Raw genomic sequence first — 72,089 nt, 5'->3', positions numbered from 1 at the left:
GGAAGCACTGTGGTCATTACTGGAGTCAACATTTCGCTGCAGAATGGCAAGGTTCTATAAAGAAGCAGTCATTATCAACCCTTGCTCATTAAACCACATGCTGAAGTGCCACCTCCCTTTCTTTAATTTCCTCTTTTTTGGGAAGATTGTTTAGAATAGGGGTCAGCAACCTTTGATAAGCGGTGTGCCAAGTTGTCATTAATTTAAGGTTTCACATGCCAGTAATATATTTTACATTTACAGAGGCCCGTGGACGGAACCCCAGACTGGCAGCGGGCTGAGTGGCTCAGCTTGCTGCCGGTCTGGGGTTCCATCTGCCACCCACTCTGCAGTCTGGGGTTCCGTCTGCTGGCCCCTGCCTGCCGGGGTCCTGGTCACCAGCTCCGCTCAGCCACTGCTGGCCTCGGGTTCCGTTCAGGCAGGCAGCGGGCTGAGCAGGGCCGATGGCCAGGACCCCGGCTGGCAGCAAAGTGCCACTAAAAATCAGCTCCCATGCTGCCTTTAGCACGTGTGCCGCAGGCTGCCAACCCCTGGTTTAGAATGTTACAGGTAGAGCAGGGGTAGGCAACCTATGGCACGGGTTCCGAAGGCAGCACGCGAGCTGATTTTCAGTGGCGCTCACACTGTCCAGGTCTTGGCCACCAGTCCGGGGGGCTCTGCATTTTAATTTAATTTTAAATGAAGCTTCTTAAACATTCTGAAATCTTATATACTTTACATACAACAATCGTTTAGTTATATATTATAGACTTATAGAAAGAGACCTTCTAAAAAGGTTTAAAATGTATTTTGGAACGTGAAACCTTAAATTAAAGTGAATGAACAAAGCCTTGGCACACCACTTCTGAAAGGTTGCTGACCCCTGAAGTAGAGCATTCCAGGAGTGTCTTGAGACCATAGGTCTCTTTGACCCTGTTCAGTTTGATTTTAGAATGGAGACTGCACTGACTATGTTGACTGATTATCACCTTTGGAGATGGCTGAAGAACTGCTGTCAGTCTTTATGAGCATTGACCACAATATGGTTTTGACACCAGAAATTCATAAGTTGCTATTGAGCAGTCCCATTACTTCTTTTCTGAGAGGTCTCTGAGAAGGACAGTCCAATGGTAAGGATGTTAGCCTAGGATTTAGGAGACCTTGGTCCAGGTCCATGTTCTGCCATAGGTTTCTACTGTAACCATAAGTGAGTCACTCATGCCCAAATCAATGCGAATTAGATGCCTTAATACCTATGAGGATCTGGGCTTCAGTTTCTCTGTTTCCCAACTGTAAAATGGGGATAATAGCACTTCCCTACTTCATACAGCTGTTGTGAGGATAAATCCATTAACGATTATAAGGCACTCAGATACAATGGCAATATGGTCTATATAACTATGATATAGCTCTGTATATAGTAGCATTGGAAATTGCTCACATGCTCTCATTGTAGAGTTCTACAGGGTTTCATTCTGGAACATTTTGGACCATAATGTTTGCTCAAGTTCTAATAGTGTTCTAGTAGAAAGAAGAGAAAAGTTTTACGAGAGAGAGAGAGATTTTGGGATTAGGTTGGATAACATAAACAGGTTTCATCAGTAGCGTAAAGAATCAAGGAGTTCTAAAAAAATGGCTGCTAAATCCTCATTGGACTGAAAAAGCCAGAAGTTCCTCAAAGTACTTCATTTCTCAGAAGCTATGTATACCTGGAAAATGCTATTTGTTAATGAGACAACATATGCAAAAAATATGTTATTGTGTTTGTGTTTAGAAGATTACTAGACCTGAGTAAATAATTCATAACAAATAATTTATTTGATGAATTAAACCTTTTTTTTTTCCTGTTTACAAATTATCTGCAAGCAAATTTGGATATTTTCCTATATATTTCTTATCGTAACATATTTGGGGCTAGACCGACACCTACCTTTTAGGCATCCTGTCACCTACTGGAATCCAGCACCCTGACATAGGCAGCCAGATTTCCTATACAATGCATGGGGAGATTTAAGTACCTAAGGATAGGATTAACAAAGGCCAGCACACTGAATTAAGAGCAGCCTAAATTAGCCAATAGGAAATGCTGAGGAGACTAAGCCCTGAACCTCAAAGGCAGGTAGGCCTCTCATGGGAAACACCTCTTTCTCTGTGGGGTATATGACTGTGAACTCTTGCTTGGAATTAGATGCCTAAACCAGATCAGTCCTTTCTCACAAAAAAAAGAGGAGGAACAAGGGCTTGAGTCTCCCACATCCCAAGTGAGTGCCCTAACCACTAGGCTATAGTCATTCTTAGTCTCTCTGTAGCCTATGTCTATTAAGTATATCATACAAAGCAGAAGAGCTTCTACAGGAGAAACTGAAAGAGTCCTGCCCCAGAATATCCAGTGGTTGGGACATTTATTGGGAAATGGGAGAGCCGAGTTCAAATTTGTGCAGCACAGCACATGGAGCATGGATTTGTGCCTAAGTCTCCCACATTCTGGGTGAGTTGTCTAAGCACCAGGACACAAGTTATTGGTGGAGGGAATTGCCTCCTCCAGCTGTGTTTTTTGTGAGGGCTGGTCCTGTAGGCTTTCTTAGAGTGTGCCTACCAGATTGGGTTCTGCAGGTGAGATAGGTGAGGGAACACCTACTGTATATACTTGTTCATAAGCTGAATTTTTTTAGTAAAAAAGGGAAGCACCAGAGAAGGAGGTCAGCTTATGAATGGGTATAGAGAGGGAGAAGTGAGACACAACCCCTCCCCCCCAACAGAGGGGCAAGGAGAGGCAGCAGAGACAGAGGGGAAATGGTGGGGCCAGAGTCTCTCTGCTTCTGGCCATGCTGCTCTCTCCCCAGCCTCGGAAGCAGCTGCAGCTCTGGGGCTGGCAGTCTGTAGCCGTGCCACTCAGCCCTCCCCCCCAGAGCAGGCTGCGGCTGTGCCACCTGGTCTGCCGAAGCAGCTGCGGCCAGGCCAGAGACATCCTCCCCTGGCCCGCCCCAGCTAAGGTGGGAAGGGATGGGATGGGGAAAGTGTGGGAGCCCCCGGCTAGGGTGGGGTCATGTGTGGAGTGGTCACAGGGATTACTCCCCTGACCCCCAGCTTCTTCCCCCTCCAAATTTCCTCACCAGTTGCTGTCCCAGCCTGTCAGGGTAAGCCTCTGGCGGGCTGGGACACTTTGTTTACTTAGGTTTACCTCCATGCTCAAGGTAAACAAACTGTCTTGGCCTGCCAGCGGCTTATCCTGATGGGCCAGGCACCAGTTTGGCAACACCTGAATTTTATGGTCAGCTTATAAATGGGTCATAAAAGAATTCCATTTTTACTTATCCATCTTGAGGGGGGTCGGCTTATAAATGAACTGGCTTATCATCAAGCATATATGGTAGTTTGTGAATCCTGCCAGAGTTTAGGAGTGAGCTAAACTCCAGGCATCAGGATTAAGGTGGTTTTGCATGTGCCAATTGCCTGAAATTTAGGTTCCTAGGGGACGATACCAGTGGAAATATACAAGCCTTTGGACTTTAGGCACCTACAGAGATAGGTGGCAGCTTAGAGGAGACTTTTAGGATATAAATTTTGAACTTAGATGCCTAAAGTGGCAGTTAGGTGCCTAAATCCCTTTGTGATCTAGTCCTTGCTGAATAATTACTTAGAATAATTCTCATGTGAAACTCATTTCTATTAAGTCTTAAAAAAATAAAATGCAAGGTGTCTGATTATTTCCATTCCCTGATTTGATAAAATAACTCTTAGAGACCTTCAGTTTAGAAAAGCAGCTTAACACAAATTTACAGCTATCCTTACTAAGCAAAGCACTTAAGCACTTGCTTAAAGTTATGGTTTATGTGACCTTAAACTTTAAAATACATGCTTTGATGGATAAAGATAGACTGTAGAGTCAGGGCCACAGTCAAGCTTCTGATACTATGTCCATAGAAAATTAATTTAAAATTTGTTTTCCATGAACATCCCCCAATATTTGTTTAAAATTTGTGGTTTCAGTCAAGATTCCTGCTAATAAACTAATTTCTCAAATATTCATAGCAAGGAAACACAAGCTGCACAAGCTCCACAATCCTTGTTTTGATTTGTACCCTGTGTTAGTTTTGATTTGGGGGCAACTACAATGTGTAACTAAAGGCCAAAAGGCATTTAGAAAGGAATTCACAATCAATTAAAAGGAGGCAAGAATGAATATGTGTCTAGGTGACATGAGAGCCTTGAGGATTCAATACAGAGGGGTAAAACTTCACTTGCCCTCAGTGGACATTAGGAGTAGCTGACGAGGGAGGGTACTTCAAAAGAACCATTTGTATCTTCTTGATCCGAGGGCTGGTTTTGTATCTCCCCTATCCTCAGCATAGTTTTAGTCCCCAAATTGCTTTTACAACAGTGATATACTTGTTACACTTCTTTAGATGGAAATTCCCATGTGTGCGATAGCCTCTTGGGGACCATTGCAAGCCAGTACATAGGCCGTGGAGCTGCGGCGGGGGGAGGAGGGGGCACCCATGCCATGGCTTGACCACTTTTTGGTTGGGCCAAACCTGAGTTGCAATGCAATCCTACATTCCAGATCGCCACACCATTCACTCAAATTTGGAGGAGGTAGATGTAGGGACTTATGGACTGGTGGTGTGGGGGGAGGTCAGGCTGCTAGGGTGGAGGGGAGACTGAGAGGGGAAGAGGAGGGTCAGGTGGCAAAGAAGGGGAGCAAATCTACCCCTTCCACACTTGGTGCTCCACAGCCACTGAGCCCGCATAGTTTAGAGCCTCTGACATTAGTTGAAGGGCCAGAATCCCTGCCCCAGGGTCTGTGAAATGAGTAAGAAGAAAACAAAAAATTCCCATGAAGAAAATAGGACAATTGCTTTTCCTTCTCAGCACCTATGTTTCTTTGAAGATTTGCTAGAACGCTTTACATAAGGACAGGAAGAAAGGCTGAATTATAAAATCTGGATGATCTCAGAGGGTGACTAAGCTGCAAAAACTGTACTGAAGGCATTTCAGAGCCAGAATATATTGTGCAACATCACTGAGAAAGCCAGTTTCTGTGCTTTTCCTGGTAGGCAGAACTTAGCTCCAGGGTTGTTTCTCCTTCTCTCTGCCTATAAGAGCTGACTCCTTCATTCTCTCTTACTGCTGCTGCTTTCCCGTTTTCAGCTGTCAGCTCTTGTCTCTTCTCTTGTCTCTTTCAATATTTGGCCCCCTTTTCCACTCAGTCTGCTGGCAGGAATCTTTCTGTGTTTCCTAGGCTGCATGTGGATGTGTGTGTGTGTGTGTGTAGTCACTGGTCTTTCTGCCACTCACTCTGTGCCCTTTCCTAACAAGCAGTAAAGGAAGACCAGATTTGTTATCAGAACTCAGTTGAAAAGATGTTCAGCTATCAAAAGATCTGTTGCAAAATAGTTTTAAATGGTTTTGTGGAATGTATTTTTCTCTCCCTTCCTTTGATCTGATTAATCAGAAAGCACTCATATCATTCTTCCTATTTCTCTGTATCAAGACATACAGAAGAGGGGAAGATTTATAGTGCTTCATATGCTGTTAAAGCCAGATAGGATTTCCACCCTGTAAATAGCATATCCTAGGAAGGCAGCATTTTTAGGAAGAAAGTAGGTTTATATAAGGTTGGCTGTCACTTTTTTAAAGGTAATTGCCATAGGCATCCTAATGCAACCTAAATGAGCACTAGACAACAATTTACTTCAACTTCTTGGATTCAGCTAATAACACAATTCATCTTGACTTTTATTAGTGAGGAAAAGGTTTAAGATACACCTCTACCCTGATATAATGCGACCCGCTATAACACAAATTCGGATATAACGCGCTAAAGCAGTGCTCCAGGGTGGGGGGGGCGCACTCCAGTGGATCAAAGCAAGTTCAACATAACGCGGTTTCACCTATAACATGGTAACATTTTTTGGCTCCCGAGGACAGCGTTATATCAAAGTAGAGGTGTATGTATTAGCTATGTTTCAATAACTGAGAGTCTTAATAAAAAAAACAGTGGACTGTTGCCTTTGCTACTGATTTCTGATTCCCTAAAAAGGAGGATTTAACAAAATTGATATAGAGCTCAATCCTGCTCCTGAGTGCTGCTGAAACAAATATGGAGAGCTAAAGCCCTGGCACTCAGCACTCACTGTTTGCTCAGCAGAGAGACTTCAACACAGCATGCAGAAATATAGAGTGCTCAGCAGTGTAAGCAAACCTTTCCACCCACACTGAAACCAAAATGGTTCAGGAGGAACAGAAGTGGGTGTGATAGGATTAACTGACTTTGTACTGGAACCTGGTGCTGAGACAAGGGGGAAGACACAAAACAGTTCAGGGTCATAGCTGTATAGGGCACTCTGGTGATCGCAAAAGGTGGGGGTAGCAGTTATTTTTAGGATTTTCAGTTACTCCTAATGCCAATGTGTTTAAGAGCTAGAGGAAAGTAAAGAGGAGAGGCAGCTACAGGAGACATTGACAGAAATGCTAGAGATTGCTATGTAATGGATCTGCAAAGCAGAGGATTACAATTCCTTCAGCTCCCTCTCTACTGTACATCCCCTTCCTCCTGGCTACGCAAGGACTACGTTTCCCATCACCCTCTGTCTACTGCACTTCTCCTTCCTCTTTCCCTGGATGGGTAAGGGAAAGAGGAAAGGTCTGACTTCTGAAGCGGCCAGACTCTGTCTGGCAGTGGTGGAGCTACATGGCAGCAGACAGCTAGAGAAAGAAGCCCCAGGAACAGTAAACAGAGCCACATGTGGAACAGGCAGTGGCTGCTAGACATCCTAGATGGGTGCAGCTTTGTGGGTTTGTGGGGGATCAGCAGTGGTTGGACAGGGAACCGGTGGTAAGGGTCCCCAGTGGGACACACTGACTGAGCCTGGTTTGGAAACCAACAAATGTTTATTTGCTTGAATAGAGACTGGACTGGAGAGGTGCCCAGGCACTGAAGAGCCCCGACTCTCAGCTGGACTGTCAGGGACCCAAACAAGAGCTGCTGCTGCTGACTTTGAACTGTAACTGTTTAAGTCTCTGCACCTAGGGTATTTGCTACATTTACTGCTAGCCCTAGTAAAAACTTTTCCCTTAGTCATGTGTCCCATGTGTTTATTGGGACTACCAGGCCTAGCTACACCTACAGTGCTTGCCTCTGAGACTGAGATGAAGTACATTGGGCATGCTGCTGGCACTCTAGGGGTTTGGCATACAGAGTAACCTCAATAATTACACCAAGGAACCTTCTGTCTCACAGTCACTGCTCAGTACTCATGCCATGTTTTGAGCACAATGGCTGTGATCCACTAAAGTACTTAAGCTCCTAAACCACAGACGTAGATGCCTAAGTCCCAGTTTCATACACCTAAGTCTCAATTTGGACTTCAGTGTGATTCACAAAATTCTCATTGTATGCTGTAAGTGCCTAAACTCACTGAGTGCCTAACTTTTTCAGGGTAAAAGTTTCCTACGTGCCTATGTTTCTGCCTCTGGCCATGTGCACTGCTGCTTCCCTCTAGCCATTTGGACACTATCTTCTGCATAAACCCAGGGCAATCGCAATCCATGAGCCAGGAGAAGACAGGCATGTGGCTGCCTAAGTCACATATGGGGCCTGATCTGGTAGGCATGCTCAAAGGGCGCCTATTAGATCATGTCCCACTCAAACCAGGGTGTGGGGGCAAGAAGAGGTGGAAGTGGTGGCACCCACCTTAGAATTTTTAGCTTAGTGGTTACAGCACATCTCCTAAGATGCGGGAGACAGGTTCCACTCCCCCCCTCTATGCCCAAGGAGGAGAAAGAATTTGAACAGGAGGGTCTTCCACCTCTCAGAAGAGCTCTTTAACCACTAAGCTATGGGATAATCTGCGGTGGGGCTCCCTCAGTCTCTTCTGTTGAAGCTGTTGCAGTTTTAATAAATAATGAAAGAATGATTAGAGCAGGGGGACTGCACCTTGCCTCCCAGGTAGGTACACTGGACTACACTGTGTTCAGTCACCCTCTAATGACTCATGTTTTTTCATAATCTTGTAGGATAAAGCTTATTGTGAATAATTAATCTGAAGTCAAAAAGATAACTTTTCGGTCAGATAAATAGTCTAATTGAATAAGTGTAGGGATGGTGAATGTCCAAAATGATATGGGCAACAGTGACTCATTTTAAGCCATGTACTGATCCTAGTAGTGATATTTAGAGGTCATTGTGCTTTAATTTTTTTTTGCCTTGAAATAAACTCTAGCAAACAGAGGGCAAGCTTTGGGATAGATCCTGATACCCTGACTCACCCTACTCCAGCATCCTACTCCAGTTAGTCCTGTTGACTTCAGTGAGACCGTCAGTATAGAATGGAACAAGTCAATGTGTGAGAGACTATTGCTTTGTGAGTGCTCTGTGAGTATTACATGCCATAACTTTATTAATGAGTGACATTTATTAATTCCATCCAGTGCAATAGTCTAATACCTTAAGAGTAGTTTCTGCTGAGGTAAAATGTCTCCTAAAACCAGAGTTAAAAAGAATAACTTACTTTGACAGGTGACTAATAAATGGGCAGGATTGCCTGACACCAATTAACCTTGCACACTCTGGAGATCTGAACAAGAAGAATGTTTTCCAACAGGATGGCAAAAATGCTATTCAGAAAGGATTTAGGTGAGCAGGTTTGCAAATGGTGCTCTGCTGAGACTGATCATTGTTGTTTCTGTTGGCTCACTGGGGATGCTTAAAAATCATTTTCACACTGAAGACAATAACTAACATACTTCCTAATTGAAATGGCTTGTTTAAAAGAACCATCGTGGCTAATGTAGTATTAAATACTATATTTTGACCTGTGTGACTAAATCTGAAATAAAATCTTGTCCACATATTGCCTTAGTCCAGTGGTTCCCAAACTTTAACAATCTGTGAACCCCTTTCACTAAAATGTCAAGTCTTGAGAACCTGCTCCTAAAATGAATATTTCCAGGGATTTTCTCTTTTACCTGAGTATAAATTATAAAAGCAGTGATCTTGAAAATATAACAATTGTTTTTATGACATGCTTATTACACACTATTTATTATTAAGTGTCCCTGGCCTCTGTTTGCCAGAAGATGATAATGAGCGATGGGGATGGATCACTTGATTACCTGTTCTGTTCATTCCCTCTGGGGCACCTGGCACTGGCCACTGTTGGAAGATAGGATACTGGGCTAGATGGACCCTTCGTCTGACCCAGTAGGGCCATTCTTATGTTCTTATTTATCATTACAGTATTTTTATTACATTATGAAAATGGCAACACTCTTCCAAGATCTCACTTTCATAGCTTGTATCTCTTTGAATAAGCCTGTTATAAGACAAGGCGCCTATGTTTCATCAAAGAGTATCAGATGTGAAATGGCATGAAGGTATTTAAGAAGCCAACTCAAAAAGTTCCTCCTACACAAGCATTCAGGTTTTGATCAGTTCAGACAAACAACACATGTTACAACAAAGCTTAAACTTGTTTGTCATAATAATTTTAAAAACAATATTGGCTGCCTATTTAATTTTAAAAAACAGCAAAAAATATCCACTTCCCTTTCCATTTCTTATAAGGAGTCTTGACATTTAAATCTCCTCAGTGTGATAGATATGCTTGCTTTGATCCTCTTAGCTCTTGGAAGTCCAGGGGCTCCGGACTGCTGGCCCCATGTTCCCTGGGATCCCTAGGGACAGCTGTGTCTGCCACTGGGGAATTTTCTTCCGAGAACCTCCTGTAACATTTCGTGAACCCCAGGGGTTCTCGAACCCCAGTTTGGGAACCACTGCCTTAGTCCAATTATAAATTGTGGCTAAATATACCCACTGATGGAATGGGGCATATGATTTGATATAATTACATTATCTGAACCTTGGATCAGTAATCATATTTGTTACTAAGCCTTTCAAGATGTGCTCAAAAGGAAAAATCCTCAGTATTCTGGTGAAGGGATATATAGTGTTTTACACAGAGACTGTTCTTGAATACCTCAGAACTGGCACACAGAGTGAGCCAAATAGCTACGCTTGCAGTTCTCTGCTGTTGTGGGTGTTGACTCATCCTTCAACTATAGATTGGAATTATTACAATTTCTGTGCCTAAATTAATCAGTGAGGGGAAAACATGGCCTGCTACAGTATAACATATGGAGTTGTTACTAGTTCCTGATCATTGAAATTGCTACTGATGATTTTGGAAAAAGATCCACACCAATGCATTTTAATAATAAAACCTAATGTTCAAAGATTATAAAATATGTAAATATAAAAAAATGCTGAGAGGCTGATTTATGGAAAGATCAGCCACCAAACTGCTCATATTCTTTCATTTATTAAGGATAAAATTCTTCGGCAGAGAGAATCTGAACTCTGATATATGACTGTCCTGATATGTAATAGTCTCTCAGGTGCATCACAGAGAATTCTGTGGGTATAGGAAAAAACAGATTATCAGAGACAATTTTCATCATATGCAAAAGGAGAATTCTGCCTCAAATGATAATGTAGATCCTGCTGATGAGCTGCTGTGCTAGTGGTCTGTTGTAATAATCTAAACTACAAATTTATCCAAATTCTAACATCAGCTGGAAAGAGTAAGTGAAAGTTCATAAATTGTCACAACGACCTGCTATATAAAATTGTTTAAGAAAAGATGTAAGAAAGAGACAGAAAGACTGAATTAATTTAAACAGATTTTATTGGACTGAACTGGACCCTTCAAGCACTGTGTTAAGATTATGGTCAGTAAACAAAAGCAGCAGAGAACCTGAAATCAATAAACCAAAACTGGTGAGTCAGAAGTTAGGCCTATTGGTGGACAATAAAAAGATGATGGACTCTTTCGCCAGCTCTCCCTTTTGGAGTTCTTAAAAATAAACTTTTGGAAAAAATTAGTGGAAAAAGCAGCTGTCTGCCAACAATCACAATGCTGGTTGACTGAAAGATGAAAGAAGGGGAAGAGAGAACTTCACGATTATGGCTGCCACCTCCACCATCCTCTGAAACCCTTCATCTTAGTTCCGAAAGATGTCATTACCAGACTGGGCCAGAGAGAGGGACAGATGACATCACCACCTCCACTGGCTTTTGTTAAATCCTGATTACCACTTGGGATTTGAGACTTTGTTATACTCCCTTCCTTTGTGTGTTCTTTCCTTCCCCACCTTCTTTTTTGTCTTTCCTATCCCTCTCCTTTTTTTCACCTGTCTAATAAGAGTCTGGATTAGTCAGCCAAGACTATAAGCATGTGACAGAAAGAGGCAGCTAAATGTAATGGCCGAAACAGCTCACTGCTGATAAAACTTTACCAGATCTCAAAGTGGCTGATAAGACCATATGCTGTGCCTGTGTTTTCCAGCACTGAGGTTGTGAGAGTCAACATCAGAAACAGAAGCTGCATTTTCTATCATTGCTGTTCTTCCCTTTCATGTGTGCTCCTCTTGTTTTGTCATCTAGGAAGCGGGATTGGTCTTTAACAATAATAACAACAATTGTTCCAGCTCATCTTAACTAACTTTGTCTATATTCCCCAAAAAGGATAGTTATTACCTACTAAGAGACTGTCAAATATGGTTTTTTTTTCTTTCAAAAGACTCTAAAGCTGGAGAGAAAGGGAACAAGGAATGTTAAAATAAAAACTTTATATATAATTTAATATTTTACATTTGAAATGCTTTAATTGTTTTCCCCTCCTTATCTGTATCATTAATCAAAGGCTAAAAGGATTTTTAATGGTGTGTTTGCCATGATACTAAGCAGGCTGAGGTCTCTGTATACCAAATCCCAAACCTTGCTTAAACTGTTTAATGTCAGTCAGTGACAGGATTATGTTAACACCTTTGACTCTTTGGGCCTATATTCCATCTAAATTAATATGACTGGTCCTTCTAATGGATTCTGTTATTGCAGGGGATAGGTTTTCTATGAATTATTTTTCATTTTTATAAGGAAGAACATCCCACTGTAATTTAGGGAGAAGATCTAAATACAAGTAGGTGACCAAATGATCTGACCAAATGTTCTAAACGAATTTAGCCATAGAAAAAGGAAAAGATCCCAATTAGTGTGATAAACATTTTAGCAGCTCAGCGTATTGTTCATCCCAGCATTACACAGGAAATATGATTTGGATTGAGACAGTGACTTCATTAACAAACCAATCTTGAGTGCTAAAATACCTATGAAATGCTTACAGTAAAGGTTGCTGAAGAACAAAAAGTTCTAATGGAAAATCTTCAGCTGGTAAAATTGTCATTGCTCCATTGGACAATTTACACTGCATTTTATTTTAGAGTGAATCACTTGTGACAGTTCCGTTTGCACCCAGGGAACAGTGCATTCCTTTCTAGGAATAAAGCTTTGTAGGTGTCTCTTGTTTATGAGCTATTGGGTGTGAGGAACTTCTATATATTTTCTAATTTACTAGAATAGCTTTTTAAACTCCATTAAGTTTCAGATACACCGTGTGCTGTGTTCTTTGAGCTTTTAAGTCTTCATGTGCATACATGAGTAAAATCATTACATATCTGAGAAGGGGAAGGGCATGAAATAGTGAAGTCTCTGTTGACATCAGGGAAAAAAATAATTATGTCTGTGACAAACTAGCAGTACTTACAGTTCATTGACCAGTAGATATTAATAACAGTGAAGTGATAGTGTGAAGGAGATAAAATTAGTGATCAGGCATAGTGTGGGATCCTGACTTCATGCACTTACTTTATTATTTTGAAAGCATCTAAAGTGGTACTTTTATTGATAGTACAAATGGAAAGATATGGTTCTTCCCCTGAAATCCTGACAATCTCCCTATGATATGCAAGATATGATGGTAATTAAAATCTAAGGAGGGAATGGAATGGTGAAATACAATGGTTACTGCAGTAAGGTCACGTGGTTATTAAGGTAGGTATGTGCAGATTCAATATTTATTTATTTTATTAGTATATAATATTATTGACTTACGGGTCTCTATTATTACAATACAGGTCCTTATACTGTGCCCATCCCTGTAGTTTATGACTGCAATCCACTAGTGCTTTATGCAGTGTGATGAACATCTGAAGTTTGACATATAGATGAGCTTAATTTGTTGGGGAATAGTCAACATGGTTTTTGTAAAGGGAAATCATGCCTCATCAATCTACTAGAATTCTCTGAGGGGGTCAACAAGCATGTGGACAAGGGGGATCCAGTGGATATAGTGTATTTAGATTTTCAGAAGGCCTTTGACAAGGTCCCTCACCAAAGGCTATTAAGCCAAGTAAGCAGTCATGGGATAATAGGGAAGGTAACTGATTAAAAGATAGGAAACAAAGGATAGGAATAAATGGTCAGTTTTCAGAATGGAGAGAGGTAAATAGTGGTGTCCCCCAGGGGTCTGTACTGGGCCTAGTCCTATTTAACATATTCATAAATGATCTGGAAAAAGGAGTAAGCACTGAGGTGGTAAAATTTGCAGATGGTACAAAACTACTCAAGGTAGTTAAATTCCAGGCAGACTGCGAAGAGCTACAAAAGAATCTCTCAAAACTGAGTGACTGGCCAACAAAATGGCAGATGAACTTCAATGTTGATAAATGCAAAGTAATGCACACTGGAAAACATAATCCCAACTATACATACAAAATGATGGGATCTAAATTAGCTGTTACCACTCAAGAAAGAGATCTTGGAGTTATTGTGGATAGTTTTCTGAAACATCCACTCAATGTGCAGTGACAGTCAAAAATGTGAAAAGAATGTTGGGAATCATTAAGAAAGGGATAAATAATAAGACAAAAAATATCATATTGCCCCTATATAAATCCATGGTATGCCCACATCTTGAATATTGCATGCAGATGTGGTCACCCCATCTCAAAAAAGATATATTGGCCTTGGAAAAGGTTCAGAAAAGGGCAACACAAATGATTAGGGGTACAGAATGGCTGCTGCATGAGGAGAGATTAAAAAGAGTGAGATTTTTCAGCTTGGAAAAGGGAGTAAGGGGGAATATGATAGAGGTTTATGACATCATGACTTGTGTGGAGAAAGTAAATAAGGAAGTGTTATTTACTCTTTCTCATAACACAAGAACTAGGGGCCACCAAATGAAGTTAATAGTCAGCAGGTTTAAAACGAACAAAAGGAAGTATTTTTTCACACAATGCACAGTCAACCTGTGGAACTCCTTGCCAGAGGATGTTGTGAAGGCCAAGACTATAACAAGATTCAAAAAAGAACTAGATAAATTCATGGAGGCTATATCCATCAATGGCTGTTAGCCAGGACGGGCAGAGATGGTGTCCCTAGCCTCTGTTTGCCAGAAGCTGTGAATGGATTGATGATTACTTGTTCTGTTCATTCCCTCCGGGGCACCTGGCATTGGCCACTGTCAGAAGACAGGATACTGGGCTAGATGGACCTTTCGATGGACATATATTTTCCATAGGAAAGAAAATATTGTATTTATTCAAAACTAATACTGCTTATAGTCAGCTATGCCAGAACTTGTCATGTAGCTTGTCAGCTGGTATTTTGTGCCATCTGGTGGCTGATTCAATGTACTTCAGACACAAAATATTCCTAATTTTCCACATTGTCCATTTTGTTTTATTGTGTAAACTAGCAAATCAGTATATACAATAATCAAGGAAGTGAGATTGACTGAGTTGAAAAGGTATTCAATATAGGCTTGATCCTCAAAAGTACTGAGAGTGCTCAAGGCCTGTTGACTTCACTGGCTTGAGGTGCTCTGTGCAATGAATGATTGGGCCCTGTGCCCTTAAATATTTTTTCATTTTGGTGCCTCTGGCTTACATAGGAGTAAGTGAATTATTTCTTCAGAAATGCTTTATTAGTACTAAAGGACCGTTTCACAGGCCATAGATTGTAAGGCCAGAAGGGACCATTGTGACCGAGTCTGACCTCCTGCATAGCACAGGTATTGGGACTTCCCTGAAGTAACCTGTTAGAACAAGAGCATAGCTTTAAAAATCATTCAGCCTTGATTTAAACACATCCAGTCATTGAGAATCCACCACAACCCTTGATAAATTGTTCCAGTGGTTAATTAGCGTTCCTTTGTCAAAAGGGGAAAACTTGTTTGGACGAGCATACTTTTATTAACTACTTTCATTTTATTCTTTAACATTTCAAGAAGTAATTTGTGGCAGATTATTTCTAAATATCCACAAGTGTAAATTTGACTATTGGTATAAAGAAATATATGCTAGTTTAGGAAATAGTTTATAAAGGTGTAGTTCTGATAGGGTCAAGTGAAAGCTGTAACAATACTTAGATATTATTGTTTGAAAGAATGATCTTTACCCTGTTTGGTAGTTTTCATCTTATTTTGTTTCTCTTTGTTCCCTATCCTTCACAAATCCTAAGGAACTCTCTCTCTGAATCTGTGTATACACATCCTCCTGCCATATTTCCCCCCCTGAAGTTTGGTCAGCGTACTTTGCAAGATTAGTTTCCAAGCAAATCTGTTGTCTTAGCTGTCTTAATTTATTGTATATCATTCAGGGGAAGGCACAACATTTAAACTTAGGTTTCATGCAGTTGTCCTGACACTGGACCAAAACTTACATATATACACCATTGGGGTAATGTTTAATATTGGGGTAACTTTGCTGCCTTCTGTACAGTTACGTGAGGAAAGACTCTGGCTCTTGGTGTTCAGGCAACAGTTTAGTGACTGTTCAAAAAGAAATACACAAAATGAGCCAAGGTGCTGTTTTCCATAGCACCAGTTAATTCAAAACTAAGAGTAGATTTGTAACCTGTATCATCTACCAGATTTATACCCTGTATAGAATTTGCTTCTTTCTTCCTAGCAGCAATTTCCTCATTGCTGCTCCTTGTTATATCATAGCTTTACTGTTGTAACTACTCCTTCTCTGGGGTGCAGCAAAGCAATTCTAGATTTCAGAGTAGCAGCCGTGTCAGTCTGTATCTGCAAAAAGAACAAGAGTACTCGTGGCACCTTAGAGACTAAAAAATTTGTCAGTCTCTAAGGTGTCACAAGTACTCCTGTTCTCAAAGCAATTCTGTCACTTCCAGCAGGTGCACTATGTGGCAGCATATTTTCTTGTTGAAATGAGCATGTGTTAGCTTATGGGGCTTGATGCTGGGTTGTGGCTGAGGAGCAGTGGGTGCATTTGAGGAGATAGGTGTGAATGTGGTTTAATGTCTCTACATTCTCTTGTTTCTGGGGTTGTTCAAGCATCTTCAGGCTGTTCTAATTTACACTGGCTGCCAACAGCCTCAGTGGCTGGTTTCACGTTGGTGTGCAGGGGAACCACAGCCACACTCACTTTTTCCTTGCAACAGCCCCTTTGGTGGCCTGAGGAAGAGCAGGGTAGCAGAGAAGATGCTTCTCCATCATTTGATAATCCCCTGTAACCTGGGGAAATCCTGCTATACCAGCTAAAACAACTGTAAGGCTTTGCATATCTCTGTTAAGGTAAAGCAGCCCAAATGCCTTGGAGAATCAGACTTGTTATATTCATCATGCATTCTTGGCACTGACTGCCAATGGAGCAATAGGTGGATTATAACCTTGCATGACATATAGAACCCATGCACATCCCTGCATTTTACTACCCACAAATAACTCCCTTAATGTTCATGATATTTACATTGATTTTTATTTTAAAAAATGATTTCAAATACATGATTATTTATTGAATGCTGTCAGTGCTTGGCATTATGGAAATACAAAGGAAGAAAGTTAGAGGACCTGATATTCCTCGTTAATTCTAATTGTTTGCTGATGTAACACCAAACTTTAGACTGCAAGGCCTGAATCCACAAAGGGACTTATAGTTACAACCCTGAGCTGCAGACTTTGAGCTTTGCCCAAAATCAGTGGGATCTACAAAACTTGTGTTAGGCATCTAACCTCCAAGTGGAATGCATGGGGAGAAGCTGGTGCCTAAGATTGGGATCCACAAAAGCCAGCATGCTAGGCAGGGAGCTGCCTAAGGTAGCTAATGGAAGATGCCAACAAGTGTGTCCTAAATCCCACCTATCTCCAGGAGTTAGATGGCTTAGGTGCCTCAGCTGTTCTTGCAAGAAATGGCAGAGAAGGGGGTGATGTCTCTCTAGCATCTTTTAGCCCAGTGGTTAGAGTAGTCATTCAGGATGTGGGAGGCTTCTGCCTGAGGGGGAGAAAGGATTTAAACAGGTGTCTCACAACTCTCAGAAGAGTGCTCTAACCATTGAGCTACAGGGTATTTTGATATCCTCAATCTCTCCTGCTGAAGTGTTTTACTGTTGATAAATACTTAGGAGTCATTGGGCCAAAGACAGTGTGAGAATGACTCTGTATCCTTGTGGTTAGAGCACCCACATGGGAGACCCAGAGTCAGTCCCTCCTCCTGGTTTCTGAATGGAACCTAATCCAGCAGGCTTGTTCTGTGCAAGCCTACTGGAGTGGGTGAGATAAGAGTTCACCAATGTCATAAACAAATGGTTAAGGGTTAATGTCTCTTTTACCTATAAAGGGTTAACTAGCAGTAAACCTGGAACACCTAACCAGAGGACCAATCAGGAGACAAGATACTTTCAAATCTCGGTGGAGGGAAGCCTTTGTTTGTGCTTCTTGGGTTTTTTTTTTCTGTGTGTTCTCTCTGGGTTCTGAGAGGGGCCAGACATATAAGCAGATTCCTCCAATCTTTCTGAAAAAAATCTCTTCTGTTCAAATTAGTAAGTACCAGTTAGAAAGGCGGTTTAGTCTTTTTGTTTGTTTTCTTTATTTGCAAATATGTATTTTGCTGGAAGGATTGTATTTGTGCTGGGGGGAGGACTCTCCCTAGTGTCTGTAAGCTGAAAGACCCTGTAACATTTTCCAACTTGATTTTACAGAGACAATTTTTACTTTTTCTTTCTTTTATTAAAAGCTTTTCTTTTTAAAAGACCTGATTGATTTTTTCCCCCTTGTTAAGGCTCAAAGGAATTGAGTCTAAACTCACCAGGGAGTGATGGGGGGAAAGGAAGAGGGGGAAAGGAGGGGGATAGTCAGTTCCTCCTTGTTTTAAGATCCAGGGGGTTTGGGTCTTGGGGTCCCCTGGGAAGGTTTTGAGGGGACCAGAGTGTACCAGGCACTGCAAGTCCTGGTTGGTGGCAGCCCTATCAGATCTAAGCTAGTAATTAAGCTAGAGGAATTCATGCTGGTACCCCATCTTTTGGACGCTAAGGTTCAGAGTAGGGGTTCATACCATGACATGGTGGCAGCAGCGTGTGGGAAAGATAGAATCCAAAAGCCAGTAGGATTATTATTTTTTTTCTTTTCTCTCTGCTAGCTGTTTATAAGCAGGGAGAAGGGGGTTTTTAAAAGCAAAGCTGAAAGCAGGCTACAGGAGATTGCTTTTAAAAGCAAAAGTCTGCAAGTTTTTTTTCGCTCTTCCTTCTGAGTACTCTGAAAGCAGAAGCGTTAAGTCTAACGAGAGTCTTTTGTTAAACAAATGGACTCCAGCTGTGAATCAGCGTACACCAACAAAACACATTTGCAAATGAAAGAGGTTTTTTTTCTAACTCTGTCCGGTAAAGGCTAGTTAGAAAGAGTTAAAAAAGACTCTGTTTCTAAGCAACCCTAAGGAGACAACAGAGAAGCAGCATTTCAGGCAGTAAACAGCAGAGGGCACACCTAGCCCAAGAAAGCAGGAACCATGAGTTCAAAGGAAAGCCTTAAGCATGAACGGGCAAGGCTACAAGCCATAGAGAAAGACAATGAACACAGGAGACGGATAGAACTAATTAATGCAGAAATAGCCAAGGAAGAGGCAGCCTACAAAAGAGAACAAGCAGCCAAAGAGACGGCCCACAAAAGAGAACAAGAAGACAAAGAGGCAGCCCACAGAAGACAGATAGAACTCCAGAGGGAGGTCCACCAGCAGGCCCTGGCATTAGAACAGGCTAGGCAGAAGAACACAGCCGATCCTAGCAACCCTTCGCCAGTTATTGTTCCACATCCCAAGAAATTTCCCACCTACAAGGCAGGTGATGACACTGAGGCTTTCTTAGAAAATTTTGAAAGGACCTGCCATGGGTACAGCATCTCTGAAGACCAGTACATATTAGAACTGAGGCCACTGCTCAGTGGACCCTTAGCAGAGGTGGCGGCTGAAATGCCTAAGGAAAACATGAACAATTATAAACTTTTTCAAACCAAGGCCAGAATCAGAATGAGGCTAACCCCTGAGCATGCCTGTCGGCAGTTCAGAGCCCTAAGGTGGAAACCAGATGTGTCATTCACTCGACACGCCTACCACATTGGGAAAAATTATGATACCTGGATATCAGGAGCCAAGGTTAAATCTCTGGACGACATGCACCTCCTTATACAATTGGAGCAGTTCTTAGAGGGTGTTCTTGAGGAAATAGAAAGGTACATCCTAGATGGGAAGCCCAAAACTGTAACTGAGGCGGCGGAGATTGGAGCCAGATGGGTGGAAGTGACAGAAAAGAAAAAAGCTACCATCAAGGGGAGCGAATACCACAGGGGGCACACCGACAATAAACCCTATACCCCAGGGCAACCCAAGACCCCACCTACAACCCAAGGAAACCCGCAGAACCCCTATTCTCTCACCTCACCAGTCTCCAGTAACCCACCTCGGCCCAGTGACCAGTCAGCTGGGCGATGCTTTAAATGTAATGAACTGGGACATATAAAGGCCAACTGCCCCAAGAACCCCAACCGAGTGCAGTTCATTACACCACCATCACACCAAAGATCACCAGGCCCAGATGTCTCTCAAATACCCTCAGAGCGAAGGGAAATTTTGAGAGTGGGCGGAAAGAAGGTTATCGCATGAAGAGACACGGGGGCACAAGTGTCAGCTATCCACCAATCCTTAGTGGACCCCAAATTCATCAACCCAAAGGCCCAAGTGACAATTTACTCCTTCATGCCACAAGCTGTAGACTTACCTACAGCTGAACTGCCTGTCCAGTACAAAGGCTAGTCAGGAATGTGGACTTTTGCAGTCTATGACAATTATTCCATCCCCATGCTACTGGGGGAAGACTTGGCCAACCAGGTGAAGTGGGCCAAGCGAGTGTGAATGGTTACATGTAGCCAAACCCAGCAAGCTTCCAGACCCATTCCTGTTCCTGAGCCGTCCACAGACGCCCCGTCTGTGTTACCAGAGACCCAGACAGAGGTGGTGGACCTGGATACCCTGCCAACGACTGCAACAGCCACAGTGCCTCCAGTCCCAGACCAGGAACTGGAAAAGCAATGAACACCAGAAGCATTGCCAGCACTAACGCCAGCGCTTGCAAACCCATCTTCAACCCCAATGCCAGAGGGCGCCAGAGGCCCTGAACTGGCAGAAGCAGCAGACAACCACACCCAAGTGGCTCAGCCAGAGCCTGAAATACCACCTGGTGCACCAGCGGAGAGCGGTTCACCAGCAACGGAAACAACCCCATCACCTACATCATTTCCAGAGGGACCAAGCCCAAGTCCCCAGTCTAAGGAAGAACTGGTGTCTCCAGCCTCAAGGGAACAGTTCCAGACTGAGCAGGAAGCAGATGACAGCCTTCAGAAAGCTTGGGCAGCAGCACGGAGCACCCCACCACCTCTCAGCTCTTCTAACCGATCCCGGTTTGTTATAGAACAAGGACTTTTATACAAGGAGACTCTTTCTGGTGGACACCAGGAAGACTGGCATCCGCAAAAACAGTTGATGGTTCCAACTAAGCTCTTAAGCGTAGCCCATGATCATCCCAGTGGCCATGCTGGGGTGAACAGAATCAAAGACAGGTTGGGGAAGTCCTTCCACTGGGAGGGGATGGGCAAAGACTTTGCCAAGTATGTCCAGTCTTGTGAGGTGTGCCAAAGAGTGGGAAAGCCCTAAGACCAGGTCAAGACTCCTCTCCAGCCACTCCCCATAATTGAGGTCCCATTTCAGCGAGTAGCTGTGGATATTCTCGGTCCTTTCCCAAAAAAGACCCCCCAGAGGAAAGCAGTACATACTGACTTTCATGGACTTTGCTACCTAATGGTCGGAAGCAGTAGCTCTAGGAAACGCCAGGGCTTAAACTGTGTGCCAGGCCCTAACAGACATTTTTGCCAGGATAGTTTGGCCCTCCAACATCCTTACAGATTCAGGGACAAATTTCCTGGCAGGGACCATGAAAGAACTGTGGGAAGCTCATGGGGTGAATCACTTGGTTGCCACCCCTTACCACCATTCAACCAATGGCCTGGTGGAAAGGTTTAATGGAACTTTGGGGGCCATGATACGTAAATTCGTGAATGAACACTCCAATTGGTTAGGCTAAAAGGGGTAAAAAACACAGGTGATGTCGTGCTGGGAGTCTACTACAGGCCACTTAATCAGGTGGAAAAGGTGGATGAGGCTTTTTTCAAACAACTAACAAAATCATCCAAAGCCCAAGATTTGGTGGTGATGGGGGACTTCAACTATCCAGATATATGTTGGGAAAATAACACCGCGGGGCACAGACCATCCAATAAGTTCCTGGCCTGCATTGCAGACAACTTTTTATTTCAGAAAGTTGAAAAAGCTACTAGGGGGGAAGCTGTTCTAGACTTGATTTTAACAAATAGGGAGGAACTTGTTGAGAATTTGAAAGTAGAAGGAAGCTTGAGTGAAAGTGATCATGAAATCATAGAATTTGCAATTCTAAGGAAGGGTAGAAGGGAGTACAGCAGAATAGAGACAATGGATTTCAGGAAGGCGGATTTTGGTAAGCTCAGAGAGATGATAGGTAAGGTCCCATGGGAATTAAGACTGAGGGGAAAAACAACTGAGGAAAGTTGGCAGTTTTTCAAAGGGACACTATTAAGGGCCCAAAAGCAAGTTATTCCGATGGTTAGGAAAGATAGAAAATGTAGCAAAAGACCACCTTGGCTTACCTTTGAGATCTTGCGTGACCTACAAAATAAAAAGGTGTCATATAAAAAATGGAAACTAGGTCAGATCACGAAGGATGAATATAGGCAAATAACACAGGAATGCAGAGGCAAGATTAGAAAGGCAAAGGCACAAAATGAACTCAAACTAGCTATGGGAATAAAGGGAAACAAGAAGACTTTATCAATACATTAGAAGCAAGAGGAAGACTAAGGACAGGGTAGACCCACTGCTCAGTGAGGAGGGGGAAACAGTAACGGGAGACTTGGAAATGGCAGAAATGCTTAATGACTTCTTTGTTTCAGTCTTCACTGAGAAGTCTGAAGGAATGTCTAGTATAGTGAATGCTTACGGGAAAAGGGTAGGTTTAGAAGAGAAAATAAGAAAAGAGCAAGTAAAAAATCACTTAGAAAAGTTAGATGCCTGCAAGTCACCAGGGCCTGATGAAATGCATCCTAGAATACTCAAGCAGTTAATAGAAGAGGTATCTGAGCCTCTAGCTATTATCTTTGGGAAATCATGGGAGACGGGGGAGATTCCAGAAGACTGGAAGGGGGCAAATATAGTGCCCATCTATAAAAAGGGAAATAAAAACAACCCAGGAAACTACAGACCAGTTACTTTAACTTCTATGCCAGGGAAGATAATGGAGCAGGTAATCAAAGAAATCATCTGCAAACACTTGGAAGGTGGTAAGGTGATAGGGAATAGCCAGCATGGATTTGTAAAGAACAAATCATGTCAAACTAATCTGATAGCGTTCTTTGATAGGATAACGAGCCTTGTGGATAAGGGAGAAGCGGTGGATGTGATATATCTAGACTTTAGTAAGGCATTTGATACAGTCTCACATGATATTCTTATAGATAAACTAGGAAAGTACAATTTAGATGGGGCTACTATAAGGTGGGTGCATAACTGGCTGGATAACCATACTCAGAGAGTAGTTGTTAATGGCTCCCAATCCTGCTGGAAAGGTATAACAAGTGGGGTTCCGCAGGGGTCTGTTTTGGGACCGGTTCTGTTCAATATCTTCATCAACGATTTAGATGTTGGCATAGAAAGTACGCTTATTAAGTTTGCGGACGATACCAAACTGGGAGGGATTGCAACTGCTTTGGAAGACAGGGTCAAAATTCAAAATGATCTGGACAAATTGGAGAAATGGTCTGAGGTAAACAGGATGAAGTTCAATAAAGATAAATGCAAAGTGCTCCACCTAGGAAGGAACAATCAGTTTCAAACATACAAAATGGGAAGAGACTGTCTAGGAAGGAGTATGGCAGAGAGAGATCTAGGGGTCATAGTAGACCACAAGCTTAATATGAGTCAACAGTGTGATACTGTTGCAAAAAAAGCAAACATGATTCTGGGATGCATTAACAGGTGTGTTGTAAACAAGACATGAGAAGTCATTCTTCCGCTTTACTCTGCGCTGGTTAGGCCTCAACTGGATTATTGTGTCCAGTTCTGGGCACCGCATTTCAAGAAAGATATGGAGAAACTGGAGAGGGTCCAGAGAAGAGCAACAAGAATGATTAAAGGTCTTGAGAACATGACCTATGAAGGAAGGCTGAAGGAATTGGGTTTGTTTAGTTTGGAAAAGAGAAGACTGAGAGGGGACATGATAGCAGTTTTCAGGTATCTAAAAGGGTGTCATCAGGAGGAAGGAGAAAACTTGTTCACCTTAGCCTCCAATGATAGAACAAGAAGCAATGGGCTTAAACTGCCGCAAGGGAGATTTAGGTTGGACATTAGGAAAAAGTTCCTAACTGTCAGGGTAGTTAAACACTGGAATAGATTGCCTAGGGAAGTTGTGGAATCTCCATCTCTGGAGATATTTAAGAGTAGGTTAGATAAATGTCTATTAGGGATGGTCTAGACAGTATTTGGTCCTGCCATGAGGGCAGGGGACTGGACTCGATGACCTCTCGAGGTCCCTTCCAGTCCTAGAGTCTATGAGTCTATGACTGGGACTTAGTGTTGCAGCAGTTGCTTTGCCTACAGGGTTGTACCACATCCCAGTTTAGGGTTTTCACCGTTTGAACTTGTGTATGGCCACGAGGTTAAGGGGACATTACTGTCGGTGAAGCAGCAATGGGAGGGGTTTACGCCTTCTCCAGGAACTAACATTCTGGACTTTGTAAGCAACCTACAAAGCACCCTCCGACACTCTTTAGCCCTTGCTAAAGAAAACCTAAAAGATGCTCAAAAAGAGCAAAAGGCCTGGTATGATAGACATACCAGAGAACGTTCCTTCAAGGTAGGAGACCAGGTAATGGTCTTGAAGGCGCAACAGGCCCATAAGATGGAAGCATCATGGGAAGGGCCATTCACGCCCAAGAGCGCCTGGGAGCTGTTAACTACCTCATAGCATTTCCCAATTCCTCCCTCAAGCCCAGAGGGTATCATGTTAATTCTCTCAAGCCCTTTTATTTCAGGGACTTACAGGTTTGTCAGTTTACAGCCCAGGGAAGAGATGACGCTGAGTGGCCTGAAGGTGTCTACTATGAAGGAAAAAGTGATGGTGGTGTGGAAGAGGTGAATCTCTCCACAACCCTGGAACATCTACAGCGGCAACAAATCAAGGAGCTGTGCACTAGCTCTGCCCCATTGTTCTCAGCCACCCCAGGATGGACTGAACGGGCATACCACTCCATTGACACAGGTAATGTTCACCCAATTAGAACGCCACCCTACCGGGTGTCTCCTCATGCCCAAGCTGCTATAGAATGGGAGATCCAAAACATGCTCCAGATGGGTATAATCTGCTCATCTACCAGTGCATGGGGATCTCCAGTGGTTCTGGTACCCAAACCAGATGGGGAAATACTCTTTTGCGTGGACTACCGTAAGCTAAATGCGGTAACTCATCCGGACAACTATCCAATGCCACGCACCGATGAGCTATTGGAAAAGTTGAGACGTGCCCAATTCATCTCTACAATAGACTTAACCAAGGGGTACTGGCAAGTACCGCTAGATGAACCTGCCAAGGAAAGGTCAGCATTCGTCACCCATGCGGGGGTGTATGAATTTAATGTGCTTCTTTTCGGGCTGCGAAATGCACCCGCCACCTTCCAAAGGTTGGTAGATGGTCTACTAGCAGGATTGGGAGAATATGCAGTTGCCTACCTCGATGTGGCCATTTTTTCTGATTCATGGCCCGAACACCTAGAACACCTGGAAAAAGACTTTGAACGGATCAGGCAGGCCGGACTAACTGTTAAGGCCAAAAAGTGTCAAATAGGCCAAAACAGAATGACTTACCTGGGACACCCCGTGGGTCGAGGAACCATAAACCCCCTACAGGCCAAGGTGGATGCTATCCAAAAGTGGCCTGTCCCAAAGTCAAATAAACAGGTCCAATCCTTCTTAGGCTTGGCCGGGTATTATAGGCGATTTGTACCACACTACAGCCAAATCGCTGCCCCACTGACTGACCTGACCAAAAAGACCCAGCCAAATGCAGTTAAGTGGACTAATGAGTGTCAGAAGGCCTTTACCCAGCTTAAGGTGATGCTCATGTCTGACCCTATGCTAAGGGCCCCGGACTTTGACAAACCATTCCTGGTAACCACCGACACATCTGAGCGTGGTGTGGGAGCAGTTCTCATGCAGGAAGGACCGGATCACAACTTCCATCCTGTCATGTTTCTCAGCAAGAAACTGTCTGAGAGGGAAAGCCACTGGTCCATCAGTGAAAAGGAATGCTACGCCATTGTGTATACCCTGGAAAAGGTATGCCCATAGGTTTGGGGACGGCGGTTCCAGCTACAAACCGACCATGCTGCGCTAAAATGGCTTCATACTGCCAAGGGAAACAACAAAAAACTGCTTCGATGGAGTTTAGCTCTCCAAGATTTTGATTTTGAAATTCAGCACATTTCAGGAGCTTCTAACAAAGTAGCTGATGCACTCTCTCATGAAAGTTTCCCAGAATCCACTGGTTAAAAATTGTCCTTAAAATGTAGGAAGTCTTGTAGTTTACATACTTAGTAGTATATGTAAAGGTGCATGTGTTGTATTAATCTGGTTATTCTAAAGTTCTAGGAAGAAATCACTGCCAGTGAGATTCCACACTGTCTGCGATTTGGGGGGCATGTCATAAACAAATGGTTAAGGGTTTAATGTCTCTTTTACCTATAAAGGGTTAACTAGCAGTAAACCTGGAACACCTGACCAGAGGACCAATGAGGAGACAAGATGCTTTCAAATCTCGGTGAAGGGAAGCCTTTGTTTGTGCTTCTTGGGGTTTTTTTTTCTGTATGTTCTCTCTAGGTTCAGAGTGGGGGTTCATACCATGACAACCCACCTACTTTTGCACTTCGTTTGAAGATTTTGTTGGGGCTTAAGCACCTGGACACCTGGAGTGAGGCAGCAGTGCATGTGCCCAGAGGCATAAATGTAGACAGGAAATTTTACAGCCAAAATGTAGGCATCAAATGAATTTTGGCATCTACAGAGTTAGGTGGCAGCCAAGGGGATTTTTATGGATCACAGTGGCACCTATATCAGTATCTTTTGTGGATCTGGGCCTAAGGTCTTTGGATTAGGGACCACCTTGTACTCTTTGTTAGCACAATGGGCTCTAATCTTGACTGGGCCTCTTGGTGCTACCAGAATACTAATCAAATAATTTATGCTAATGGAGTTGCTCCTCATTCAAGTAAATCAGTGGAGAATCAGGCCCTTACTACTGCAGGTCCAGTTTATGCCTTGTCTTTATAAAGATGTATAAAGGGTATGGAAGGTGGGGAGGACCAGAGTGAAGGTGCAGCAATGGGTTGGCTTGTAAAGAGATATAGCAGCAGGGATGAACTGTGTACACTGGGATTATTTGCAAGGTAGAATGTTCCCTGTGGCATAAGGAAGCTCACATCCCTCAGCTGGCTGTGCAAACTGCAGCCGGTTTGCTTTTGGACTGCACCATGGGCACACCTGTATATACTCATGCTCCATAGTCTCCATTTCCTCACCCGCATGTCCCACCCTGATACTAAGTGATGGGACCTATTGCTAGGGTGAGGAACTCTGGTGGGTCAGCCTATATTTTACCTTGATCCCAATGCCGGCCAGATGTGTTGGTTGGCAGCTCCTTCGTGGAGCTGTGAGCACGGGCGTGTACCTGGCGTGGTTCATCCAGAACCGGAGCTGTGTCCTTAAGCTCAAGAACTAGAAGCTCAGGCTTTTAGATCCAGAGGTCGCAACTTCTACAACTTGTGGTTCTGTTTAGCTCTTTCCCTTGCTTTTTGCTCCTGCTTTTCTGGTGGTTCTATTCCCCCACACCAGAAGGCTAAAGGTTGCTGGGACTGTGGGGCTAGATGTTATCTCCTCTCACAGCTGAACTCAATGCTACTGCAGCAAAGAAAATAAATGGGCTCCTGGCTATCTGCATTAGACATATCCTGGGATGTAGGGAAGGCAGGTGGGCAACTTTCAAGGAACCATCAACTGCAATCTTTACAGCCACAGAAACACAGGTGGATCTGGAGTCAGATAGCGTTCACAGCTCAATTGCTGTTCTTCTCTATCCTGTGCCTCTTCCCAGGGAATTGCCATGTGTCCCACAGGTTTTGAAATATTGCTCTAAAATGAGATTTATTCTGGCACTGGAGGAGAACTTGAGAGAACTGAGACCAGTTCTACCCTCACTTTATTGTATAGAGTAACTCAGAGAAATATCCCAAGGGTGATTTAGATTATTGTATTTTTCAGCAGCTTGCTATAAACTTAATTATTAAAAATAAACAAGATTTAATATTCACAGAGTTCCTCTAAACAACAGGATAATTTGGTCAACATTGCTATCTAAATAGACTTGAAGGAAAGTCAAATCATGTGCAGTAACTATAGTGGATAGGAGGGAATTAACAAGAAGATCAAGTGGTTTGTACTTCCATTCCAGACCAAAATCATAGATCTGAGGAATGTGCACATTTGTCTGACACTGGTGTGGATATCTTTCATGCAAATTTACTGAAGACCTGAGGCTCAAACTGCTTGCAGTTTAACTTATTGTGGATGCAAACTAATCAGGGAGGTGCTTGTGTGCCTTAATTCAGTGGTTCTTAACCAGGGGTCTGGGGCCCTGTGGGGCGCCACAAGCAGGTTTCAGGGGGTCTGCCAAGCAGGGCCAGTGTTAGACTTGTTGGGGCCCAGAGCAGAAAGCCAAAATCCCACTGCAGGGAGGTGAAGCGTGGGGCCCTGAGACCCACCACCTGGGGTTGAAGCAGAAGCCTGAGCAACTTAGCTTCACAGTGGCCCCCTGTGGCATGGAGTCCTGGGCAACTGCTCTGCTTACTGCCCCTTAATGCCGACCATGATTTTTAGATGCAGAAAACTAGTTATTGTAGCACAGGTGTGCCATGTAGTTTTTATAGCATTTGGGCGGGTGGAGGGGGCTCAGAAAGAAAAAGGTTGAGAACCTTTGCCTTAAATCAATTACTGATTTCAGATTTAGCATTTACTTTCTGACTGCTGTCATATCCTATGTGCCTTCTGTGCTGGCATATGTTGTCCAGTAATATATGACAGCAGTCAAATAGTTAATACTAAATCTGATGCTGTCCCTTTTACCATAACTATGATGACAGTTGCATTCTTCTGCAACAAAACTACAACAGACCAGCTTCTCAAACAAGGGGAGATATCACTAGTTGTGACATCAGGATATTTATCTGGAGTGAAGGCATGTGGTTCTGCATCACTTGGTGCAAAAGAAAAGAATTAAAGGGTGGCTAGCTCATCCCACTGTGAATCTCATCTCCTCAGTTCCATGACTGTTGTCAACTCCACTATCCTCCTTGTTCCCCAAATCTAGATAAATGTCTATTAGGGATGGTCTAGACAATATTTGGTCCTGCCATGAGGGCAGGGGACTGGACTCGATGACCTCTCGAGGTCCCTTCCAGTCCTGGAGTCTATGAGTCTAGATTGAAGTGGTTTTTTGGGGGGGCTCCTCTGTAGTCTTCTGCCCCACACTGATGCTGTAATTGGAATCTGCCATTTTTTCCTCTATATCCTCTTTCCTTTTCTACTACAAACCCTCCTCTAGCACCGTGCTATTTTCTCACCTGAGCTATTGCAACCTCTGCCTTTAATAGCCCCCAGGCTCTCACCTCATGCTGCTTCAATATCTCCAGAATACTTCAGGAAAAATGACCTACCAGGCCTGCCACTTTGACTGTACTTAGTCCTTTTAAATCCATCCACTGACCTCCCCACAAAAGGTCAACATGAGCATTTAATGCCACACCTGCAAAATAATCTTAAATCAATCTCCTGCTCCTGGTGTAAAAAAAAAAAGCTCTCTCCACTCCTGAAGTCCCAAAATAAAATGTAAGCTCTTCTCCCCATGAATGCCATCTGTCACTCTGCAGCCTCCATTTTTAATCAATAAAGAAGGGAACAATGTTTTCCTGAACACTGTGAACATCCCTATTTTCAGAGTCTGTCCCTTTGCCTCTGTTAATTTTAGAAAAAACTCAGTGCTTTGCAAACCCCAGCAGACTGCCTGCCTGCAGTGATCTCCACCCACCCAAGCAGGTGAAATTGGCAGTTGGTTGGATGAGCACATATATAACTTGGGAACCACTGCCTGGTTTGTTTCACCTATTTCTTCATCCCTACATGGAGCATCTTAGCATACCTGCTTGGAACCAAGCCTGTCCCAAACATAGAATTAGTTCTATATGGGATCTGAGGATCCCCTGTTGGGTTGTTTCAGGCATATCAGAAGCCAGAACAGTGCTCTGTTTCTTCTCGCTTTCATAGCATATAGTATCCGTGTTAGAGATTGAGGATTTTATGCTGTAGTAATCCTAGCAGCTAGAGGTCGTGCTGGTTGCTCAGCTTGTGAAGATGGGGGCTGGGGGGGAGGGGTATACCTCAAAGCATTTATCTCTGGAGCCAAAAACTGTTTAGCAGTTAAATAATACTCAAAGTGGAACTGACTGAAAATTTTCTGACGGCACAGTTATCTGTTGGAAAATGCTGATTTGATGAAATTGAAAAGTTTCATGGGAACATATCAATTTTTGTCAAATGTTGATGAAATGTTATTGAAGTGCTTCATTTCAACTTGACTGTTTTCAATTTTATTAAATTCAAAGTGGTAGTTCATTAGTTAGGCCCAGGTAGAGGTTCCTTATGAGGGCTCAGTCAGGAAGCCCTAGAACAGAGGAAGCTCCTGGGAGAAACCCTATTGGAGACCTGGATTGAAAGGTACTCCAGTGGTGTCTTCTAGAGTGCAAAGGTTCACAGAGGGAGGAACCTTCAGGACCGGCGCTAGTGTTTTTAGCGCCCTAGGTGCACGGCCATTTCGCCGCCCAGCACACTGGTCCTGCAGCTCTGGTGGAGCTGCTGCAGCTGTGCCTGCAGGAGGTCCACCAGAGCTGCGGGAGCAGTGGGCCGTCTGCAGGAATGCCTGCAGCAGCTCCACTGGAGCCACGGGACCAGGGAACCCTCCGCAGGCACGACTGCGGCAGGTCCATGGGAGCCGCCTGCCACCCTCCAGGCAAAATGCCACCCCCCAATAATCCTGGCGCCATAGGCTATTGCCTAGGCCGCCTAAATGGAAGCACCGGCCCTGGAAACCTTTGTCTGTTCTTTGAATAGTTAATGACACACCCCACATCTACCAATATATGTGGTATTTCAGCTGCATAGATCCAGCTTTCTGAAAAAGTTTATTTTTGCTAATAGGTTATGTAGTTGGGTCCATTTTGTTCTATTTCAGGCCCTTTGATGCAGAATATTGCCATACACACACTCCCTCCCCTCATTTATTTTACTGTAGTAATTCAGTGCTAAGTAGTTAATATTTGATTCCGTTTAATAGTTGGATTAACTAGAACATTCTTGAAGGGCTTTCTTTCTGTATATTTCACATATCAAGCCCTTGATATATCATTTAATATGTATATACACTAACTGCTTTTGGGTGAGCTCCTGGGTTTAAAAGTAAATTACAGTAAATCACAACTAATTGGTATTCACTCAAATAGCAATTTCACACAGTGGCTTATCCTGGTGACACTTCCCAAAGGGTTTTGAGTACCTCAGAATATTTATCACATCAAGTTCATGCAAACTATTTAAAATGACTCAATTTGTAGCTGTTAAGTATTGTGACAAGCTATGATTTTTCTCTGCAATTTTTTTTATTTTTAATATTTCCCAAGAGAACAAAGCAGACTGAAATGCCTTTGAGTTTAAGGAAAGGTGGATTTTTATGAACTGACCAGAGAATGGTTTCTGAAGATGGACTGCTTGGATTCAAGTGATGTTAATAGGTTTCAACAACACCTCCACAGTGGCTTTAAACAAGTTGGTATGAATGGGTCTTCCAGGACTGTACATGACTGTTTTTAAAGTTCATATGAAAACATTTTTCCATGTTATTTTAGTCTCATACATTTTTTAGTACTGTACTGTTTTTCCATACTCCATCATTCACAGTGGTAAAATAATTGCCCAAGCCTAGCTTCTATTGAAAAGCTTCTGTGGAAGCAATTAAAAATGATGACCCTTGAAAAAAAATACACACACACAAAGCAGGGCAGCCCGGGGGAGGGGGCGAGTGTGGCAATTTGCCCCAGGTCCCGGGCCCCACAGGGGCCCCCACAAGAGTTTTTCGGGGGCCCTGGAGTGGGATCCTTCACTTGCTCTGGGTCTTTGGCGGCAATTTGGCAGCGGGTGGTCCTTCCACTCTGGGACCTGCCATCGAAGTGCCAGGTCTTCTGCGGCAATAAGACCCCAGGTCCCCTGAATTCTCTGGGTGGCCCTGACACAAAGAGTGTAGAAACAGAGGTATATGAACCACCCTGATTTTGGTTTAAATTGGCTTCATAAACCTTAAAACAGTAGATTTTTGTTTTTAGGGTTCACAGCCTTTAGGTTTGCTTAAGGCATTGGTTAATACAAACCTGAAATACCAATCTGAGTCCATGCAAAACTAATTGGTTTCATATGAAGGTGAAACTGAGGAGGACCCATCCTCCTTTTCTCTGCCCTACTCCACAAAAGGCCCATGATCCTTACATTTTATGAAGTCTTCTGGGTGTAGTCTGGTGGCCTGAAGCCACTGCCACCTATTCTTATCCATGTCTTTAGAGGACAGTTGGCTGGACCACTTCATACCCTGTGATCTTCAGAGGGCATCAGATGATGGCTTTTCCCAATACTCTGTCTTTTTTCAGAGAAGTTGCCTGGCATAGCTCTGCATACATGCAGCAATTTACTGTGGGTGCTCTAAATTCCACTACTTGCTTATTTTCTCTTCAATTTATATCACCACTGAATTTGGCCAGTGTCAACTGAACAGGTTATTTTACTTGTTCCATATTTTTCTGTTCCTACTACCCAAGTCAAATAATAACAATTGCTCTTTCATTTAGCTGAGTAGGCTAACAAAGATATATTTTTGCCACCTCCTTTTATATTGTACAGGGATATATTTTGCTGCCTTTGGCTATAGGGGTTATTTGCATGGGATTAGTATCACAGAGTACTGTATTAAGTGGATATAAAAATGTCCTGGTATTTCTCATGCCAATATTCCAGCCTCCTTTAAGTTATCATTGCTTTTAATAAACAAAGGATATTCACTGTTATAAACACTCTCTATGAATGGTCTTGTGTTCTGACACATTTGAAAATTGAAAGGTCCTTCCTGGCACTTACTGTAGATGTGCTTGATAGAAATCTGGGACTCCTTTCCTTTACCACTCAGTGGGAGTGTGACCGTGTATACCAGTCTATATCACCAGGGAGTTCTGGCATCTTTCCAGCATCTTCAACATGTATATTATGTTCCGCTGCAGGAGTTCTTCTTTTATCTACAGCTCAGGCACTTTCTTCTTGCAACCCTACAAGATTATCTCCTACCAGTGGTGACAGACCTTGAATCCCATTTCCTCATATTAAAGTCTGTAAAAGGATTAAAAAAAAAACAAAAACATTCCTGCCGATTTCATTGTAATGAGTCTCCCATCCTTGGAAGTTTTAAAAAAATCACTGGGAACTAAATTCCAAAGTAGGTTTTCTGTTAGAAACACAAATATATCATTTTGCAGCAGAATCTTGGAATCCCAAATCTTATCGATAGTTTAATGGAAAATTTTGTTCATATTTTCTTTGCCCCGACCCTTGCTAGCACTATGTCAAAATTGTATTACAAAGGATGTTCCCTGTGCCTAGTGATCTGGGAATATCCTGGAACTTCAACTTTGTGGGAGTGTCTTCACAGTTGCACTACAGAGGTATACCAATGGATATAACAGAACTTCTGCCCCTTTCATTCCATCTTTAAAGGATTCTTTCCCAATACTGTTGTTTAATGGATTAATCCAGGAGCTGAATTTTCCATTTTTAGCTTTCAGTTTTGTTTAATTTAGCAAATGTTACTGATGGGCTACATAGACACTATTTGGGCTAAATTCTGTGGTACTTATTCAGGTAAAATATCCCTTCCTCCCTCCCGCAAATTCACACCCAACAGGAGGCTTTATTTCCATGGATTTATAGGCAGGAGTTTTAACTGAGTAAGGACTGTATAATTTCACCATTTGTTGTCTATTTTCTCAAGTACAGTTCTATTGCTGAAATGTCTAAATCCCTGCTTTTAATCATTGTTTCTCATGTGCCTTTGGGTTGTGTGTTTTGTGAAGACCATACACTCTTAAAAAAAACCACAATAGAACTCTTAAAGGCATGTAGAAAGGGGCACTTTACTTATATTCGTTCATTTAATGTTCATGGTTGTATATAGATTTTGTTTTTTAGAAAACCAAATGAATACTGATTGTAGTTCAATAATTTAAATTAATAAATTGACAGTGGTGTAATTACATAGTTTTAATAGAATACTTAGTTATTTAGCAGAAACCACAATCATGAATTTCGCTAGCTACAGTGCCATGGAATCTAACTGACCTAGATTCTGGGTGGAACGTTCAGAGGTGGAAAGTCCAGCAGAGTGGAGTTTGCAGTGGAGGGAAATAGTCCAACCTCCCCTTCACTGATTGATATGTCCACAGAAGGCTGTGATTCTTAGGAAATAACAAGATGATGACTTATTGACTTCTTGCTAACAAGACAGGTCTATGAGAAAAATAGCTTCCAAACTCTTCAGCACTGCCAAGGAGATTTCTCAATGCTACTTTATGGGATAGGCAAATTTGGGCCCCAGTTTGTGAAGGTACTTAAGTATATATTTAACTCTAAGCATGAGAGCAATCTTTACTTCAGTGGGGACTACTCATGGTCAAAGTTAAGCACATCCTTAAGTTTCTTCCTGAATTGGGTCCTGGGTAAGCCCAGTGATGTTCACAAACAGCTGAAATGTAGCTATTTCCACTTTCTCCAACTCTTTTTTAGTTTGCAGTTAAGAGGAAAAACCTATTTTAGCCCTTCTAAGTTTAACTAATTCATTAAGATGAGTAATGTGAGTTTCCATTAGTGTTAAGTACCTGCTTGAAGTAATCTAGGTAATTGTTTTAGCCTGTAATGGTCCAGTCTTTATATCTCAAAGTATATTTCACATTTTACAATAGTTTTGGTTTTCAGTAAACTGGGTAAAAGACTGAAGAACAGGCTTCATCCTGATAGAAGTGGCAAATGCCATGATAATGTGTTTGTTTTAGCTGGTGATACTTTAACATTTGAACGGAATGATTTTGAGCTGAGACAAGCTTTTGCACAACTTCTGCTGACTCAGTCTGATGGACTGACTGTGTGATTCATCACGTAGGTTTTCGGCCTCAGTACTATAAAGGTTTTGGTTTGAAGCTGTATTACATAGGGTACACGTGTGCATGAATGCAGACACGTGGTTACACATGAACGCAGGGAACGTTCAGACACTATTGGAGAAGTCCATTCTGGTATATGGACACTATCTGAGAGACACAACAGAGAGCTCATTGATTGGCATTATAAAGGTTTATTTTTCAGTAATATCTCCTTTTCATAGTCCCTTGGAGACCTGTAGAGTTCATTATCTCCCCTGGACTTGTAATTCATAACAAGCTGTCATAAGATCAGATCTACAAGGAAGCTTTTAGTTCCTACTCAAGTTTGATTATATTACAGTTTGAGATCAATGATGGGGTCCTGCTTTGAACTCTTTCAGTAAATAGACCTGAAAGAATCTCACTAATTAGTTTTTTTTCTTATAACATTAGCTAGTGCATTAGGGGTTCAATCCTTCAAATTACTGAGCATTCCTACAAATTGCTAAGCACTCTCAACTCCCACAGACTTCAGTGGGAGTTGAGGGTGCTTAATCTCACATCTTGTTGAACTGAGCCCTATAACAGTAATAGGCTCTAGTTATAGACTAGCCTTTCCTCTGGACAACAGTTAACTCTGTTGCTGTCACTTACAAGACAGGATTCTTCCTTTCTTTAATCTGAAATTGCCACTGACTTTCAAATGCATTTTGAAATTAATGGCATACATTAGACACACTGATATGCTGACAATTTTTTAAATAAGGGGCACCCACAAACTGGCTCCTTACTCTGTGATTAAACCCTGGGTACCAGACCTGCAGCTCCTTGAAGACAAAAGAGTGAAGTAATCAGAGAATCTCATAACCAAGGGAAAAGACATCACCACTTGGCCAACCAACTTATGTCCAGAGTGGGTGGGGAAATATTTGTTTCTGAAAAAAATTTCAAAGATAAAGAAAAGCTTGTGTTTTTTTGGCAGTGTGTTTGATTGTTCGTTGGGAGATCAAAAGACAAACATTCTTGGTTTTGGAGGAAATTTGTTTTGTCAAAAAGCCACTTTTTGTCAAGTTTTGAAGAGAAAATTTCAACCCAGCTCTATTAATATTATGCTGCACTTGGTAGAAATGTTTATACTTTGTGCCAGAAGACTGTAATGAGGATATTGACAGCATAGAACAGTGTTTAACTTGTTTAGTTTAAGTATCAGAAAGGTAGCAGTGTCTGTAAAAGCAGCAAAGAATCCTGTGGCACCTTATAGACTAACAGACGTTATGGAGCATGAGTTTTTGTGGGTGAATACCCACTTCGTCAGATGCATGTAGTGGAAATTTCCAGGGGCAGGTATATATATGCAAGCAAGCTAGAGATGACGAGGTTAGCTCAATCAGGGAGGATGAGGCCCTGTTCTAGCAGTTGAGGTGTGAAAACCAAGGGAAGAGAAACTGGTTTTGTAGTTGGCAAGCCATTCACAGTCTTTGTTTAATCCTGAGCTGATGGTGTCAAATTTGCAGATGAACTGAAGCTCAGCAGTTTCTCTTTGGAGTATGGTCCTGAAGTTTTTTTGCTACGGGATGGCCACCTTAAGGTCTGCTATAGTGTGGCCAGGGAGGTTGAAGTGTTCTCCTACAGGTTTTTGTATATTGCCATTTCTAATATCTGATTTGTGTCCGTTTATCCTTTTCCTTAGAGACTGTCCAGTTTGGCTGATGTACATAGCAGAGGGGCATTGCTGGCATATGATGGCGTATATTACATTGGTGGACGTGCTGGTGAATGTACCTGTGACGGTGTGGCTGATTTGGTTAGGTCCTGTGATGGTGTCGCTGGTCTAGATATGTGGGCAGATTTGGCAACGAGGTTTGTTGCATGGATTAGTTCCTGAGCTAGAGTTACTATGGTGCGGTGTGCAGTTACTGGTGAGAATATGTTTCAGGTTGGCAGGTTGTCTGTGGGTGAGGACTGGCCTGCCACCCAAGGTCTGTGAAAGTGTGGGATCATTGTCCAGGATGGGTTGTAGATCCCTGATGATGCATTGGAGGGGTTTTAGCTGGGACTGTATGTGATGGCCAGTGGAGTCCTGTTGGTTTCTGTCTTGGGTTTGTCTTGCAGTAGGATGCTTCTGGGTACACGTCTGGCTCTGTTGATCTGTTTCCTTATTTCCTCATGCGGGTATTGTAGTTTTGAGAATGCTTGGTGGAGATTTTGTAGGTGTTAGTCTCTGTCTGAGGGGTTAGAGCAGATGCGGTTGTACTGCAGTGCTTGGCTGTAGACAATGGATCGTGTGATGTGCCCGGGATGGAAGCTGGAGGCATGAAGGTAGGTATAGTGGTCGGTGAGTTTTCGGTATAGGGTGGTGTTAATGTGACCATCACTTATTTGCACCGTGGTATCTAGGAAGTGGACCTTCCATGTAGATTGGTCCAGGCTGAGGCTGATGGTGGGGTAGAAGCTGTTGAAATCGTGGTGGAATATTTCCAGAGTCTCCTTCCCATGGGTCCAGATGATGAAGATGTCATCAATGTAGCATAAGTAGAGAAGGGGTGTGAGTGGACGAGAGCTGAGGAAGCGTTGTTCCAGGTCAGCCATAAAAATATTGGCATATTGTGAGGCCATGCGGGTGCCCATAGCACTAACACCATTTGACACCATCAGCTCAGGATTAAACAAAGACTGTGAATGGCTTGCCAACTACAAAACCAGTTTCTCCTCCCTTGGTTTTCACACCTCAACTGCTAGAACAGGGCCTCATCCTCCCTGATTGAGCTAACCTCGTTATCTCTAGCTTGCTTGCATATATATACCTGCCCCTGGAAATTTCCACTACATGCATCTGACGAAGTGGGTATTCACCCACGAAAGCTCATGCTCCATAACATCTATTAGTCTATAAGGTGCCACAGGATTCTTTGCTGCTTAAGTCGTGGATGGAGCTAACCATTTTTTAAAGGGATGTTGTGTTATCTTCCTTAAAGAAAAATACTGAATATAATGGCTTGTCTGTTCCATGTGGTCCATGCTATAGTTAAAAATATCTCTCCTGAAGTATTATTAGCCCCAAAGCTAAGTAATCTCCTGTATAGGATTATTAGTAGTATCTGGAGGGGATGAACTACAGTAGAGAAGAAATTGTACCAAATTTCTCTTCCATTTGGTAGCAGAATTTTAACAGAGGGCTTCCAGAAGCCCTTCTGCCCATCACTGATAAAATTTTTTTTTCATCTTTCTAATTAAATGTATTGGGCCAGGTTCTCAGTGGGTATAAATTGGCATAACTCCATTTAAGTTGATAGAGTTACATTGATTTACATCTGTTGAGGATTTGGCCTGCTTTTGTAACAAGACCTGAGTAAGTAATGCAAAAAAAAATCTAGAAATTTAATTTTAAATTGATTTAAGTTTCACTTGTTTTGTGTTTCAATTATGAGAACATTCTCATGTCTGAGTTTTGTTGGCAAAAAGCAGATGAAAGTAAAATTAGTCGCTTATATGAGTATTCATAGAAACCAGATATTAAGAACATAAGAACAGCCATACTGGGTCAGACCAAAGGTCTATCTAGCCCAGTATCCTGTCTTCCAACAGTGGCCTGTGCCAGGTGCCCCAGAGGGAGTGAACAGAACAGGAAATTATCAAGTGATCCATCCCGTTGCCCATTCCCAGCTTCTGGCAAACAGAGGATAGGGACACCATCCCTTCCCATCTTGACTAATAGATATTGATGGACTTATCTTCCATGAACTTATCTAGTTATTTTTTGAATCCTGTTATATTGTTTGTGCATGTGCACATTTATTTTGAAAGTGCATGCATCCCTGTTAAGTTATCAAGAGAAACCATATCATGTCCTTTGTCTGAGAAATTGGAGTTCAGCAGTACAGTTTGAATTTTTAATACCTGTGATCAATCCATAGAGAAAATAAATTTAAGAAGATATTAATCAAATGAATGTGAATAAATTTGAGGAAATTTGTGATCAGCTTGTTAATATTTCATGAACAGAAAGATGCAAAATATTGATTAAATTTATTCACTCAACTCCATTTGTAAAATAACCTGTGGTAGGAGTAGAGAGTTGTTTATAGAATATTATAATTTAGAGACAATCCCTCATAAGGGACAGTATTATGAACATAGGAATTTGAAGATGTGCCCCAGAGGTGGGAGTTGGGAGCACTTCATGGCTGTGTGCCATAGCTCACTAGATTTTTTTTTATTTTTTTATTCCTTTCTCATTCATTTGGTGTGTTATTTAATGAAGAAAACATCATTACAGCAGGAAAGTTTGTTTCACGTAGAGGTCCTGATACAATGCAAAGATCTAGGGAAAGATTCCCATTGCCTTCAAGGGACACTGAATCAGGCCCATAGCCAGTTTTCAACAGGATAATATGTATGGTATAAAAGTGTAATGACAAATATGAAGGCAGAGAGGAAAAGCATTGCATGTTTAACTAGGTAATGCAGAGTGATAAATTTAGTCAATATTCAATATTTAGACTTTAGTCAATATTCAAACATTAAGTCTTAAATGGAAAACAGTGAGGGACAGACTTCCAAAGCTAGGGGCAAGGAGCTCCTCTGCTACACTGGGTCACTTCCATCATGGTTCCAAACCCTCAGATTTATCAATTTGGGAAGTTGCTCATCTATCAGTTTGTGTGTGCAAATGTCTGCTTATACAAACAGTAGCAGAGTGTTTATTCCTTTTGACTTGCATCTTAAAAATTTACCTTTAGTTTTCTCAATGACTGAAGACACTAACTTTAGTCAATTATAAAAAGGCTTCTCCTTTGAGTTTTTTTTTAAAGCTCATCATATCTATCTAATTAAATGTATCAGATGACTTCTGAGCATAGAGGTTTTTTAAGAGCTAATTGAAAAAAAATCTGTGGACATAGATTTGGCAAAGAAACCATTGTTTCCATCTGTGGAATGATTTGAAGGCTGATAGAGTACTTGTGACACTTGAAGGTTACCCCTGCATTCATTGTTTTTTGCACTGACACACAGTAAGTTAATATTCTCACTGACAGTGCATATATCAATTTATAGATGCACTTTTCAGCAGAACTAATAATCTTATTAGCTTTCCACAAGATAATCAGTATCACAGCAAGTAATGCATGAATTTTATGACATTGCTGGATTTCTATCTGTCTTGGGAGCTACAGACTGTATGCATGTGGTAATGCATGCATCACCACATAATGACTAATGAGGCAAGGTAAAGAAATCGAAAATCTTTTCATTCCCTCAACATGCAGCTGGTGTATGATGCCAGATGTAAAATCATTGATGTACTTGCCAAGTTCCCAGGATCATGTCATGATTTATTCAAACTCAGACAATAAGGATTAGGTCAATCTTTTGAAGATGGTCAAATTCAAGGAGATTGGTTAATAGATAAGCAGGAGCATTTCTTGTAAATAAAACATTGAATATGTATTAAAGATGAGAGTATTATTTACATCTTGCCTTTTTTTTAGGTCACAGTGGTTCTTCTCTAAAGAAATGGCTAATGACTGCAGTTCTTAATCCCCAAACTCCAACAGAATCACTTTATAATGAGGCACATAAATTTACCAGATCTATAACTGGAAGAATCTTTGGTCTTCTAAGAAATAATACAGATGCCTAGCTAAATATGTTGGTATAGATTATATAAAATCATCCCTTGAATGTTTGTGAAGGTTTTTCCCTGGGTGTTGCATATAACAAAATGACACTGTCCGATGTATAATTTCTCAAGGAGAGAATGAGATCAGTGTATCAAACCACAAATATATGGTCAAATAATTAAATGGAGTCCATTTGTAGTATGGATTTTCTGTTAATTTGTGAATGGCAAGGAAAATAAGAAGCATGGTGGATCGGGCCCTTTTGCTGTTAGGACATAATACTTGATGTATACATTTTTCATCTTCCAAAATAATTATGTATTTTATAATTAAATATATTCCCAGCTGTGGCAATTTGTACACTTTTTATGAGTGTTCGTCTTCAGACTTATTTGCTCAGGTAATGTCATTTCTGAACCCTAAAGCCAAGCGCTTTATAAAACCAATGCACTTGCATTTGGCTTGCTGAAATTTGAAGAAAATATCTTTTTTGAATGAGGGAGATGTCTTGACAAATCATGTGGCAGATCACTAGCTAGGAGACACATTTATTTCATCTCTAGTCATTAAAGTACACAGAGGATTTTTCAGAGAGACAAAGATGTTTGGTTTCTTCCATCTCCTTCTCCTTCTGTGAAGTGGGAATTTACTGGGCTTCCCCTGAGATGGATGCCATGAGAGCAACATAAGGGCTGCAATGCTTGTAAGCATGGCTCTATAATAGCAGTCTCACTTTGTGATGATCCAAAATGCTAGTGAAGAAGTGGATGTGAGGAAGATTGGGCACTGACCATTATGGTTAGTAAGATTCCATGGTAATATTTGTAAGATTAGGGGTTAGTGCCATGGTCTTTGCCAAATTCCAAATCAGGTAATTACTGTGCCTTTTAAAATTTCTCCCATGGCTATTGTGTGTATTGCACTAAGATTTAGAGATCTCAGTGGAAACTGAGGAATCATGGTATGTGGTGTAAACACTTGGTAAGAATTAATCCCTATTCTGAAGAATTGTCTATGTAACTAGGCAAGACAAACTGTAGGAGAAAGGTCCTCTTCTGAAGAAATGGGTATAATTTCCTGAGTCTGAGACCTTAAGTGACTTATTCAAGGTCTCAGAGTAAGCCTTTGACAGAGGCTTCTCCCACCCTCAATCATGTTCATATTATTCATTTATTTTATTTTTGCTTTTTCTCCATAAACATACCCGTGTTCATAGTAGAACAAGGCTAGAGGTGCACAAAGTGAATTTCTTATTCATCATTTGTTATTCACCATTTGTTATTTTTTGCTCATTTGTACCCCGATTTAAGTTTCAGATGTCCAGCCATCTGAAGTGGAAGCACCAGCTGACTTTGCTGGCCAGTCATTTACCACGAATAATGAATAGCAAACAAGCAAAGAGAAGCTTGTGAACACCTTGTAGGCTTGCATAATTATTGAATACTTATGAATAAGAAATGCATTAGCAAAAAATCAAGAATGGTTTGTGAACGATCTGTAAACAGAAAAAAAAAGACTAGTGCTCTGATTTTATTTGCAGTAAATCCAGTATTACCTGAACTCAGTCTCATTCTGTGAACCCAAGATATAGTTGGAGAGGTTTGCAAAATATCAGTCAGGCTCACTCATCTGTGATAAAAAACAATCTTTTACACTGGCCTGGAATTTTCCTCAACTAGGTGTAATTGCATGGAATATTTTATAGTGTGAAATGTAGTCATATACAGCTTAGTATAAACTAGGGAAGCACTTTGTTTGAACTCTGTTGCTGTTATAAAAATGTTTAATTAACCTTTTCAGTTAATGTCAATATGTTTTTATTACATTCTTCAGCTTCCCCTGGTGACTAGTGAAAATTCTTGCTTTCCTTCACCAAAGAGACTTTGTGTTGAATGATGAATATGGTAGTTGACTTTTAGGGTTGCTGCCTGCCTGGTTGTAGACAAGAATTTTTGACTTCTTTAGCAATATGGCAGGCTACAATGATTCTGTTTTTAAAACAGAGGCTGACCTGATATATAGCTAGGAATAATATTTCCCACAGTGCTTGGCCTGTTGCCTAGCTTGCTCCAGTCACTAAACACAGATTAGCAAACTGCTAATCCAAACAGAACCACCTCTTTTAAGGTCTGATCTGAAGTCCACTGAAGTCAATGGAAAGACTCTTACTGACATCTGGGGGTTTTGAATTGAGGCAACAGTGAAGTGGTTTGCAGTAGCTTCTGTTTCTCTCTCCCCCTCCCCAGGGCACACAAAAGAAATCACAGGAGCTAGATTCTGCCTCCTTTAACTCAGATGTATTCATGGGAATGTATTGTAAACTACTAGGGCAGCTTCATCTTCATTTCTTTAGTTTTAGGGAGGAAAGAGCAGTTTTCTGGTTACTAATGGGATTTGATTTATTTGTAGAAGCTTTGGATGTTTGCAAAATGTTTTGGGATTGATTTGCAGTTGTAGGGTTATCTGATGCTCTGTCATGTTCACCTTTGCCTAAGTGTTTCTTCATCTTTGGCTAGACTACTGTGGCCTTGATGTCTACATGTACTGAAAAGAGATCACATTGCTATCTACCAGCCAAGTGGCAGAAGACCTAGGAGCCTGTAACAGAATTGCAGAACTCATAATTTTTTTCTGAATAGAGTCTTAAGGGATCAACTTTGATTTCTTATGAGAACAGTATTAAATGCTTTAGGCCTTAAATTTGACATATTTTAATCTATATGCTCCAGAAGGAAATTTGTTTAATTTATTCCAGCATACTGTAAAGTGTTTGTTTGGTTTTAAACTAAGCCTTCTGGAGCTGAATATTAAAAACAAATGATGCGAGGGACTTGAGGATGCAGTGGACTATTGTAACGATATGGATTGCTTCACTTTTAGGTCACTATTTCAAATCAGCCAAGGCTGATAGTGGCCAAACATCATTGCCATTTGATGGCTGTTTAAAATCAAGGTCCAATGACGCAAAACCTACATCTTAGATCTCTCCATTTTGTCTTCAATTCCTGCTTCATTTCTCTGGACAGGATTTCTAACAAGGAAACTCTAAACAAGGACTGATGACCCCCGATATGTTTGGGTAACTCCAGAAAGACTTTTGCATGACAGCAGTTTACTCCACCGCTGCTCTAATCCTGATCTATGAACACTGAAAAATCACCTATATGTATATGTGATCTATTAACAATTTATAACTCTTTCCTTTTATTATTAAACCTTTAGTTTTTAGTTACTAAAAGATTGGCATCAGTGTGTTTATTGGGTAAAATGTGAGTTATAGATTGACCTGGCTAAGTGGCTAATCCAGGGATTGGCAACCTTTCAGAAGTGGTGTGCCAAATCTTCATTTAGTCACTCTAATTTAAGGTTTTGCGTGCCAGTAATACATTTTAACATTTTTAGAAGGTCTCTTTCTATAAATCTTATAATATATAACTAAATGATTGTTGTATGTAAAGTAAATAATGTTTTTAAAATGTTTAAGAAGCTTCATTTAAAATTAAATTAAAATGCAGAGCCCCCCAGACCGGTGGCCAGGATCTGGGCAGTGTGGGTGGCACTGAAAGGCACCTATGCCATAGGTTGCCTACTACTGAGCTAATCCCTTGGGATTAGAAGGACCTTATATTTGATTAAATTGGTTTTCAATAATCACTCCTCATATAGTCCAGTGTCTGGGTGGTGAGCCAAGGGCTGGAATGCCTAAGGAGACTCAATTTTTGGCTTCTTGTTAACCGGTGTGGTGAGACAGAAATTCAGTTTTTGTTACTGATTTGGTATAATCTAATGATAGAATAACCACCAGTTTGGGATGAGTCTGCCCTGTTTCTCAGTGGTCTGCTTGAATTTGGTATTCTCAGCTGTGACCCACTGAGGCACAGTAACAATCATATTACATGAAATATAAGTAGTTGCCTTTTGAGGTTCTCTAACAAGCATTGTGAAAATAGTATTCAAACTTAGGATCCTGCTAGACTCCAGGTTCCTTGAGGCTCAACCAACAGCCATAGCTAGAAATATATTTTTTTCCATCTTCATGCGGGTTGTCTGTGAAAGTCATGTGAAAAGATCAGTTGAATCTACCCCCAGCAGCCTGTCTTCTAAGTAGGATCACACTAGTGCTGCATGCTCTGTATTGACTTATCGTTCTGTACATGTTTTGATCCTAGTCTTTCATACTTTCAGTGCACAAGAGCACAGAATTTGATGCTTATACGCTCTGTCCTAACCATATTGCATGATAAATGGGGACATTTTGACTGATGCTCATGTATATTTTAGAAATTAGAGATGGAAAATCCATCTTCCCTGATCCCCAAATAATTTCAGAGGCCAAGGACAGGGTATTCTCCAAAAAGGAATACAGGCACAAGTGGTCATATTCACCTATGTAATTCCAGAATAATCCTATGATGTCAAGGATGTTACACCAAATTTACACCAGTCTATCATCAGTTTGGACTAAAATGTGCTGAGTTAGAATACATTATACAATTTGGACAGGTGTCATGCAGATTAAGGATATAACTGTCTGAAGTTGATACATAATTTAATTACATGTGCTAAGTCAAAACACTGTTTAAAACATTTTTAATAATTAGGAATAACTATATAGTAACCTCACTTCTGTTTCTCATCACTTGCAAACTTTTTTGTGCCTACAGATATAATTAATGGCATTGGACAATAATTCTGCATTGCATATTCCATGCAAATATGAATTCTATCCCCAAAGGAAAACTAATAAGATGCAATATTTAACAGGAGACATGAAAAAACAACATTGTTTTCTCATAGCGAGTTGAGTGGGCAAAAAATACAGATTTTATAGCAACTGTAAAAATCTAAAAAAGCCTGTATGGATAACTTATTCAGTTTTATCTACTTGTCCTAAAATGTTTCTAGAAATGCCTTGCACTTGGCTTCAGTATGTTCTTTTAAATTAAAATAACATTGTTAGTGTACATTGCTAGGTCCTGAAATGTATCCTACCTTTAAAGTTGTACTTGCCTGTTTGAAAGTTCTCTTTACTCTAGAGTATTGGGGCAAAGATTATATTTACCCTTGTTTTGCTTTAAAAATATCTGGCATTACAAACAGTGCTTTCTCTAAATTCTATATGTATGAAAACACTTGTACATGAATTTCTGATTGTGGATAATGCTTGTCAAATTTTGCTTTTGTGTAGATTCCTCCCTCCGCCCCTTCCTCCTTTTAGTGATTTCAGTGCTCATGAAAGATGCCCTGGAGAATGAATGTCTGTATTAATCCAAATAAGAGATGCAAACACAGGCTGAAGCACAAGCTTCCCATCCAAACTACAGTACACCTCAAATATGACCTTAAAGAATTCCATCTAGGGCTGAGAGGAGGCCATTCACTGTTCCATCCTTAGGCTCTCTGCTGAAATTCTCAGGAAGGTTGCTAATTGTGGGTTTTGTGGCATTGGACCTTGATTTTAAACTGCCATCAAATGGCAGTGACATTTGGCCACTACCAGCCTTAGCTGATTTGAAATAGTGACCTAGAAGTGAAGCAATCTATATCGTTATAATAGTCCACTGCATCCTCAAGTCCCTCGCATCATTTGTTTTTAATTATTCAGCTCCGGAAGGCTTGGTTTAGAACCAACTAAACACATTACAGTATGCTGGAATAAATGGAACAAATTTCCTTCTGGAGCGTACAGATTAAAATATGTTAAATTCAAGACCTAAAGCATTTAATAGTGGATCATAGTGAACCACATCAGAATCTCATATGCAAATACCTACTACACAAGTGGAAAATGAAGGAGAGTCTGTGTGAATATGGAGAACATACGCAGTGATTCCTCTGGGTTGAGGAGAATGTTTTCCACAGGTTTTATTTTTTATAGGTCCTTTGGAGAAAATACACAGACCATGCATCACCCAGTGAACTGCTGTCATTTAAGATCCTTCTCTGGAGGGACACCCTTGATTCATTCTATGTCACTGGAAGCCATAGAAGGGATGACAAACTTGTCAACCTTTAATGTTGCTTTTTAAGCTGCCATACAAAAGAACTACCTTTGCATCCTAACCTGGCTAACAAGAAAATGGACAGGAATACAAAATAGAAAAAAAATAACTGGACTATTTTGAACCTTAAAAATAGTCATTTGGAGTTTGATATGAGCATTATGTGGGGATTTAGGCAGATTCTTATTCTAACCAAACTAATCACAAAGGTATTGTTAAGTAAATTGAATGATTTTACAACTACCGTAGTAAAATATATTGCTGGCCGTATCTAGAGAAAGTCACCATTCTACACGATTTAAATCAATGAAGTGAAAATGTGCTCACTGACAAAAGTTACAGCTTTCCCTATCACTCTACAGTATGGGTGACACTCTATAATCTCCAACTGCTTAGACACTGCCTAAAGCAACATTGGCTCTACATTGTATTCACAGAGACCAAAATAAGCACCCAGTTAAATACCTTCATCATTGTGATGATGTATGATTGAATATGACCATTTATATCGTTGATATAACTGTACCACTGTTGTGCAATTGCAGCACATCTTGTAGAAAGTATGCCATGTAATGTGTCAATGGAAAAGTTACAATCATATATGATAATCCTGGTTAAATTCATGTATCATCTTTGTATGTAGTTACGGACATTGACTATAAAGTTATATCGTATGCAGGTGTTGTATTCCTGGGTAACACCCATCATATAGAATTTATAATGGCCACCTCCTATGAGTCATCAAAGCATGTAAAGACATGTGATATGCTCATGTAACTCTGGACCCATCTTGGGTCAGTAACTTTCCACAAACAGAGGATGTGGGCTTTGTTTGAGACAGTAATATTCCATGCACATGGCAGAGGATATTACATAAGTCATCTCTTCTCTACCTCTGCCTGTACATAGATTAAAAATACTCAAGGTGTCTATTTCTTGAATGACTTATTATTATTGCATGACAGAGTTACATTAGAGAGATCACAAATATTGGAGATGCAGAGTACACACAGGAGTGTAAAATGCAGTCCTTCGATTTGCCTTGTAAAAGAATAATTTGCATGAAGTTTAGAAATAATCTGTTTTCTTCCATCATGCCATTTGCAAGTTCTAGAGCTCATTGAGGCTTTATTTAATGGCCTGTCATTTTATTGGCTCTTGTAAAGTGCCAGTGAGACAGAAATCAGAATATATCATGCATAATTTAATCACGAACTCATTACTTAATGCATTTAATAAAAGAAATCTGCACTGTTTTACAAACACATCTTTAAATGTTCAATATTTAAATGACTTGTTAGTTCTGTTTTTGAAATGGCTAAATTTTTGTTTTGTATTGTAATGAATGCTATGTTTGGCATTTTGGACCCATGCTTTTAATCAATATCTTTAATATTTACAGGTACCAGTAAAGAGAAAAGTACCATAAACACTGCTGTAGGGCACATTTAAAATGTCTAAATAGTAATCAATACTGAGAAATTAGGTATTGACTAAAATAGTTTTATAATAAGTAATTATTGGTTTGCTCTTTTAGAAATTAGACATTTTCACTTTGGGAATAAAGAGTAAATATACTGTCATGAAATTAAAGTGTTTGTGACCTTTTGATACAACTTTCCTCTTTCTATGAAATTATTAAGTTTAAATATGATTGCACAGCTTTATTATATTCTAAGTATCAATTTTTAATTATTATAAGGTCAATGTTAGAACAAATGTGATTAATACAATATTTCAATACACTTCTGTTTTTGATTTAGGGACCTTCAGCTATTTCAGGTTACTCCTCAGCACACTGGACCTTATTATAACACTTTAGGGAAGGATTTTCAAAAGTGCACAATATTTGTCTCATTCTGTGGCCATTGAGGTCAATAGTAAAACTCCTAGTGACTTCAGTGGGAACAGAGGTGGGCCAGCAATGAGTGCTCTTGAAAATCATACCATTACCACTTAGTAGTATACTGTCTGATGCTTGCATTCATAACGTATCATCAGATAGCTAGGTGACAGCAGCTTGACCTTCAAGTTGGTGTAGCAGTATGGATGTTTGCAGTACACATGCTCTCTCTCTCTCCATGAATTTTATGTTGCTACATGATTTACTTCTGCTATCTTAATCAAAGAGAGAAGGGCTTGTGATCAGTATGGTGACTGAAGGTGAAGGATCTGTATGTCAGTGTCTCTGTATATCTGTGTTCTCATTGGTACACTTTGAAGTAAATTAACTACCGTATTTTATATTACAGATTCCCACAGAGTTTTAACTCTTTGTCTGAGTAGCCTCTTACGAAAATGCAATAAATAAAATAATAAATAACATTCACCATTACACAATTTCTCCCATGTACCCTCAGAGACATCTTGTGTTGTACAGTTTGGGAACTTCTGATCTACTGGTAACAGTTCCTGAATGAGCTCTATTATGGATAAAATCAGGGTACAGTTATTTTTGTATTAAATAGAGATATGTCTTTGCAAAACATAGGGCTCAGGTGTGCCTTGAAGAGTCCTGCACAGGGGCATGTGGGGCTCACCACTCCAAGGAAACAGGAAACCCCGGCACAGTTGGCCAGGTCATAGGGCTTGTGGGGCCTCTGGTCCTACCCCTTTTTGTGAATCTTGCAGGAAAAGAACACACAGAAGAATAAGTTCATGCTCCCAGGATTTTACAAAGTCTGTGATTGTGCCCTGCTGTGGCTCGCCCTCTCCACTTGCAGACCCGTGGAGCAGCAGGGCACTGTCTGGACCATCATGAGTATAGTTTGATATTTTAAAACAGCAAATACAGAAAAAGCCACTACTCTGTAAAGGAGTTGATATAAAGGTGACAAATATACATGTGACCGGATTCCAGGCAAATGAAAATACTGCTTTTCAATAGCAGACTTGTCTTTCAGTCAGGACCTTATCTTTTTCAATAAGTTTTCTGAACCAAGGAATATCCATCATATTATGTTGCTGAGTGGTGATCCACTCTTGTAATGTTTTCTTATTCTGGTCCATTATTACTATTTGTAAAGAAATTCACACATATGCCCGCAACATAATAGAACCAATGCTACAAGGATAATAGTTATTTAGAATGAAGAGATAGTGGATAAATCCTGGAATTTTATATTAATACATTTATTTGTTCAGCATGTGCAGTGTACTTGGCTTTGTGAAAAGCATTACATCATTTTGTATTAGGATTTATTAGTCCAAATTCTATACGGAGTATACACCGCTTGTGGTCCTATTGACTTCAGTGAAGTTTCAAAGTAGGCGAGGCAACCCAGAATATGGTTCATTTCCTCTGGGATCAATCCATCTTCATCAACTGATAAAGATATCATTTTGAAAAAAGAGACCACGTTCTCTGATTGCATGCACATAACTTAGGTATTCTGGACCATATCTTGAATTAAATTGTATAGGCATAAAATATTCTGTGCACAGGGATAAAACATTTTATACTTTTTCATTGAGCAAAATTGTATATGATTTTATCTGCCTACAATTCACATTAAAATAATCTAGAAAAGGCTGTGTGTTGGACAGACATTTTTGTAGAGCAAACCAGAAAAGCCTTTGTTTCAAGATGGACAACAGATGGTAGGAAATAGCTGATCTTCCCATTCTCATGTCCCAGAGATGGAAGCTACAGGAGCACAGGGCAACTTTTGACTGGCCATTTTCTGTAGGCCTGGTTCTTTAATGTCATCTGATGGTGAGCTGCTAGATCACGGGGAACAGCAGTGCGATAACATGACCATTGATGACTTCACAATACTTGAGCCCAGGGCTGGTTTCCAGTAATTTTGTGCTCAGTCCTTACAACAGTACAGAGGATAACAGAGCCAACTAGGATTAGAGGTGGTTAAAGAGTCAAAGGCACATCTCTGTAAAGACTTCTTTTGAGTCAGCTGAAAAATGTAATCAAAGTATAACCAAATTTATAACGTATCAGAGGTGCAGCCATGTTAGTCTGGATCTGTAAAAGCAGCAATGAGTCCTGTGGCACCTTATAGACTAACAGACATATTGGAGAATGAGCTTCTGTGGGTGAATACCCACTTCGTCGGATGCATGTAGTGGAAATTTCCAGAGGCAGGTATAAATATGCAAGCAAGAATCAGGCTAGAGAGAACGAGGTTTAGTTCAATCAGTTCTCCTACAGGTTTTTGTATATTGCCATTCCTAATACCTGATTTGTGTCCATTTTCCTTTTACGGAGGGACTGTCCAGTTTGGCTGATGTACATAGCAGAGGGGCATTGCTGGCATATGATGGCGTATATTACATTGGTGGACGTGCAGGTGAATGAGCCAGTAAGGGTGTGGCTGATCTGGTTAGGTCCTGTGATGGTGTCACTGGTGTCTGTGGGCAAGGACTGGCCTACTGGGCAAGGACTGGCCTGCCACCCAAGGCCTGTGAAAGTGAGAGATCATTGTCCAGGATGGGTTGTAGATCCCTGCTGGTGCGTTGGAGAGGTTTTAGCTTAGACAACCTGTCAATCTGAAGCATATTCTCACCTGTAATTACACACCGCACCATAGTAACTCTAACTCAGGAACCAATCCATGCAACAAATCTCAATGCCAACTCTGCCCACATAGCTACACCTACAAAAACCTGTAGGAGAACACTTCAATCTCCCTAGACACACTATAGCAGATTTAAAGGTAGCCATCCTGCAGCAAAAAAACTTCAGGACCAGACTTCAAAGGGAAACTGCTGAGCTTCAGTTCATCTGCAAATTTGATGCCATCAGCTCAGGATTAAATACAGATTGTGAAAGGCTAGCCAACTACAAAAGCAGTTTCTCCTTCCTTGGTGTTCACACCTCAACTGCTAGAAGAGGGCCTCGTCCTCCCTGATTGAACTAACCTTGTTATCTCTGAAAGGTTGTAACCACATACTGACTGAGGGCCATTTTATTTTATTTTGTTTCTTGAATATATCCATAGCTGACACAGTATAATCTGATGACTCAGAGCCAAAGCTGTTCTTTCTATCCAGGCCTGAAGACTTTCTACTGAAATGGGGGGTAGAGGGTGGGATAGAGATCAAACTTTGTACTTTCATAAAAGGTGACTTGTTGGCTGCTATAAAGGAGTCAGGTAGAAAGAAATATGACCTTAGCAACTAGTCTGGACGTTTGTAATCCACTATAAGGCAAACTGTTTTCTATACCATCTCCAGCAGTCAAATGTTAGCAGGGAAGGATGCATTGAAAACCAATATCAATCTGTCATGGTTATCAATTTGATCTTGACTAAGTAGATGAAACCCTCTTTGTGCCTCTTGATTTGTGTGAGCTCAAATGCTTTACATGGAGAACCTTTTTCTGTTAGTGGTAATTTTGGCTTGCAGAGTTGCTGAGCCCTACACATTAGTGACAGAGCAATCTCACTCTGTTACTGAAGAAAGTAGTGTTGCATACTCATCTGAATTTTCCAGGTTAATTTTGAAGTTACATATCAATCAACTGTTCTGCAGTGGGTTGTACAGTGGTTAGAGCAGGGGAATTGAATTAAGGAATTCTAGGTTTCAGTCCTGGCTTTGTCATTGATTCATTGTATGACCTTCATCTAGCTACCATTCTTCAGTTTACCCATCTGTAAAATTGATACATTCTCCAACTTCATAGAAGTGTAAAAGATTAAGGCTTATAGTGTCTTGAAGTTCTTGGACATAAATGCAATGTTTGTTGGTGTTCCCTCACCCCCCACAACACTTGCTTCACCCTAGTAAGACCCTATGGTCTTGATAGTTCCCTCCCCTTTATTCACTTTCAGAAGGGATCTTCTCCTCCCTCATGGAGACAAGGTCCTGTCATGCAAAACTGTTCCCCTTGAGCCTGCAAAGCATTTTCTGTGGGCAGATAGATCCATGAAGTGGGGAAGGAAAACCGGAAGGAGTTTCTTCAAGTTTCAGTGGTTCTTACTTGTGGGTTCAATTTGTATGGAAAAGGGAACCTGAATTTCAGGTTTGAGAGGGAGACAAAATTTGAATAAACCATGCACTCAAACAAATTTTGTTACAGTACCAGCTAAACACTACCATATCACCCTCCATACAACTCTGCAACTGACTGGGCTTCTCCCACTCTCATATACTCATCTAGTGTTGACTTTTGAGAAAGACCAACTTGTCATTTTCCCACATGTCCCTGTGTCATTCCATATTCTTCACAGGGTAGCAGGCTGTTCCACTTTTCTCAACCTCTGTGTTCCAAGAGCAGGGCAGCAACACAGGATTTGTCCCCTCCCTAATTGCAAGCAAGAATCTTTGGGGACAAAGCCTCACACTGGCCCTTGTGTTTGTAGCCACAGAACTTTTGGTTTGGTTTCTGCTGCTACTTCTAACACTAGGGATGGTGTCCCTAGTCTCTGTTTGCCAGAAGCTGGGAATAGAAGACATGGGATGGATCACTTGATTACCTGTTCTGTTTATTCCCTCTGGGTCACTTGCCATTGGTCACTGTTGGAAGACAAGATACTGGGCTAAATGGACCTTTGGTCTGACCCAGTATGGCCGTTCTTATGTTCTTAATTCAATTGGGCTTGGAAACTCCCAGACTGCACCACCCTAATAGGGAATCCCCATACAAGAGTTTGTGCCATCCAGTGGCACAGAAAATACCTACTGTTGACTAATGTTAATAGTTTTACCACTTAATTTTTAAAAATATTTTTATTATGGACCATATTTGAAAAAAAACCTTGCACACTAAAGATTATTTCAGGAACAAAGTGATGAAATTAAATTTAATTGAGCTCTCCATAAGGGCAAGGAGCCAGAGATTTATTGAAAATGGAATTTAAATCATCACTTTCTATTTTTTTCTGATATAATAAAACTTGTATCCACTTACTGATGAAAGCATCTGCTTCATACCCTCCCCAGTGCATATCTTTTGTTTCATGGGATTATGACTGAACAAGAGTCAGCCAGGTGGCTATAAATGATGCCCAGCTCATTATCCAAAGCAAATATTTTTAAAAACCATGTACAATAACATTTAAAAAGAGATCCCTACACAGTATAACAATGAGGACAATAAAAGCGGGGGAAAACGGTAGGTTACCATAGCATATTTCAAACATCAAGCCAGACCATGAAGGAAATTAACATAAATGTGCATGCAACATAATATCCTTCTCTCTCTTATACAGTAGAAGGTGCTTTGAAGATTGTTTGCAGTCTACAGTATGCCCCATAAGATTCAGGCTACATATAATTTATTTAACTGTATTGTAGGTGAGATACCATAAGGATAGAAGAATTGTTTAATGTTTTAGAAGTTGCAGTAGGTCCCTTTAAAAAACAAAAGCTAAGTCATGTGGACAGCATATTTGCCTGTTGGCGGCGGGATTAACTGCATCCATTCCAGTTTTAATTCATTTTTCTTGAACATAGGTGACCAGAATTGTGCACAGTATCCCAACTCAGGGCTTACCAGTGCCTTGTGCAATGGCATTAATACATTTGTCTCTACTGGAAATACCTCATCTGATGCAATCCTAGGATGTATTTGCCTTTTTTCACATTGTCGGTTCACATCATCCTGGTTACTCATAGTCATCCACACACCAATGTTTCTCTACTCCTCTGTTGCTTTCAAATGATGAGCTTCCACCTTGTAGCAGACCTTCTTATTATTACACCCTAAGTGCATGTCCTTGCATCTGTACTACTGAATTTCACCCCATTTCTGGCTCTTGTCTTCAAGGTCATCCAGATCTTCCTATATATTTTTCTGATCCTCTGTATTAATGATGCCTCTAACTTTGTATCATCAGCAGATTTCATTAGCAAACTCTTGCATTTTGTGTGAAGGTCTTTAGTAAAAATATTGAATAAGATTGGTCCCAAGGCTAATCCTTGAGGAAACTCCACTAATACTTTCCCTCCAGTCTGATATTTCGCCTTTCTGCACAACTCATTGCCTTCTCCTTTTAGCCATTTCTTTATCCACCTTAAAATTCTTGTACTCATCCCCATCTTCCCTAATTTAACTAATAATTTCCCATGTGGTCCTGTGTCAAATGCTTTACTGAAATCCAAGTATATTAAAACTACTGCACTTCTCTTAACAGTTTTTTATTTTTTAGATATTTTCTCCAAGAAGAATATCAAGTTACTCTGGTATGATTTATCTTTAGTAAACCCATGTTGTATTACATGTTTACTGTTTTAAATCCGTGAATTTAATTACATGTGCCTTCACAATTTGTTCTAAAGCCCTGCATACTACAAAGATCAGACTAACAGGTCTGTAATTTTTTTTTACTTTTTGCCTTTTTTTAAATATATGTACAATGTTAGCTATTCTCTAGTCATATGGTACTATCCTTGAATAGATAGATTTATTAAAAAATCTTGCTACCGGGCTAGCAATTTCATGTGCCAGTTCTTTCAGTGTTCTGGGATGGAAATTTTCCAGTCCCCTCAATTTGAGTGCATTAAGCTCTTTCAGTTTTTCTTCCATCTCAGATGTAATTTCCATATCTAGACACTAATTTACATCAGCCCTACTGCCTTCATGCTCATGTTCCAATTTATCACTCTTACTGAAAAGTGAGGCAAGGTATTCATTTAGTTTTGGGGCCATATTAGATTATCTGTAAGCTTCTTCCCATCCACACTGCTTAGTAGCCCAACTTCATATGTTTTTATTCTCTTTTTTATTTATATAACTAAAAATCCTCTTGTTATTAATTTTTCATTACCTTGGCAAGAGCTAATTCAGCTTGACTTTTAGCAATTCTCACTTTATTCCTGCATTTTCTGACCTCTTTGGTTTTCTTTGTGGACCAATCCCTTTTTTCATTCACTGTAGTCTTTCTGTTTCTTCCTGATAACCTTTCTGAGGTGGTTATTCATCTGGCTGGGTCTTAAGCCTTTCTCTGCAATTTCCAAACCCCCCCCCCCCCCCCCCCCCCCCCGGCCCTGCTTGGGATTCAAATTTCAGATAAATTTTTGTATAGTTGATCTGAAGAAATTCCAAGCCTCCTCCACACTCAAGTCTTTGAGTTCTTCAGTCCATTTGACTTTTTAACTAACTCCCTTTGTTTCCCAAAATCTGTCCTTTTGAAATAAAAAATCAAAGCTGATGACCTGGTTTTGATTATCCTTCCATTTAATTTAAGTTGAATCAACTCGTGATCACTCAATCCAAAGTTATTTCCTATGACCAGCTCTTCTATGAAGTCCTCACTGCTTACCAAAACCAAGTCTAAAATTGCATCACTTCTTGTCGGATCGGTAACAGTTTGGTGATAATAATTGTCCTCTGTCACATCCAGAAATAACTGCATCCTACCAATATCACCTACTAGCATGTTTTCTCCAATCAATATCTGGGAGATTAAAGTGTCCCATTATTTCACAATTCCCAATAACATTTATCTCACTAATAATAGTTAGAAATTGTTATCTGTATCCAAATCTGACCCTGGGGTCTATTGCAAACCCCTAACATTATCAATCCTTCCCCAAAGTGATTTTGACACAAAGATATTCTGTTTTATTTATGCTATCGCTTCTTACTGCTTTTATAGTTTACTGCTTTGTTGATGTTTAGTGCTGCTCCACCACATTTCCCTTTATTTCTAAAAAGCATATACCTTTCAATACCTGTATTCCAGATCATGAGTTCTATTCCACTATGTTCCTGTAATCCCTACAAAATCTTGTTTGATATCCTGCACCAGTAGTTCTAGTTCCTCCATTTTTATTGCCCAGACTGCTTTTATTCATGTATAAGCATATCCATTATTTCCTTCGGACTTCACTCCAGTTTTCTAGCCTGATTAGATATCGTTCTGCTACTAACTGAGTTGAACTGCTAAACTCTTGGACTTCCTGAGTTCTGCAGGTTATTTACAGGCTGTATAGTTTAATCATATGGGAACTGAGCCCATCCATTTTCTCTGGAAGGGAAGGCCACTGTAAAATGAAACACCAGACTTTCTCCTGTACCAGGACAGTGCAGGAGGTTGAGTGAGAAGGTTGTGGTCAGGTATCCAGTTACAGTTCCTCGATTTGGAGGATCAGTCCCAGTCCTGACTCCACTTAGAACTGCAACCAGGCAGCTCTAAATTAAATCACTGATGTAGGGTCCCCTGTAACAGTGGAGGATTGGCAGATCATAGTGGTTCTCGATGTGCCCTCCTTATCCCTGAGACCCCCGCTTTCTTGCTCAGCAGAGGCTCTGACTCAAATCTGGCACAGTTATGGCCAGCAGAGTTCCCTGACTCCAGAAGAACTTTTCTTGGGGGGAATTTATAGCCAGATTGTGGCCCCTTTTCACTGTCAGTGTGGTGCAAAGGATCCAGATCCCCATAAAGAATTTAGGGTTCTGTAAGGGAATAAATAAAGGGGGAACTATGAAGGGATCCTAGGGTCTCCGTTGTCAAAATAAATTGCATTTGTACATTATAAATAAGAACAGCTGGGAATTTCCTTTTGCTTGGCAGCTTCCACTATTTTATTTTTTTTATTTAAAGAGTTGCACTCTCCTGAGTAGAGTAACTTAAATCATATGTTTGTAAGAAAGAGCAATTAATGAAACAAGGAAAGGGGCTTTATCATCGGGAAAACATTTTACATGCTTTTCTGCTGTGAAAAATGAGCTCTGTGGGAAAATATTCCTAATAATATCTTATCCCTTCCATGCACCCCTTCTGCACTCAACTACACTTAGACCCCTTTACAAAGCTGTATTACTTGGCTGTTGTTAAGAGAATGATGAACTTCATCCTCAGACTTCGTTGCTTCTCATCAGGAGAAATCAGTGGCTGGTAGTTTGATAGGGGATGAAGTAATTTTTTGTGTTAAACCTATAGCTAGTCAACATTTTGAAAAAAAAAACCAACATTTTAATTTTTTTAAATCTTTTTTCCCCCAACCTCCCTTTTTGGATTAGGCCAGTTTTTCATGCATTGGATGTGGAGTGATAACATGAGATACCTCCATTCTAGTTAAACTAAATTGGCTCTGTATTAAAGAACAATTGAAGGAGCTGATGTAACTACAGTTTAGCATTCAAGTCATGTGAATGCAGACCAACTTCCAGGTGCCTCTTCCAAATTCTTTCCTTCTGCAACCCATGCTCCTACTTCCACATATCTGCAGATAGGCTGTCCACATAGCTGGACCATGGTTGCTACTCCATAGTGAACAGTAGAATGGCTGTGGCCAACTGTACATTCCTATGTCAGGATTTGTCCCAGTGGATCTGCATTGTAAACAAACCCATTGGCTGTGCCCCTACCACAACAGTAGTGTGACTACTGTGTTCCCTCCAAATTCTGACAGAAGCCCACCATAGAATTCTGCTCTGCAGCAGAAACGGGTGTAAAGTAACCTTGTGTGGGCTTTCCATGGGCTGGCAACCTACACAATAAAAATGTGATATTTCCACTGCAGTAGAGGTCCTGTATGTTTGCAAAGGGAGTGTTGCATGATTTAGGTTTTACATGCCTAGGACTTGATTCTGCAATCCACTGAGTGGCATTTATTCATGTGAGTAAAACATTCATTTCAATATAACTAACTGTTGATGTGACTGATACTTAACTTGAGTACAGGTTGCAATATTGTGCTGGGTACAATCAAGGAAAGGATTTTATTATTTCTCGCCTCCTATTTGGCTTATAACAAACTAATATTATTTGGTTTATCTTGTCCTTTAAAAGATAACAAATTATTTGATAAAGCAGCATTTTATAACAGTAGCCTGCACTGATTGTGGAAACATGTAAAGAAATGTTTCAGAGGGATAGCAGTGTTAGTCTGTAGACTCCTCGTTATGTAAAGAAATGTTTGCCATTGAAATTCCACTTTTCCCCATTATTTGCCTATGTAAGCATGTATATTTTCCATTTTGGGTATGTAGCCTTTCTAGCATTTTGCAAGAGAATTTGAAAAAATGTTTCTGTGAAAACTGTTGCCTGGAATGTTCTCTGAAGTCTTCTAGTATTTGTATTTTGTCATGCCATCTTGTGAAGATATTTTACTTTAAGCTAGCTATTCCAAGCAGATAGAGTTTGAGCTGTACAAACATCCAGTGGTTCTCTTACAATTGTCTAAGAAATAAATGTACTGCTTTTCTCAGAATAATCAATATAAAGTATACATGGAAATATAATGAAAAGAAGCTGCTTTGTGTGGGAAGAACCTGCTACTCTGTTCAGTTATTTTAAAAAGCAAATCATGGACCAGGGCCATCTGTGAATACTGAAGGTAAAAAAAAAAATGCTACAGGTTACACTGGAATGTATCTTCTGAGTCATTTTCCTCCAGTTACTTTAATTTACTGTACATTATCCCTCCTTCCCCCACCCCACCAAATTCACCTTATTAGCAGTAAAAGTGTTTTTGTAATCTTTCAATCGCCTTGTACAATAATTAGCCTTTTTAGTACCTCAAATGATCCTTGTTTGCTAATTCCAAAGACGTCCGAAGGAAGCAAGAATGGCCTTCAGAGCTGTTAGACTTTGGAATGAAATAGTAAATCAACTGCTGATAAGACATATATATCATATTAAACACCGGGAATCCACCACAGAATCATTACACTAAAAAGCGACAATTTTGATTGATTAAAGTGGTATGGGCTGGATAGTGTTAAATCACAGTGAGTGATGTGACATTACAATTTTACATATCATATTTCTGTCAAGACAATGAAGGTAAAAGGCATTGTCATCATACGATAACGGACAATAAGAGGAATCCTGATGTTAGATTTATTACTTGGTTTAGATTTAGAAAGAAGTAATTCTTGTCTTGTGCCACTTATCAAATGACTGTAAATTCAGTGATGATGTAAAATTCTAAGGCAGAGCCACTTAGAGTTTTGACAAAGTGCCAGCTATAAAGTATTTACTGTTCTCAATGATTCTGCCTTGCACACTTAAATATTTATCAGAAACATGAACCCTTCTGATAAATGTTTCTGATCTTTGTTGGTGTTTTTTTATGCTTATATTTTTCATTAGAAGTTGGGTTCCCTATTTTCATCATCATCATAATAATAATAATTAATAATCCTCAGCTGTTCTTAAAATAAGTAAAGGCAAAAATACAGGATTCTTGGTAATATACATTATTTCATTATATTTATTTCATTCAGTATGAAGTACATAACATTTTCATAGTTTATGTTCTTTACCATTTTCATTTTAGAGATATGGAAGATTACCCACATCATAGACACTGATATTCATGATTCATAGTGCATAGAGACTCAGCATTAATAGGGCCTAATTGTTAGGGCCCTACCAAATTCAGGGTCCATATTGGTCAATTTCAGGGTCATAGGATTTTAACAATTGTAAATGTAATGATTTCAACTATTTAAACATGAAATTTCACAGGGTTGTAATTCTAGGGGTCCTGACCCAAAAAGGAATTTTTTGGGGGGTGGTGGTGCAAGATAATTGCAGGGGGGTTGCAGTACTGCTACCCTTATTTCTGTGCTGCTCTTGTCAGTGGCGCTGCCTTCAGAGGTGGGCAGCTGGAGAGTGATGGCTACTGGCTGGGAGTGAAGCTCTGAAGGCAGAACCACTGCCAGCAGTAGTGCAGAAGTAAGGATGGCATAGTATGGTATTGCTATCCTTACTTCTGTGGTGCTGCTGATGCCAGAGTACTGCCTTTAGAGCTGGGTACCCGGTTAACAGTTGCTGCTCTCCACCCACTGAGCTCTGAAGGCAGCGCAAAAGTAAGTACGGCAATACTGTGACTCCCCCTAAAATAACCTTGTGATCCCGCACTACAACTCCCTTTTGGGCAGGACCCCCAATTTGAGAAACACTGGTCTCCCCCATGAAATCTGTATAGTATAGGGTAAAAGCATCTAAAAGACCAGATTTCACGGAGACCAGATTTCATGCTCTGTGATGCATTTTTCATGGCTGTGAATTTCAGGGCCCTACTAATTGTCAGTCACACCTTACTATTTGATCCCTCATGTATGTATAGTGTTTTCTATGGCCATACTTATTATTATGTAACATTTACGTCATGATAGCACCTAGAGGCCGCAGGGGACTACATTGTGCTAGGCCATGTACAAATGCACAGTAAATGACAGTCTTTGCTCCAAACTGTCTAAAAGACAAAATATAACAGGTGTATGAGATACATGAGCAGGGGGAGGGAGGAAGGATGATATAACAAAAGGGATACAATATTTAAGCACCAGTTATGTGCATTTTTCTTAACTAGTCAATAGCTTTTATCAGATAGCAGCTTGATATATGCATTACAGCAGGGATGAGTTTTTAAGGAGAGACTTGAAAGAGAATAGGTGGTGATTTATAGATTTTGAATAAGAGTTTTGCTTAAGGGGCAGCTTGAGAGAAAGCACAAAGATTCTTGTGAGAGAAACAGACAGGCAGACAATCAAGGCTGGCATTGTTGGTGGAACCGGCATGTGCACTTCATAACAGGACAGACAGGTAGGCTGGGACAAGGAGTTTGTGTGTTGTGGTTGAAGAGAGGGAGCCAATATATTTTTAATGTAGTTGTGATACTAGCAGGTGGGCTTCACTGAACTAGCTCATGAAGTCTATTAATGTCATTGCAGTAGATGAGGGATAAGTGAAGCTAACTTGGAAACAAGCCACTTTTCAAATTCGACAGTGTACCATAGAGCACTACTCAATAGCAGAAAAAAAAATTGGTGGTTGCACATGTTGGCCTGGGACATAAAAAGATTTGAAGGGGCAAGTTAAATAGATTTTATGCCAATGCATCTGTTGGGATTTAAAGAGAGAAAAGATGGGTGAGGTAATATATCTTTTATTGGACCAACTTCTGTTGGTAAAAGAGACAAGCTTTTGAGCTACACAGAACTCTTCTCCAGGTCTTTTAGGATTTGTCATTGCACCTATATGATCAGGATCTTGTTTAAGTGTCCGTCACTGCAGTATCTGGAATAATTCCACTGGTTCAGGGGTGTTACATTGGATTTACATTGGTATAAGTGAGAGCAGAATTTGGTTCTTTGGCCTTTTTCCTTCAAGTTTTCCATCCTGTTTCAGCCTGAGGTACAAACATAGACTGATAGCTTTATGCTGAATGACTATAAAAAAGCATAAAAAAAACTATTAAAATAGCCTCCAAGGATTATTTTTTTCCATTCATGATTCAGACTGACAGTCACAGTCGGAGAACGTGAGACTAATGTACATTAAATTTCCCATGCCATTTGGCTCTCTGAGGCCTATACACTGAAAACAAAAAAGTTTCCATGGCCTGGATGAATTTCTGATGAATAGATAAGGCTGGGTGCAGAGCTGCGTTCTGTGACCTTCTGTAGCTTGCACTTAGTCCCTCCACAGTTTCTGTGACATGAAAGGTTCAAGATTGTTTTGAATGAGCATAGCCTTTTCAAACCACATCTGTGAAACACAGAAGAGCTGGGTAGCAGTCATCTTAAAAATAGGAGAGTTTGCAAAACTGGGGCAGATTATTAAAGCACTTTTGAAATATCTCAGCAGTCTCAGTGTAAGAACCAAAATAAATCCCTTGAAATTGCATTAGGAACTCTGCATTTTCTATTACAGATTTTTTTCCCTCTTAGATATCTAAGTGGAAACAAACAAATGAAACCTCCATTAGAAGTGGTAAAACTAAGGGCATTCATAATTAAAACTGCCACTGTGCCAGAGTGTTGGAGCAGTATGTGATCTTATAAAGCACACAATGCCAGAAAGACATGATGTAATTCCCCAGGGGAGCCACAAAACTAAGTCCACCACAATTTAAAAGTGAAACCCGCTATAACCTTAACATTACATATATTTTAGTATGAGCTTTAATGGTCTGTTATTTGGTGGGGAGAAGGGGACAGGAGATGCAGGAAGGGGAAAAGGCAGGAGAGGTAAGAGGGTTGAATGCATCTTCTAGAATTTTCCTGCTCTTTCTTACCATCATTCTACATGGCTCATTATGAAAGTCTTTCTTGTCTTGGGAGGGTTGGATGCCATCTCTGATTTTGGTTAGAAAGCAGTTTAAGGATTCCCTCAAATCTGAGTATGCTGTGCGTCCCACAGTCCTAGCTACCTTAGCAGCTCACAGCCAAGCACTCTGGTTTTGGGTCATAATCAAATTAATACCAGAATCATTGTAATGAGCTTGCAAAAATGTGGCTGCATTGATTCCTTCCATATAAAGGAGTTGCTACTAAATCTTTCTCTCTTATCTCTTAACAGTCTCAGGCAGAATAACACTAAAAACCACATTCTTTGTTTACATCATCTGGTTACTGCTGGCCTTTTTGGCCCAATCCTAATCTCACTAAAGCAAATGCTAAATCTACCGTAGGAGGATCAAGCCCTTTGGCTGTAAATTTTAATCGGGTTAAATTCTATTTCTCATTTTTTATTAAACACGTTTCATTTGTTCAGTTTTTCATTGTTATTGTATGGGTTACATTGGTCCAAAATCTGCTTCATTCATAATTTTTTTTTCATAATGTAAAACCTGAACCTGAGACCTTGCTCTCCCACACTCCAGGACAGTCAGCACCTTGTGGAAGTAAGCTGATAATATCTAACTACTTTGTTGCATAATTGAAATACAGGATACTAAAAAGTATTGTTTCTAGATTTAGATGCATGCTTTTTTTGACGCTAGATGTCACTGTAGGACTGAGAGAAAGCTTAACTAAGAAGGTGAAACATGACTTCATCTTTCTCATGTAGCCTGTTAGCATCTGCTTCATAGTCGAAAGGAGCCAGCATGGAATTGGTGCTTACACAGTTTGTTGGCAACTCTAGAGCAATATTTATGTAGGCCAGGATATCCCAAACACCAGTAATTGGGTCTGAGGATTGCTTCTCTTTTGAAATATAGGGTATTCTTGTGTTTTAGAACATAATGCAGTTGTCTCAAAGATTCCTGTTAGAAGTGTCATGAAAATAGTTTGTCTATAAACAAGGGTCTTTTGAAATTGTTAGGCCTTGTAACTCCCACTGTCTTTCACAGGATTTGCGCAGCTAAAACCTAACACACAGTTTATGTAAATTTACTCCAAACTATTAACACAAGATTCAAGGAATTTACCAATGACAAAGTGATCAAATCTCTTTGGCCACAGCCTTTGTTTGAGGTCAGTTTGATTTTATTCCAATTTGTCATTTTTATTTTTGTTTTTTGTTTTCTTTGCATTGTTTACTTTTCATTTCCTGTGTCTTTATTGCATCTTTCTAACTCATATCTTAAAGCATATTTTCTCATTGTTTTTCTATATTTTTGAATTTCTCACTCTCCTTTTTAATGTACATTGTAGTGCTTTCATCTCATTGCTCTCTTCTTCGCTACTTTTCTTTCTAACTCGGCTATTTTTCTGTCTCTTCATCCTGATGTTTTTTTCTCTCATGTGGTAGGTGTGGAGACTGAAGATGTCTTTGTTTCCGGTTCACCCAAATCTGCCATAGTCTTTCCTCGTCCTCCCTGAATCTATCTCTCCTTCACTGTCCCTTTCCTCTGTCTCACTCTTTGCTTCTTTTGCCACCTGAATCCACTTTTGCCCATTTTCCCCCTCCAAGTCCATTGTTTTATGCCCTCCTCTTTCTTCTCTCTTGTTTAGTATATGTTCTTTTCTGACCTCCCTTGTTTTCCCACCTACAGAGTTTCCCTTCCATCTTTTCCCCATCTTCTGCCATTTGATCTCTATCCATCCTTGGTTCTCACTTCCCTACTACGTGTTCCCACCCTCTTAAATAGTATATGAATATCGTTGGGCTTTTTGCCTGTCTCAGCAGTGTAGGCACCTGGGAGAAAAAGATCTGTAGCAAGACAGTGCTGCATATGCAGCTTCCCCATCAGGGGCGGCTCCAGGCCCCAGCACACCAAGCAAGTGCCTGGAACGGCAAGCCACGGGGGGGACTCTGTCAGTCGCCGCGAGGGCAGCAAGCAGGTTGCCTTCGGTGACTTGTCTGCGGAGGGTCCGCTGGTCCCACGGCTTTGGAGGACGCCTGAGGAAGGTCCGCCAAAGCCGCGGACCAGCGGACCCTCCGCGGGCAAGCCACCGAAGGCAGCCTGCCTGCCATGCTTGGGGCAGCAAAATGCCTAGAGCCACCCCTGTCTCCCACCATAACTCCTGGTAGCACACAGGGCCTGGACCTGGTTAAGGGTGTTGTAACCGGAACTAGGAACAGACTCAGAACTGCGTGACCCATTTCCCCTTGCATTATTTAAGGAGCAATGGGCCAAAGATTTACTCTCATTACAGCATTAAGCAAAGGTCCGCTCACATCTGACCTGCTACTACTAGCTATATATGCATGTGTTAGATGTTCCTCAGTCTTTTGGCTATGGCTGCCTGTAGAGCTGCTAGAATTATTTCTGACCAACTGGATGCACTATGAATTTAGTTTTTTTTTCCCCTAAGGGACTCATTCAAAACTGATCCTGGTTTTCTGCCAATATCTTCATTATTTGTAAGTTCTCACTATACAATTTCGATGAATTCTTTTCAGAATACAGTTACATGACAGAGAGTTCACTTTAGCTGTTTGCTGTTAACTATGATGATCTCCTAAGTCTGATGGTATTGTTTCTGCTTACTGATTGGACAACAAACATTTTAAACAGGAGATAAATCCAAATAATTCAAATGGGCATTCATTTTTCAAACCAATAATAATCATGTTTCACTAACATTCACTAACATTTTCATAGTACCAGGAGATTTTCTGAATATCTGAAAAAACCTGTTATGGTGATATTATGATGTCCAACAAACTGAAATTTCCACTAGTATTCGTGTACATTTTTGCAAATCAGTGGAAGCTTTTTACTAGAAAAATAGGAATTGCCATACTGAGTCAGATCATTAGTTTATCTAGTCTAGAACCCTGTCTGTGAGAGTGACTAGTATGAAGTGGTTTTTGAGGAAGAACCCTGCAATCTGAAGCTGTGGGATAGCTTGCTCCATAGAAAGTTTCCTCATAACCTCCAAAAGTTAGTGGTTGGATTATGCCTTGAAACTTGAGGTTTTATGTCCTTTCCAGAACTCTTTTAAAAAATGTTTACTATTATAAATCTGGATATTCTTTGATACCATGTAGATGTTTAATCCTTTATTTTTATTCTGACTAAGCTCTGGACGTCCATTATTCAACCAGCTCTAGTTACTAGGCTTGCTGTCTCTGGAGTTCAGCAACACCACCACTGTTTATATTCTACCTTGCTGGAATGAGCTGCATTCTGGGCCATTGTAGTAACTGCCTGAAGTGAAAAAACAGATTGACAGAGCCAGAAGAGTACCCAGAAGTCACCTACTACAGGACAAGCCCAACAAAGAAAATAACAGAACACCACTAGCTGTCATCTTCAGCCTCCAACTAAAACCTCTCCAGCGCATCATCAAAGATCTACAACTTATCCTGAAAGATGATCCCTCACTCTGAGAGATCTTGGGAGACAGACCAGTCCTCACTTACAGACAGTCCCCCAACCTGAAGCAAATACTCACCAGCAACCGCATACCATGCAACATAAACACTAACCCAGGAACCTATCCTTGCAACAAAGCCCAATGCCAACTCTGTCCACATATCTATTCAAGTGACACCATCATAGGACCTAATCACATCAGCCATGCCATCAGGGGCTTGTTCACCTGCACATCTATTAACGTGATCTATGCCATCATGTGCCAGCAATGCCCCTCTGCCATATACATTGGCCAAACCGGACAGTCTCTATGCAAAAGAATAAATGGACACAAATCTGACATAAGGAATCATAACATTCAAAAACCAGTGGGAGAACACTTCAACCTCTCTAACCACTCAGTGACAGACTTGAAGATGGCAATTTTACAACAGAAAAAACTTCAAAAACAGACTCCAAAGAGAGACTAGTGAACTTGAATTAATATGCAAATTAGATACAATTCACTTAGGTTTGAACTGAGACTGGGAATGGTTGGGCCATTGCACTAGTTGAATCTATTTCCCCATGTTAAGTATCCTCACACCTTCTATGGGTCATCTCGATTATCACTTCAAAAGTTTTTTTTCTCCTGCTGTTGATAGCTCATCTCAATTAATTGGCCTCTTACAGTTGGTATGGCTACTTCCACCTTTTCATGTTCTCTGTATGTATAAATATCTTCTTGCAGAATGTTCCAGTCTATGCATCCAATGAAATGGGCTGTAGCCCATGAAAGCTTTTGCTCAAATGAATTTGTTAGTCTCTAAGGTGCCACAAGTACTCCAGTTCTTTTTGTTCACAGTGTAATATTCAACGGAAGGGACTTTGAAATTAAACTGTTTACATGTTTCTGATTAGGTAAGTGATGTAGGCCAGGGCCTGCAAAGGCAGAACTGCCACTGAAGTGAAAAGCACTATAATCAATGTATTACAAATATACAAATTGTACATTTGGAGTAGAATAAAAACATAGCTTTCCACATGCAGGGGTAATAAAACACTAATGGGAGAGTAAGCACGTTTTACAATCACAGCTTTTTTTTCGCTCAGCAGCCAGCTAGTCACCAGTAATTATGGGGGTGGGGGTGGGGTGGGGGAATGTACTTCACCTGCATTGTTTAAGAATTTTTGTTTTTGCTGAAATAATACGGTATGACTCAGTCAGATGAGTGAGAGAAAGAGGACATCTGGCAATTCAGCTGCTTACTCTTGATGTAATACTTTGATTTATAGCACATTACAATGTTCTTTCAGCGTAAGTAACAACTAAAATCTGAAAACTAGTTAAAAGAACATGCAATGGAACCTCTATATTTTTAATTGACTAGTGACTCCTGTGTATCCTTTAGCTGTGAAACAGCCCTTTTCTTTCCTTCTCTCTTGCTCTCTCTTTTTCCACCTGCAGCTGGTAATAGTTTATGGAGCATGTTGCTGTGTTAATACCTTGTTAAGGCTGTTTCAGCTGCTGGGTCTTTGAGAGGTCAGTGTCAGGACTATTTTAGTGTGAACCCTTGATGTGCAGGGTAAAGCCGGGGACAGGTAGAACTTTCACCCTCTCACACTGCAGGGAGTCTTACTGCTCCCGGCATCCCCCCCAGTGCAGTGTTGCTGGCAGTATAAGCAATAAAAAATAATATGTTTCTGGTCACAAGTAATTAGGGAAGCTTTAAGAAACATTTATGTTAATGGACTAGACATAACATCACTGGCATTACTTGATATTTCTAAATTCAGTTTGGTAAAGCTGCAGGTGTTAAAGGGCTGTTGAATGTAATTGTCTACACATTTTTGACAGGTAGCAAAAAAATCATTCTCCAGCCTATAAAGTACAAGTAAAAATAAAAGCATAAGTTTAAAAATATAAAACGTTCATATTGTCATACTTGTGGTATTACATCACTGGCGACTGCATTTGTCAGGTTTCTGAACTATAGTTGATGGCATTTGGGATAAGCCAAAGATCAGATATGAAAGGGGAATATTAACATCTAATTTTTCAGTTCAAGGTAATATTTTACATTTTCTAATAGAAGTTCATCCAAAAAACATACATTACTTAGAGTCCCAATTGTGAAATGGAAAAATATTTTAGGAGACTAATAGAAATAAAATCCAATTTGAATGCCTGCTGTTTCCAACACAAAGCTTTAAAAAAAAAAAAAAAAGAGTGACCAGAAACACAGTATTTTCCCTTCCTTCTTTTTCTGGTTAATTTCAACATGCAGGTTGAGCGGTCAATTTTTGCACTCGGTTGGTTGTGAGGTTAATCATAGGCCAGGAACATTTGTTTCTATGAAACTTGTTTAACTCACTGACTGCTGCTACATTAGTTTTAAAGGTCTGTTTCTTTTATACTACATAATTTAAGAAAAAATATTAAGACTAATTACTTGTTAATGAGAAATTCATATAATGAGAACCAAGTGCAATATTTATGTCATGTACAATATATGTCTGCATATCCTAAAAGGTAGGAATGCAACCATTATTCAAAACTGAGTAAAATCTTTGAAATAATTGTTAACAGATGTGTTGTGATTAAGATTTCAGTATAAGAACAATTTGTTGCAAATGGTAAAATGTGAATGTTTTATGTATTTTTTTAGATTATTGTATAATTGCTTTTTAAAGAATTGCTTGGATATTTAGTTGTCCCCCACCTGGGTTTTCTCATTTAATCTTTCAAGCAAATGCAAGAACCTATTAATAGTTTGCATTTCTTTACCACCTTCCATCTAAAGCTCTCAAAGCACTTTAGAAATATTAATGAATTAAATAGCCCAGAGGTGGATATTTTCTCTCTTTTACAAATAAGGAAATGGAGGATCACTGAGGTTAAGTAACAGAACCAATCTCAGAGGCAGAGCCAGGAATAGAACCTAGATAGCTTTATCCTTTACAAGATCATGTTTCCCTTTAATTTTCCTTAGCTGCGTGTTTATTAATTGAATTTATTTTATTTAATAATGCAATGTTGTCATTCATGGCATCTAGGTGCAAGACAAAAAGCAGATAACATTGTCCACAATGGGAAACAATAGGAATTCTCTGCTTTAGTAATCAGACTCTAGCTCACATACAGGGCTGGTGCAACCATTTAGGCGACCAGGGTGCTGGGATTTGGGGGGCGCCATTTTCTTCAGCAGCAACCACGGTGGCTGGATCTTCGGCCGCCCCGGTTGCCGCCAACATTTAGGCGGAGGTAGCTGGGGCAGGGGAGCGCGGGGAGAGCTGCCTGCAGTAAGTAAGGGGGGGCACGCAGAGGAACTCCCTGCCCCAGCTTACCCCTGCCCCACCTCCTCCCTGAGCACGCTGTGGCCGCTTCACTTCTCCTGCCTCCCAGGCTGTGGCGCCAATCAACTTAGGTGCCGCATGTCTGAGAGGCAGGAGAAGTGAAGCAGCAATGGCGTGCTAGGGTGCTCGTGCTCATGCACAGAGCAGGGGTGAGCTGGGGCGAGGGAGTGCCTCAGGGCAGAGGATGGGGGTGGGGAACTGCCCCAAGGGGGGCGCCTCAGGGTGGAGGGGGGAGCTGCCGCGGGGAGGGGGAGCACCTCATGGCGGGGGCACAGGTGGGGGGGGGCAAAGTGGAAGTTTCGCCTAGGGCGCGAAACATCCTTGCACAGGCCCTGCTCACATACCAGGAAAAATAAGGTAATTAAGACAAGAAAGTACTTCTATAGTTTAGAACCTCTCAGACAAAGTCATGACTAAAAATAAGCATGGCAGAATCCTGTCAATACTAGCAGACTTGGGCTCAGCGCTATGGAATCAAAACTAGGGATGGGCAAATAAAACGCTGAGCACCATGAATATCGGCCATGTTAGTGAATGTCAATTAAAAGACATTCAGCTACTGGACATCTAAAAGTGCATATGCCAGAACAGTGGAGATTTCCAGGTCTCATGAATCTTGGAGGAGACCAAGAGGAAAAAAATCTCATTGCTCTTGTTTCAAACTTATAAGAATTCCCATAAATTAAAGTTCTCCTTTAAAAATGCTAAATCATAGCTAGAAAGGGTGAACCAGAAAGAGCGAGCCTGCCAGACTTCGTTTGTGTTGCTGGTTGCATTGCTAGCACAGGAAGGCAAGAGAAATGTGAGCAAGGGGCAAGCATACAAATATGCCTCAGTGATGTGTGTATATATAAAATGGGCTGTGACACCATGTGCTGCTGTAAATATTGATGCGTCTGTTCTTTTCTGAGAGCTAGCTCAAGTTGTGATGTTGCAATTTTTAGCTGTTGAGCTTAGTTTTCTCTAAATTTTAGACAGTTGGTGCCAACTGATTTAAAAAAAAGGGTTTGAGACCACTGTGAAAAACTGTAGGTGAGCGTCTGTAATTGCTGCCACTACAACAAGCAAATCAAGTAAATGCATGTGCAAATCAGCATTTAGAGGCCTGTCTGGCCATTTGCCCATGCACATAGCTGATTCATATGTGCCATGTAGGCACACAATTGTACAGATTGATTTTTTTTTTTAAATCCCCTTGCCTATTTTTAAGTAGTTTTTGAAGTGCAGTCAGGGACTCTGTGCTGCTGTTTCCCTTTGGTCTGAAGAGCAGGAATTTCTGATCTTCTATTTTAAGAAGAACACACCTAAAGTACAGTAGCACAGTGACAGAGGGGATAGAATGTGTCATCACTAAACTCAAATGGAGCAGAAGCAGTAGTACCTTCCTAATTAGTAGCCATAGTACTGCTTCTGGCAATTTTCTCCTGTCTGTTGTCACAGCTATGGATACCACCTCTTCCATTGTTTGGGCTTGACTTCAGTGAAGTTATGCCAGTGAAGAATTTGGCCTCTTGTCTATTATGTCTAGCACACTGATAATATTGTGTCTGATGAGTGGGAGGACACTAGTGAGGAGATAAGGAAGAGTTAAAAGTGCAATTGTCAGATTCTAATGTATTTTCTTCATCAGAGACACTTGAAGTCCAAGCTGAAGAAGAAAGACAGTAAGGAGGGCAGTGATAGCTACAGCATCTGAAGTCCCTTTCTGTTTTTCATTTTGGAGGAGGAAAAGAATATGCAAGCAGTCAGAAACAATACATGGTTAGGGGGTGGGAAGAAAGAAAACTGATCAAGGACCCCTGTGCATTTAAAGCTACTACAATATTAATCACTTAATTCTTCAATTCCTTCATGCATTCACTGGTGAGAACAGGGCTGTGAACTGCCATCAGCAGTAGCAGCTGCAGGTAGTTCTGGACATTAAGGATATATCTACAAAGTCTGCAGGAGTGAGACTCCTAGCCTGGGCCAACAGACATGGGCTAGTAGAGCTCGTGCTAACACTCTAAAAATAGCTGTGTAGATACTGCTTTGAATTTGCAGCTCAGGCTCTGAATCCCATCCCACTCCCTAGGCTTCAGAGCCTAAGCTTTAGTCACAGCCACAATCTGAAAGCACTGACTACACAGCTAGATTTAGTGCTCTAGCACAAACCCTGCTAGCCCAAGTCTGTTGACCTGGGCTGGGAAGCTCGCTTTGTGCAGACTCCAAAATGCTGTGTAGATGTATTCAAAGGCACATAGCCTGAAGCAGTTGGAAGCACTAAAGAATTGAGTTCTACTGGTGATGTACCGACACATGGTAATGTGTAGGGCCCTACCAAATTCACAGCCATGAAAAATGCATCCCGGACTGTGAAATCTGGTCTTTTGTGTGCTTTTGCCTTATAGTACACTATACAGATTTCATGGGGGAGACTAGCGTTTCTCAAATTGGGGGCGGCCTTCAGAGCTGGGCAGCGAAAAGTGGCGCCTGCTGGCTGAGGGCCCAGCTCTGAAGGTAGCATCGCAGAAGTAAAGGTGGCAATACCATACCACGCCATCCTTACTTCTGTGCTGCTGCTGGCGGCAGCTCTGCTTTCAGTGCTGGGCTCCCGGCCAGCAGCCACTGCTCTCCAGCTGCCCAGCTCTGAAGGCAGGACCATGGCCAGCAGCAGTACAGAAGTAAGGGTAGCAGTAAAACAACCCCACCCTGCAATAACCATGCGACACCTCCCCCACAACTCCTTTTTGGGTCAGGATCCCTAAAATTACAACACTGTGAAATTTCAGATTTAAATAGCTGAAATCATGAAAATTGCAATTTTAAAAATTCTATGACCATAAAATTCACCAAAATGGACTGTGATTTTGCTAGGGCCCCAGCAGTGTGGCAGCATTTTCAAGGGTTAATATTCTTAATGCAGTAAACTAATGTTTTCTTGAATGCCAAGTACACTGGCTAAGATGCTAGATCTCCCAGTACAGGATTTCATATAGTGATTTACTTGTAAATGGTGTGGGGGGCAGGAGGTGCAAGAAGTGGAGAGTCAAATATCCACCCATACCCTCTAATTAATCTGTTCCTTCCCTGACTCTAGCAATTACATAATATAATAATAATACCTAGCTGTTCTAGCACTTTTCCTCCTTAAATCTGTGATGGGG

General features: G+C 40.8%; 1 long non-coding RNA gene across 1 annotated transcript; it reads left to right on the top strand.

The window, feature by feature from the left end:
- The first annotated feature begins 37,283 nt into the window (after positions 1-37,283).
- LOC115654101 lies at positions 37,284-59,604 on the top strand. The gene is made up of 3 exons (XR_004001092.1): positions 37,284-37,294; positions 48,202-48,209; positions 59,474-59,604. It is a non-coding gene; the product is annotated as an uncharacterized LOC115654101 (long non-coding RNA).
- Positions 59,605-72,089: the final 12,485 nt, after the last annotated feature.

This window comes from Gopherus evgoodei, chromosome 6, assembly GCF_007399415.2.
Source record: "Gopherus evgoodei ecotype Sinaloan lineage chromosome 6, rGopEvg1_v1.p, whole genome shotgun sequence".
In the NCBI taxonomy this organism is placed as follows: Eukaryota; Metazoa; Chordata; order Testudines; family Testudinidae; genus Gopherus; species Gopherus evgoodei.
The sequence above is the reverse complement of the archived record's forward strand: the minus strand, read 5'-3'. Positions and strand labels throughout refer to the sequence as shown.